This window comes from Leuresthes tenuis, unplaced genomic scaffold (assembly GCF_036924035.1).
Source record: "Leuresthes tenuis unplaced genomic scaffold, fLeuTen1.0.hap1 SCAF_21, whole genome shotgun sequence".
Classification (NCBI taxonomy): domain Eukaryota; kingdom Metazoa; phylum Chordata; class Actinopteri; order Atheriniformes; family Atherinopsidae; genus Leuresthes; species Leuresthes tenuis.
The window spans coordinates 14081475-14153563 of record NW_027325375.1 but is presented as its reverse complement, the minus strand read 5'-3'; the positions used below and the strand labels follow the sequence as shown (position 1 = coordinate 14153563).

General features: G+C 42.8%; 7 non-coding genes and 2 pseudogenes across 7 annotated transcripts; 6 read left to right on the top strand and 3 right to left on the bottom strand.

Annotated features, from left to right (window-relative positions):
* The first annotated feature begins 15043 nt into the window (after positions 1-15043).
* Positions 15044-15157, top strand: LOC140280619 (U5 spliceosomal RNA). The gene has a single exon (XR_011909559.1). It is a non-coding gene; the product is annotated as a U5 spliceosomal RNA (small nuclear RNA).
* Positions 15158-15465: 308 nt separating this feature from the next.
* On the top strand, positions 15466-15645 carry LOC140280546 (U2 spliceosomal RNA; annotated as a pseudogene).
* Positions 15646-37460: 21815 nt separating this feature from the next.
* On the top strand, positions 37461-37549 carry LOC140280786 (U5 spliceosomal RNA; annotated as a pseudogene).
* A 25109-nt stretch (positions 37550-62658) lies between these two features.
* LOC140280805 (U2 spliceosomal RNA) lies at positions 62659-62849 on the top strand. The gene has a single exon (XR_011909724.1). It is a non-coding gene; the product is annotated as a U2 spliceosomal RNA (small nuclear RNA).
* A 411-nt stretch (positions 62850-63260) lies between these two features.
* LOC140280772 (U5 spliceosomal RNA) lies at positions 63261-63374 on the top strand. The gene has a single exon (XR_011909699.1). It is a non-coding gene; the product is annotated as a U5 spliceosomal RNA (small nuclear RNA).
* A 275-nt stretch (positions 63375-63649) lies between these two features.
* Positions 63650-63837, top strand: LOC140280813 (U2 spliceosomal RNA). The gene has a single exon (XR_011909731.1). It is a non-coding gene; the product is annotated as a U2 spliceosomal RNA (small nuclear RNA).
* A 5629-nt stretch (positions 63838-69466) lies between these two features.
* On the bottom strand, positions 69467-69654 carry LOC140280812 (U2 spliceosomal RNA). The gene has a single exon (XR_011909730.1). It is a non-coding gene; the product is annotated as a U2 spliceosomal RNA (small nuclear RNA).
* A 275-nt stretch (positions 69655-69929) lies between these two features.
* On the bottom strand, positions 69930-70043 carry LOC140280771 (U5 spliceosomal RNA). Its single transcript, XR_011909698.1, has one exon. It is a non-coding gene; the product is annotated as a U5 spliceosomal RNA (small nuclear RNA).
* Positions 70044-70454: 411 nt separating this feature from the next.
* LOC140280804 (U2 spliceosomal RNA) lies at positions 70455-70645 on the bottom strand. Its single transcript, XR_011909723.1, has one exon. It is a non-coding gene; the product is annotated as a U2 spliceosomal RNA (small nuclear RNA).
* Positions 70646-72089: the final 1444 nt, after the last annotated feature.

Sequence of the window (72089 nt, the reverse complement as noted above, 5' to 3'; positions counted from 1 at the left end):
TCTGAATGTCCATCAATAATTGCTAGAAAACATGTAAGAAAATTTTCGAATATCAAACTGCACATGATCATAAGCAGGAGAGATGTTCAGCTGCAAGAAGGTGTGAATGTCTACCCATAATTACTGAAAAATGGGTAAGAAAAGGTGCGAATGCCTAACTATACATCATCAAAAGAGGGAGCGGAGGTGTTCCGCTGTAAGACGGTGTGAATGTCCGACCATAGATGGTAAAAAGCGGGTAAGAAAAGGTTAAATTACCCGACTGTACACAATCAATAGCGGGAGCGGAGTTGTTCAGCTAAGAGAAGGTGTGAAAGTCCGACCTTGGTTTGTAAAAAGCGGGTAAGAAAAGGTTCGTATGCCCGAATATACACCATCAAAAGCGGAAGCGGAGGTGTTCGGCTGCAAGATATTGTGAACGTCCGACCAAAGTTTGTAAATAGCAGTTAAGAAAAGGTTCGAATATCTAACCAAACATAAGAATGAGTCTTTTCCGCTGTAGAATGCCCGACTATAGACCATCAAATGCGGGAGCGGAGGTGTTCGGCTCTGAGTAGGTGTGAATGTCCGACCATAATTGCTGAAGAATGTGTTAGAAAAGGTAAGAATGCTGGACCATACATCATCAAAAGCGGTAGAGGTGGTGTTCGGCTGCAAAAAGGTGTGACTGTTCGACTAAAGTTTGTAAAAAGTGGGTAAGACAAGGTGCGAATGCCTGACAATGTATGATCAAAAGCGGGAGCGGAGGTGTTCAGCTGCAAGAAGGTCTACATGTCCATCAATAATTGCTAGAAAACATGAAAGAAACTTTTCGAAAATCAAACCGCACATGATCATAAGTGGGATAGGAGGTGTTCAGCTGCAAGGTGTGAATGTCCACCCATAATTCCTGAAAAATGGGGAAAAAAAAGGTGTGAATGCCCAACCATACATCATCAAAAGCAGGAGTGGAAGTGTTCGGCTACAAGAAGGTGTGAACGTCCAACCAAAATATGTAAAAAGAAGTTAAGAAAAGGTTCGAATATCCAACCAAACATAATCAAAAGCGGGAGCAGAGCTGTTCGACTGCAAGTAGGTGTGAATGTCAGATCATAATTTGCAAAAAGCTGATGAGAAAGGGTGAGAATGCCCGACTATACACCATCAAATGCGGGAGCGGAAGTGTTCGGCTGTGAGTAGGTGTGAATCTCCGACCATAATTGCTGAAAAATGTGTTAGAAAAGGTAAAAATGCCGGTCCATACATCATCAAAAGCGAGAGGGGTTGTGTTCGGCTGCAAGTAGGTGTGAATGTCCAGCCATAATTACTCACAAACGGGTAAGAAAAGGTAGTATTGCCAGACCATATATGATCAAAACAGGGAGCGGAGGTGGTTCAGCTGCAAGAAGGTTTGAATGTCCGACTAAAGTTCAAATATATTAAAGAAAGCGGGAGGAGAGGTCTTCGGATGAGAGTGGTTGAAAATTTCCGACCATAATGTATAAAATGCGGTGAAAAAAAGGTGTGATAGAACACTAAAAGGTGGAGCGGAAGTATTCGGCTGCAAGAAGGTGTGAATGTCCGACTATATTTGGTGAAAAGCAGGTGAAGCAAGGTCTGAATGCCAAACCTTACATCATCAAATGCGAGATCAGAGGTGTTTGGCTGCAAGAAGGCCATAGTTTGCCAAAAGCGGGTAAGGTGCGAATGTCTGACTAAATATCAAAAAAATTTGGGGCAGAGGTCTTCGGATGCAAGTGGGTGTGAATATCCAACCATACAAGTATGGTGGAGAGGAAGCTGTGAATAGCCGACCATAGTTTGGAAAAAGCGGGTAAGAAAAGGTTTGAATACCCGAACATACACCATCAAAAGAGGGAGCGGAGGTGTTCCGCTGTACGAAGGTGTGAATGTCCGACCATAGTTGGTAAAAAGCGGGTAAGAAAAGGTTAAAATAACCGACTGTACACAATCAATAGCGGGAACGGATGTGTTCGGCTACAAGAAGGTGTGAAAGTCCGACCATGGTTTGTAAAATGCGGGTAAGAAAAGGTGCGAATGTCCGACAATGTATGATCAAAAGAGAGAGCGGAGGTTTTCGGATACAAGAAGGTTTGAATGTCCCACCATAGTTTGTAAAAAGCGGGTAGAAAAGGTTCGAATGCCCGGCTATACACCATCAAAAGCGGGAGAGGAGGTGTTCCGCTGTAAGACGGTGTGAATGTCCGACCATAGTTGGTAAAAAGCGGGTAAGAAAAGGTTAAAATACCCGACTGTACACAATCAATAGCGGGAGCGGAGTTGTTCGGCTACTAAAAGGTGTGAAAGTCCGACCCTGGTTTGTAAAAAGCGGGTAAGAAAAGATTCGAATGCCCGAACATACACCATCAAAAGAGGGAGCGGAGGTGTTCCGCTGTAAGACGGTGTGAATGTCCGATCATAGTTGGTAAAAAGCGGGTAAGAAAAGCTTAAAATACCCGACTGTACACAATCAAAAGAGGGAGCGGAGTTGTTCGGCTACAAGAAGGTGTGAAAGTCCGACCATGGTTTGTAAAAACCGGGAAGAAAAGGCTCGAAAGCCCGACTATACACCATCAAAAAGAAGGTTTGAATGTCCATCAATAATTGCTTTAAAACAAGAAAGTAAATTTTCGAATATCAAACCGTACATGATCATAAGCGGGAGAGGAGGTGTTCCGCTGTAAGACGGTGTGAATGTCCGACCATAGTTGGTAAAAAGCGGGTAAGAAAAGGTTAAAATACCCGACTGTACACAATCAATAGCGGGAGCGGAGTTGTTCGGCTACTAAATGGTGTGAAAGTCCGACCATGGTTTGTAAAAAGCGGGTAAGAAAAGGTTCGTATGCCCGAATATACACTATCAAAACCGGAAGTGTAGGTGTTCGGCTGCAAGAAGGTGTGAACGTCCGACCAAAGTTTGTAAAAAAGCAGCTAAGAAAAGGTTCGAATATCTAACCAAACATAATCAAAAGCGGGAGCAGAGCTGTTCGACTGCAAGTAGGTGTGAATGTCAGAGAATAATTTGCAAAAAGCTGATGAGAAAGGGTGAGAAATCCCGACTATACACCATCAAATGCGGAGTTGTTCGGCTTTGAGTAGGTGTGATTCTCCAACCATAATTGCTGAAAAATGTGTTAGAAAAGGTAAGAATGCCGGTCCATACATCATCAAAAGCGGGAGAGGAGGTGTTCAGCTGCAAGAAGATGTGAATATCCACCTATAATTACTGAAAAATGGGTAGGAAAAGATGCGAATGTCCAACCATAAATCATCAAAAGCAGGAGTGGAGTTGTTCAGCTACAAGAAGGTATGAAAGTCCAACCATGGTTTGTAAAAAGCGGGTAAGAGAAGGTTCGAATACCCGAATATATACCATCAAAAGCGGAAGCGGGGGTGTTCGGCTGCAAGAAGGTGTGAACGTCCGACCAAAGTTTTTAAAAAGCAGTTAAGAAAAGGTTTGAATATCCAACTGAACATAATCAAAAGCGGGAGCAGAGCTGTTCGACTGCAAGTAGGTGTGAATGTCAGATCATAATTGCTGAAAAATGTGATAGAAAAGACTAGAATGCCGGACAATACATCATCAAAAGCGGGAGAGGTGGTTTTTCGGCTGCAAGTAGGTGTGAATGTCCAGCCATAATTACTCACAAACGGGGGATGAAAAGGTAGTATTTCCAGACCACACATGATCAAAACAGGGAATGGAGGTGGTTCAGCTGCAAGGTGTGAATGTCTGACTAAAGTTTGTAAAAACCGTGTAAGACAAGGGGCGAATGCCCGACAATGTATGATTAAAAGAGGGAGCGGAGGTTTTCGGCTGCAAGGTCTGAATGTCCAACCATAATTTGTAAAAATCGGGGAAGAAAAGGCTCGAAAGCCCGACTATACACCATCAAAAGCGGGAGCAGAGTTGTTCAGGTGCAAGAAGGTCTGAATGTCCGACCAATAATTACTGAAAAATGGGTAAGAAAAGGTGCGAATGCCAAATCATACATCATCAAAAGCAGGAGCAGATGTGTTCGGCTACAAGAAGGTTTGAATGTCCAACAATAGTAAGTAATAGGTGGGTAAGAAAAGGCTCGAATGCCCGACTATACACCATCAAAAGCGGAAGCGGAGGTGTTCGGCTGCAAGACGGTGTGAACGTCCGACCAAAGCTTGTAAAAAGCATTAAGAAAAGGTTCGAATATCCAACCAAACATAATCAAAAGCGGGAGTGGAGTTGTTCAGCTACAAGAAGGTATGAAAGTCCAACCATGGTTTGTAAAAAGCGGGTAAGAGAAGGTTCGAATACCCGAATATATACCATCAAAAGCGGGAGCAGAGCTGTTCGACTGCAAGTAGGTGTGAATGTCAGATCATAATTGCTGAAAAATGTGATAGAAAAGACTAGAATGCCGGACAATACATCATCAAAAGCGGGAGAGGTGGTTTTTCGGCTGCAAGTAGGTGTGAATGTCCAGCCATAATTACTCACAAACGGGGGAAGAAAAGGTAGTATTTCCAGACCACACATGATCAAAACAGGGAATGGAGGTGGTTCAGCTGCAAGGTGTGAATGTCTGACTAAAGTTTGTAAAAACCGTGTAAGACAAGGGGCGAATGCCCGACAATGTATGATCAAAAGAGGGAGCGGAGGTTTTCGGCTGCAAGGTCTGAATGTCCAACCATAATTTGTAAAAATCGGGGAAGAAAAGGCTCGAAAGCCCGACTATACACCATCAAAAGCGGGAGCAGAGTTGTTCAGGTGCAAGAAGGTCTGAATGTCCGACCAATAATTACTGAAAAATGGGTAAGAAAAGGTGCGAATGCCAAATCATACATCATCAAAAGCAGGAGCAGATGTGTTCGGCTACAAGAAGGTTTGAATGTCCAACCATAGTAAGTAATAGGTGGGTAAGAAAAGGTTCGAATGCCCGACTATACACCATCAAAAGCGGAAGCGGAGGTGTTCGGCTGCAAGACGGTGTGAACGTCCGACCAAAGTTTGTAAAAAGCATTAAGAAAATGTTCGAATATCCAACCAAACATAATCAAAAGCGGGAGCAGAGCTGTTCGACTTCAAGTAGGTGTGAATATCAGATCATAATTTGCAAAAAGCTGATGAGAAAGGGTGAGAATGCCCGACTATTCACTATCAAATGTGGGAGCGGAGGTGTTCGTCTGTGAGTAGGTGTCAATGTCCGACCATAATTGCTGAAAAATGTGTTAGAAAAGGTAAGAAGGCCGGACCATATATCATCAAAAGCAGGAGAGGTTGTGTTCGGCTGCAAGTAGGTGTGAATGTCCAGCCATAATTACTCACAAACGGGTAAGAAAAGGTACTATTGCCAGACCATATATGATCAAAACAGGGAGCGGAGGTGGTTCAGCTGCAAGAAGGTTTGAATGTCCGACTAAAGTTTGTAAAAAGCGGGTAAGACAAGGTGTGAATGCCCGACAATGTATGATCAAAAGAGGAGCGGAGGTTTTCGGCTGCAAGAAGGTCTGAATGTCCACCCATAATAACTGAAAAATGGGTAAGAAAAGGTGCGAAAGCCCAACCGCACATGATCATAAGTGGATGAGAAGGTGTTCGACTGCAAGTAGGTGTGAATGTAATCAATGTCTAGATAGATTTCAACAAAAAAACAACGTTGTACTTTGCAGTAAAAGAAAGTGCAAATCAAAAGTTTTAGGAATCCGAGAATAAGCTTATTTTCATGAGTTCTGCACGATTTCGGATTTTATGTATAAAATGAATTCATTCACTCAAACCAAGTTAAAACTGCTTTTTCCTTCATATTTATCAATGTCTAGATCGACTTCAACAAAGAACAACATTGTATTTTGCAGTAGAAGAAAGAGCAAAACTGAAGGATCAGGAATCCGAGAATAAGCTTCTTTTCATACGTTCTGCATGATTTGGGATTTTATGTATAAAATGAATTCCTTCACTCAAACTAAGTTAACACTGCTTTGTCCTTCATATTTACCCATTTCTACATATATTTCAAGCATAAACGTCCTCATACTACCCTGAATGAGAAAGAACCACACTTGTGATTAAGCCATACGCCCCTTTTGAGGAGTTCTGCATGATTTGGGATTTTATCTATAAAATCAATTCCTTCACTCAAACTATGTTAAAACGGCTTTTACCTTCATATTTATCACTGTCTCGATAGATTTAAACAAAAAAAAAACAACGTTGTACTTTGCAGTAAAAGAAAGAGCCAATCAAAAGTTTTAGGAATCCGAGAATAAGCTTATTTTCATGAGTTCTGCACGATTTCGGATTTTATGTATAAAATTAATTAATTCACTCAAACCAAGTTAAAACTGCTTTTTCCTTCATATTTATCAATGTCTAGATCGACTTCAACAAAGAACAACATTGTATTTTGCAGTAGAAGAAAGAGCAACACTGAAGGATCAGGAATCCGAGAATAAGCTTATTTTCTTATGGGCAAGTGGGAACTGCTTTGTCCTTCATATTTATCAATGTGTAGATGGATTTCAACTTCTTCTACTGCAAAGTCCAATGTTTTTCTTTGTTGAAGTCGATCTAGACATTGATGAATATGGAAGGACAAAGCAGTTTTAACTTGGTTTGAGCAAAGCAATTCATTTTATAGCAAAATCCGAAATCGTGCAGAACTCATGAAAGCAGGCTTATACTCGGATTCCTGAAACTTTAGATTTGCTCTTTCTTTTACTGCAAAGTACAACGATGTTTTTTTGTTTAAATATTTCTAGACATGGTAAATATGAAGGACAAATCAGTTTTAACATAGTTTGAGTGAAGTAATCCATTTTATAAGCAAAATCCCAAATCATGCAGAACTCAGGAAATGCTTTTTCTCGCTTTTCACTGCTTTTTACAAACTTTGGTCGGACGTTCACACCTTCTTGCATCCGAACACCTCCGCTTCCGCTTTTGATGATGTATATTCGGGCATTTGAACCTTTTTTTTACCTGCTTTTTACAAATCATTGTCGGACTTTCACATCTTCTTGCAGCCGAACACCACCTCTCCCGCTTTTGATGATGTATGGTCCAGTATTCTTACCTTTTCTAACACATTTTTCAGCAATTATGGTCGGGCATTCACACCTACTCACATCTGGACACCTCCGCTCCCGCTATTGATCATACAATGTCGGGACATCGCTCCTTGTCTTACCAGATTTTTACAAACTTTAGTCGAACATTCACACCTTCTTGCAGCTGAACACCTCCGCTCCCGCTTTTGATGATGTATAGTCGGGCTTTCGAGCCTTTTCTTACCCGGTTTTTACAAATTATGGTTGGACATTCAGACCTTGCAGCCGAACACCTCCGCTCTCTCTTTTGATCATACATTGTTGGGCATTCGCACCTTGTCTTACCCACTTTTTACAAACTATAGTCAGACATTCACACCTTGCAGCAAACCTCCGCTCCCTGTTTTGATCATGTATGGTCTGGCAATACTACCTTTTCTTCCCCCGTTTGTGAGTAATTATGGCTGGACATTCACACCTACTTGCAGTCGAACAGCTCTGCTCCCGCTTTTGATTATATTTGGTTGGATATTCGAACCTTTTCTTAACTGCTTTTTACAAACCATGGTCGGACTTTCACACCTTCTTGTAGCCGAACAACTCCGCTCCCGCTATTGATTGTGTACAGTCGGGTATTTTAACCTTTTCTTACCCGCTTTTTTACGAACTATGGTCGGACATTCACACCGTCTTACAGCGGAACACCTCCGCTCCCGCTTTTTATGGTGTATAGTCGGGCATTCGAACCTTTTCTTACCCGCTTTTTACAAACTATGGTAGGACATTCAAACCTTCGTGTATCCGAAAACCTCCGCTCTCTCTTTTGATCATACATTGTCGGACATTCGCACCTTTTCTTACCCGCTTTTTACAAACCATGGTCGGACTGTCACACCTTCTTGTAGCCGAACACATCCGCTCCCGCTATTGATTGTGTACAGTCGGGTATTTTAACCTTTTCTTACCCGCTTTTTACCAAGTATGGTCGGACATTCACACCTTCGTACAGCGGAACACCTCCGCTCCCTCTTTTGATGGTGTATGTTCGGGCATCCAAACCTTTTCTTACCCCATTTTTCCAAACTATGGTCGGCTATTCACAGCTTCCTCTCCACCATACTTGTATGGTGGGATATTCACACCCACTTGCATCCGAAAACCTCCGCCCCAAATTTTGTTGATATTTAGTCGGACATTCGCACCTTACCCGCTTTTGGCAAACTATGGCCTTCTGGTAGCCTAACAACTCTGATCTTGCTTTTGATGATGTAAGGTTGGGCATTCAGACCTTGCTTCACCTGCTTTTCACCAAATATAGTCGGACATTCACACCTTCTTGCAGCCGAACACTTCCGCTCCACCTTTTAGTGTTCTATCACACCTTTTTTTTCACCGCATTTTATACATTATGGTTGGAAATTTTCAACCACTTTCATCCGAAGACCTCTCCTCCCGCTTTTGTTAATATATTTGAACTTTAGTTTGACATTCAAACCTTCTTGCAGCTGAACCACCTCCGCTCCCTGTTTTGATCATATATGGTCTGGCAATACTACCTTTTCTTACCCGTTTGTGAGTAATTATGGCTGGACATTCACACCTACTTGCAGCCGAACACAACCTATCTCGCTTTTGATGATGTATGGACCGGCATTTTTACCTTTTCTAACACATTTTTCAGCAATTATGGTCGGAGATTCACACCTACTCACAGCCGAACAACTCCGCTCCCGCATTTGATGATGTATAGTCGGGCATTCTCACCCTTTCTCATCAGCTTTTTGCAAATTATGATCTGACATTCACACCTACTTGCAGTCGAACAGCTCTGCTCCCGCTTTTGATTATGTTTGGTTGGATATTCGAACCTTTTCTTAACTTCTTTTTACATATTTTGGTTGGACGTTCACACCTTCTTGTAGCCGAACACTTCCACTCCTGCTTTTGATGATGTATGGTTGGGCATTCACACCTTTTTTTTGCCCATTTTTCAGGAATTATGGGTGGACATTCACACCTTGCAGCTGAACACCTCCTATCCCACTTATGATCATGTGCGGTTTGATTTTCGAAAAGTTTCTTTCATGTTTTCTAGCAATTATTGATGGACATGTAGACCTTCTTGCAGCTGAACACCTCCGCTCCCGCTTTTGATCATACATTGTCAGGCATTCGCACCTTGTCTTACCCACTTTTTACAAACTTTAGTCGAACAGTCACACCTTTTTGCAGCCGAACACCACCTCTCCCGCTTTTGATGATGTATGGTCCAGCATTCTTACCTTTTCTAACACATTCTTCAGCAATTATGGTCGGACATTCACACCTACTCAGAGCCGAACACCTCCGCTCCCGCATTTGATGGTGTATAGTCGGGCATTCTCACCCTTTCTCATCAGCTTTTTACAAATTATGATCTGACATTCACACCTGCTTTTGATAATGTATTGTTAGGCATTCGCACCTTTTTTTTTACCCATTTTTCATGAATTATGGATGGACATTCACACCTTCTTGCAGCCGAACACCTCCTCTCCCGCTTATGATCATGTGCGGTTTGATATTCGAAAATGTACTTTCTTGTTTTAAAGCAATTATTGATGGACATTCAGAACGTCTTGCAGCTGAACACCTCCGCTCCCACTTTTGATGGTGTATACTCGGGCTTTCGAGCCTTTTCTTCCCGGTTTTTACAAACCATGGTCGGACTTTCACACCTTCTTGTAGCCGAACAACTCCGCTCCCGCTATTGATTGTGTACAGTCGGGTATTTTAACCTTTTCTTACCCGCTTTTTACCAACTATGGTCGGACATTCACACCGTCTTACAGTGGAACACCTCTGCTCCCGCTTTTGATGGTGTATAGTCGGGCATTCGAACCTTTTCTTACCCGCTTTTTACAAACTATGGTGGGACATTCAAACATTCTTGTATCCGAAAACCTCCGCTCTCTCTTTTGATCATACATTGTCGGACATTCGCACCTTTTCTTACCCGCTTTTTACAAACCATGGTCGGACTTTCACATCTTCTTGTAGCCGAACACATCCGCTCCCGCTATTGATTGTGTACAGTCGGGTATTTTAACCTTTTCTTACCCGCTTTTTACCAAGTATGGTCGGACATTCACACCTTCGTACAGCAGAACACCTCCGCTCCCTCTTTTGATGGTGTATGTTCGGGCATTCAAACCTTTTCTTACCCGCTTTTTCCAAACTATGGTCGGCTATTCACAGCTTCCTCTCCACCATACTTGTATGGTGGGATATTCACACCCACTTGCATCCGAAGACCTCCGCCCCAAATTTTGTTGATATTTAGTCGGACATTCGCACCTTACCCGCTTTTGGCAAACTATGGCCTTCTTGCAGCCAAACACCTCTGATCTCGCTTTTGATGATGTAAGGTTGGGCATTCAGACCTTGCTTCACCTGCTTTTCACCAAATATAGTCGGACATTCACACCTTCTTGCAGCCGAACACTTCCGCTCCACCTTTTAGTGTTCTATCACACCTTTTTTTCACCGCATTTTATACATTATGGTCGGAAATTTTCAACCACTCTCATCCGAAGACCTCTCCTCCCGCTTTTGTTAATATATTTGAACTTTAGTCGGACATTCAAACCTTCTTGCAGCTGAACCACCTCCGCTCCCTGTTTTGATCATATATGGTCTGGCAATACTACCTTTTCTTACCCGTTTGTGAGTAATTATGGCTGGACATTCACACCTACTTGCAGCCGAACACAACCTCTCTCGCTTTTGATGATGTATGGACCGGCATTCTTACCTTTTCTAACACATTTTTCAGCAATTATAGTTGGAGAATCACACCTACTCACAGCAGAACAACTCCGCTACCGCATTTGATGGTGTATAGTCGGGATTTCTCACCCTTTCTCATCAGCTTTTTGCAAATTATTCTCTGACATTCACACCTACTTGCAGTCGAACAGCTCTGCTCCCGCTTTTGATTATGTTTGGTTAGATATTCGAACCTTTTCTTAACTGCTTTTTCACAAACTTTGGTCGGACGTTCACACCTTCTTGCAGCCGAACACCTACGCTTCCGGTTTTGATAGTGTATATTCGGGCATACGAACCTTTTCTTATCCGCTTTTTACAAACCATGGTCGGACTTTCACACCTTCTCTTAGCTGAACAACTCCGCTCCCTCTTTTGATTGTGTACAGTCGGGTATTTTAACCTTTTCTTACCCGCTTTTTACCAACTATGATCGGACATTCACACCGTCTTACAGCGGAACACCTCCGCTACCTCTTTTGATGGTGTATGTTCGGGCATTCGAACCTTTTTTTACCCGCTTTTTAAAACCAGGGTCGGACTTTCACACCTTTTAGTAGCCGAACAACTCCGCTCCCGCTATTGATTGTGTACAGTCGGGTATTTTAACCTTATCTTACTCGCTTTTTACCAACTATGGTCGGACATTCACACCTTCTTACAGCGGAACACCTCCGCTCCCTCTTTTGATGGTGTATGTTTGGGCATTCGAACCTTTTCTTACCCGCTTTTTACAAACTATGGTCGGACATTCAAACCTTCTTGTAGCCGAACACATCCACTCGTGCATTTGATGATGTATGGTTGGGAATTCGCACCTTTTCTTACCCATTTTTCAGTAGTTATGGGCGGACATTCACACCTTGCAGCTGAACACCTCCTCTCCCGCTTATTATCATGTGCGGTTTGATATTCGAAAATTCTCTTTCATGTTTTCTAGCAATTATTGATGGACATTTAGACCTTCTTGCAGCTGAACACCTCCGCTCCAGCTTTTGATGGTGTATAGTCGGGCTTTCAAGCCTTTTCTTCCCCGGTTTTTACAAATTATGGTTGGACATTCAGACCTTCTTTCAGCCAAAAACCTCCGCTCCCTCTTTTGATCATACATTGTCGGGCATTCGCACCTTTTCTTACCCGCTTTTTACAAACTTTAGTCGGACATTAACACCTTCTTGCAGCTTAACCACCTCCGCTCCCTGTTTTGATCATGTATGGTCTGGCAATACTACCTTTTCTTACCCATTTGTGAGTAATTATGGCTTGACATTCACACCTACTTGCAGCCGAACACCACCTCTCCCGCTTTTGATGATGTATGGACCGGCATTCTTACCTTTTCTAACACATTTTTCAGCAATTATGGTTGGAGATTCACACCTACTCACAGCCGAACACATCCGCTCCCGCATTTGATGGTGTATATTCGGGCATACGAACCTGTTCTTACCCGCTTTTTACAAATTATGGTCGGACTTTCACACCTTCTTGTAGCTGAACAACTCCGCTCCCTCTTTTGATTGTGTACAGTCGGGCATACAAACCTGTTCTTACCCGCTTTTTACAAACTATGGTCGGACATTCAAACCTTCTTGTAGCCGAACACATCCACTCCTGCTTTTGATGATGTATGGTTGGGCATTCGCACCTTTTCTTACCCATTTTTCAGTAATTATGGGTGGATATTCACACCTTCTTGCAGCGGAACACCTCCTCTCCCGTTTATGATTATGTGCGGTTTGATATTCGAACATTTTCTTTCATGTTTTATAGCAATTATTGATGGACATTCATACCTTCTTGAAGCCGAACACATCCACTCCTGCTTTTGATGATGTATGGTTGGGCATTCGAACCTACTTGTTGCCCGTTTTTCATTAATTATGGGTGGACATTCACACCTTGTCGCAGCCAAACACCTCCGCTCCCTGTTTTGATCATGTATGTTTTGACATTCTTACCTTTTCTCACCTGCTTTTTACTATTGTCGGCCAATCACAGCTTCCTCTCCACCATACTTGTATGGTAGGAAATTCTCACCCACTCTCATCCGAAGACCTCTCCTCCCGCTTTTGTTCATATTTAGTCGGGCATTCGAACCTTTTCTTACCCACTTTTTACAAATTATGGTCGAACATTCACACCTACTTGCAGCTGAATACTTCCGCTCCACCTTTTAGGTATGTATGGTTGGCATTTGCACCTTTTGTTACCCTCTTTTTATCCTGATTGCTGAAGATTAAGTTGTTCTTTCTCAAACTACAATTTTTTTTTAATTGTTGAAACTTGATTTGAAGTGGATAAATAAGGAGGACAAACAGTTTTAAGTCACGCTGATAGAAGAAATTAATTTTATAGCAAAATCTGTATTTCGTCATATGTCGAGAGATGCTTATTGCTGAAGAAGTTCTTTCTCATTCTACAAAGTACAACGTTGTTTATCGTTGAAACTTGATTAGACATGAATAAATATGAAGGACAAAGCAGTCTTAACTTGGTTTGAGTTAATTAATTCGTTTTATAGGAGAATCCGAATTCGTGCTTATTTTCGGATTCCTGAAGAATGAGTCTGGTTCTTTCTCATAATACAAAGTTTGTTGTTTATTGTTGAAACTTCATCAGAAGTGAAGAAATAAATGAATGCCTATCAACAAATGTGGGATCTAAACTCTACTGCTTCCTCTAAAATAATTTCTTTTCTCAATTCAGAAATGTGTGTGTGTAAGTCACAACACCCGTGACACCAAAACGGCTTTCTTTTCTCTCTTTTCTCTACACTCTGCACTATGAGCACACACACCAAATCAGAAAGGCTTTTTTCTCTCTTTTCTACATTATGGACTGTGGGGACACAAAACCGCTCTCTCTTTTTTTTTTTGATTGTGTGCCAGGGCGTTGTCTCACGTATTAGATTATGCTTAAGATACGAATGGGTTTATCAGTCACATCAGAATCCATACATACTGATCCTCCCGTAATAAAATGGTCGGATCTTATCAAACACACTTTGTTTCTTGTGACAATCAAGTCAGCGAAACAGCGTATACACGTCAAGACACTGAATCAAGTTTGCCACAAGAACTCATAAGTTTGGCAGTATTGCTCTGCCGTCAGCAATCATACACCCATTTTATTTTCGTGAGACGTGCAGGCACCTGTTCATCTACTGTTCTATCACTATGAATTAGTTTATCTATTATCAATAAGGATACTTCTACAACTACTATCAAAGTATGTCCAGACTTCTTATGTTGTCAGTTGCTATATATGAATAAGTGGGTAGCTACTGACAAGCATTAAGCATGTCACACAGCCCAAACATATAACATTTCAGGACACACCACACAGTTAACAACCACAGTGAAGTGTCAAAGCCCAAACATTCAACAGGACACTTACACAACACATTCAAATCAAACAGTCAGACAACATACAAGAACATATACCCCAGCCGGCATTGCTCCCTGCCTATTTTCCTACAGCTCACTATGTGTGCGCACACCTTTATTCACAAACTCTTCAACTTATACTCTTTTACCGAAGCTGCTACAGCTCAATTGGCCGAATACCCTTAGATCCTATTTCGGTGAATTTGACATCTGCCTTACATGTAACAGATTAGCGGTTTAGCAGTTTTAATTTAGTTTGAGTGAAGGAATTCATTTTATAGCAAAATCCGAAATCGTGAAGCACTCATGAAAGTAAGCTTATTCTCGGATTCCTGAAACTTTAGATTTGCTCTTTCTTTTACTGCAAAGTACAAGGTTGTTTTTTTTGTTTAAATCTTTCTAGACATGGTAAATATGAACGACAAAGCAGTTAACATAGTTTGAGTGAAGGAATTCATTTTATAGATAAAATCCCAAGAGTCTGCAGAGAAAAGAGAGTGAATGCGAAGTAGACTTTAACACGGCTATGGGAGCGAGCCGAGTGTGGGCTAACCGGGAGAATTGCTTGAAAGAAACGCGACACCGAATGAGCGATCAGAACAAAGCCTCAATACGGGATTCTCGTGGTGTTTTTGTTGCTGCCTTGTCTTTTGCATAGAGTAAAAGACAAGGCAGCCATCGAATAGGGCCCGATTTTTCCTACTTGGTCAGCCGAGGAGCAAGGGGGGGGGGGGCAAACGTCTCAACCAAGCAAAGCTCACCATGGGGAAGGTGGCTATACCAACTAGCCTGATGCCCTGCTCCCGCAGTGACGGATAATCGTACTCTGGTTTCTCTTCATAACATACAAGTCTTTCGCCTTTTACTAAAGACTTCCGTGGAGAGCAGCACTAATGAGTTGTTTCTATTATTGGCAGGCTTTACCTTTGCGGGTGAAGCCCTTTCTGTCTGTGCAAAAGAAATCTTGCTACTTTGCAGAGTGACTTCTCTGAGTAGAGTCGCCTTACTTGTTGCGACTGTGCCGATGTTCGAAGCTGGAGTGCAAAGTTGTTGCTTGAATGGTGCTTGCTGGAGCATGCGGGAGTGCAAAGTTATACCATTTAAAAGGGCTGAAGAGTGCTCAGTGCAGCGGGTGGGCGGAGGTGCAACGTGACACTCTGGCCACCTATGGCCATAAAAAGAACACTGCTACAAGTGCGCATTGTGCCAGCAAGGGCCCTCGGACCTGAAACAGTGGACAGTTATCGCTTCTCGGCCTTTTGGCTAAGATCAAGTGTAGTATCTGTTCTTATCAGTTTAATATGTCCTCTATACGAGGACAACATATTAAATGGATTTTTAAGAATAGGAGTTGAAAAAGAAGCTTGCTCCGTTCACAGCCTCGACCCGGTACTGCAGTGCCGCTGGGAACGGTGCGCTCTCCTCTGCTCTTGTGAAAAAGCAAACAGCGGTGCAGGATGGAAGTTTCAGGGAGCCCAAGATGAAACTTTCTTTTAATCTGCTGAGAAAAGAGAGTGAATGCGAAGTGGACTTTAACACGGCTCTGGGAGCGAGCCGAGTGCGGGCTAACCGGGAGAATTGCTTGAAAGAAACGCGACACCGAATGAGTGGTCAGAACAAAGCCTCAATACGGTGTTCCCGTGGTGTTTGTGGCTGCCTTGTCTTTTGCACAGAGTAAAAGACAAGGCAGCCATCGAATAGATTGTTTCTACTTGGTCAGCCGAGGAGCGGGGGGGGGGGGGCAAGCGTCTCAACCAAGCAAAGCTCACCAAGTAGGAACAATCGGGCCCTTTTCGATGGCTGCAACACCTGAAAGAGATATTGATGCGAGACCCGATCAAATGCTTTTTCAAAGTCTAAATTTAAGATGACAAGCCGGGTGTTTCTGTCTCTAGCGTAATCAATGATGTCTCGAATCAGTACGAGGCTGTCGGTGAGTTGTCTCCCTGAGATGGCACAAGCTTGGTCTGGGTGAATTACCTCCTCTAAAACAGAGGACATCCGTGTCGCTAAAACCTTGCTAAAAAGTTTACAGTCAAAGTTTAAAAGTGTGATGGGCCTCCAATTCTTTAGGTCAGTCTTATCATTTTTTTTATAAAGTAGAGTCACTATTCCCACTCTAAAACTGTCAGGCAGTCGGTCGAGTTTTTCAAAATCTTTAAAAACATCTAAAATGTCTGATGATAAAAGGTCCCAATAGGTCAGATAGAATTCTGCAGGAAGCCCGTCTAAACCCGGAGCTCGACTTCTCTTAAAACCTGTTAGGCATTTTTTTAACTCTAAAGCAGTAAAATTCTGTGTCAAGTGTGCATTCTCTTTTACGGTTTTGTCAACGAATTTTAAGATTTCTGCCGATGTTTCCAAGTGCACTGGTTTCTCTTTGTACATGTTACTATAAAAGGTATGTACAGTTTCAATCATCTCTTGTGTGGATTTTGTTAAAAACCCATCTTCTCTTTTTAGATTTTGAATACACTCCTTTTTATTTATAACTTTCTTTCTTTTTCACCTTCCTCAATTTCCTGCTCCCTGCTTCTTACAAAAATTCCTTTACTCTTTATTTCTGCTAAAACTGACATTTCCTTTTTGACATCTTTGATTTCTTCTTTAAAGTCTATGCCACACTGATTTAGTTTAAAGTAGCGCTGTAAGCGTTTATGTAGTCCCATCATACATCTATTCTCTTTCCTTTTTTTACGTTTACCTTGCTGTTTAAAAAAAGTCTGGGTCGTTTCCTTCACCATTTCCCACCATTGTGCATGTGTTTCGTAGAGGTCTTGAAGGGTCTGCCACTCTTTATAACATTCCCTGTACTGACTGACTATGATTTCATCCTCCAACAGGGAACAGTTGAGTTTCCACAGACCACTTCCTACCGTCACACCAGAAGGGGGTGAAAGGGTGCAGGAGAGCATAAGGTGGTCTGAAAAGAAAACAGGGGTTAATCTAACATCAGTGGGTGGGCAACCTCTAGTAAAGAAATAATCAATGCGAGAGGCTCTGGTGCCATCATGACTAAACCAGGTGAAGCCCTCCTCTCTGGGATGCATGGTTTTAAAACAGTCAGTAAGCTTAAAATCCCTGCATATGCCCTGAAGTAAAATCGAAGTCTTATCCACTTTAAAATCTACCCCTGCTCTTTTTCTATCTTTCCTGCTCAAGATACAGTTAAAATCCCCTCCTACAACTAAAGGTACTTGCCCTAGCATGTAAAGCTGTATATCTTCTAAAAGGTCATACCTTTCATTTTTTCCATTGAAACCATAAATATTTAAGAGGTTAAAGTCTTGCCCCATAAAATTCAAGTGTGCTAAAAGTGCCCGTCCGTCTCTCACCACTGTGCTACCTTTCACCAGAACATGCGGATTTTTAATTAGAATGGCCACACCATCATTTTTATTTTGATTTGAGCCACTCCATATCGATAAATGGGGCCACATTTCCTCCCATTGTCTATGGTTTTTTAAAAAAGGTAGTCCACATTCTTGTATTAAAAACACATCTGATTTTATGGAGTCTAAGAAGGATAAAATACTCTGGGCTCTTGTCTTTGATTTCACACTTCTCACATTTAGTGTTGAGAAGGTGAGAACCATTAAAAGCATAAAGGAAAGTAGGTATGTCATTTTCGTTTTTCTAAGTTATCAAAACAAATTACACACAGGTTATTTCTTGGGAAACTAGCTCTTCCTTCATTTCTTTAGGTGAAAAGTGAGTAGGGTGATCTATATTTCCTTTTCGGACTCTCGGTGTTGGCCTCTGACGCAATGTTGCATTTAACTTTGAGTCCCTGGGGGTTGATTGCAGAGCTGAAGTTAAAAAGGAGACCTCATTTGGTGAGTCGGAGGGGAAGACTCTAGGTTCTTCCACTGAAGAACTGTCTGAAAGGGACCTAACCCTTCCCCTCTTCTCTGATACCACTGGGGAATCAGAGGCTCAGATGCCGTCCTCTTCGGCTGTTGACCTTCGGGGAGGTGAGTATCTTCACTAGACTCACCTGTCTGCTCTTCCTCCTCATTTAGCGTAGCTCCACCCTCTGCCTGTGAATTCTCACAGACTTCAACACTGAGTGGTGAGGCCTCTACAGGCCCCTCCCCTTTTTGCTCCTCACTTCCAATCCAAGCTTTTGGCGGGAAGTTTGAATTTATTGGGTCAACCTCTTCACTTTGTTCACCAACTGCCACCTTTGGTCCTTCTCTTTGTTGGCTGTGGCTTTACCATCTTTAATTTGTTGGCAAAAGATTTAGGGCAATCTCTGAAGAGGTGATTTAATTCTCCACAGAGATTACATTTCCTGCCATTTGGACACTCTCCAAAAGTTTGCCCAATTTCTCTGCTCTTCCCACATAACACCTTGGTACAAGCCTCAACCAGGTGCCCATGCTCACCACACTTGCGGCAGAACTTGGGCTGCCCCTGGTAGTGGATGTAACCTCGGTTTTCAAGGTGGCCAGAGTGTCGCCCACCCGCTGCACTGAGCACCCTTCAGCCCTTTTAAATGGTATAACTTTGCACTCCCGCATGCTCCAGCAAGCACCATTCAAGCAACAACTTTGCACTCCAGCTTCGAACATCGGCACAGTCGCAACAAGTAAGGCGACTCTACTCAGAGAAGTCACTCTGCACAGTAAGAAGATTTCTTTTGCACAGACAGAAAGGGCTTCACCCGCAAAGGTAAAGCCTGCCAAAAATAGAAACAACTCATTAGTGCTGCTCTCCACAGAAATCTTCATCAGGCTAGTTGGCATAGCCACCTTCCCCATGGTGAGCTTTGCTTGGTTGAGACGCTTGCTCCCCCCCCCCCCCCCCTTGCTCCTCGGCTGACCAACTAGGAACAATCGGGCCCTATTCGATAGCTGCCTTGTCTTTTACTCTGTGCAAAAGACAAGGCAGCAACAAAAACACCACGAGAATCCCGTATTGAGGCTTTGTTCTGATCGCTCATTCGGTGTCGCGTTTCTTTCAAGCAATTCTCCCGGTTAGCCCACACTCGGCTCGCTCCCATAGCCGTGTTAAAGTCTACTTCGCATTCACTCTCTTTTCTCAGCAGACTCTTGGGATTTTATCTATAAAATGAATTCCTTCACTCAAACTATGTTAAAACTGCTTCGTCCTTAATATTTACCATGTCTAGAAAGATTTAAACAAAAAAAACAACGTTGTACTTTGCAGTAAAAGAAAGAGCAAATCTAAAGTTTCAGGAATCCGAGAATAAGCTTACTTTCATGAGTTCTTCACGATTTCGGATTTTGCTATAAAATGAATTCCTTCACTCATACTAAATTAAAACTGCTAAACCGCTAATCTGTTATATGTAAGGCAGATGTCAAATTCACCGAAATAGGATCAAAGGGTATTCGGCCAATCGAGCTGTAGCAGCTTCGGTAAAAGAGTATAAGTTGAAGAGTTTGTGAATAAAGGTGTGCGCACACATAGTGTGCTGTACGAAAATAGGCAGGGAGCAATGCCGGCTGGGGTATATGTTCTTGTATGTTGTCTGACTGTTTGATTTGAATGTGTTGTGTAAGTGTCCTGTTGAATGTTACATGTTTCTGCTTTGACACGCTTCACTGTGGTTGTTAACTGTGTGGTGTGTCCTGAAATGTTATATGTTTGGGCTGTGTGACATGCTTAATGCTTGTCAGTAGCTACCCACTTATTCATATATAGCAACTGACAACATAAGAAGTCCGGACATACTTTGATAGTAGTTGTAGAAGTATCCTTATTGATAATAGATCACTAATTCATAGTGATAGAACAGTAGATGAACAGGTGCTTGCACATGTCTCACGAAAATAAAATGGGTGTATGATTGCTGACGGCAGAGCAATACTGCCAAACTTATGAGTTCTTGTGGCAAACTTGATTCAGTGTCTTGACGTGTATACGCTGTTTCGCTGACTTGATTGTCACAAGAAATAAAGTGTGTTTGATAAGATCCGACCATTTTATTACGGGAGGATCAGTATGTATGGATTCTGATGTGACTGATAAACCCATTCGTATCTTAAGCATAATCTAATACGTGAGACAACGCCCTGGCACACGATAAAAAAAAAAAAGAGAGAGAGCGGTTTTGTGTCCCCACAGTCCATAATGTAGAAAAGAGAGAAAAAAGCCTTTCTGATTTGGTGTGTGTGCTCATAGTGCAGAGTGTAGAGAAAAGAAAGCCGTTTTGGTGCCATGGGTGTTGTGACTTACACACACACATTTCTAAATTGAGAAAGGAAATTATTTTAGAGGAAGCACTAGAGTTTAGATCCCACATTTGTTGATAGGCATTCATTTATTTCTTCACTTCTGATGAAGTTTCAACAATAAACAACAAACTTTGTATTATGAGAAAGAACTTCTTCAGCAATAAGCATCTCTCGACATATGACGAAATACAGATTTTCCTATAAAATTAATTCCTTCTATCAGCCTGACTTAAAACTGTTTGTCCTCCTTATTTATCCACTTCAAATCAAGTTTCAACAATTAAAAAAAATTTGTAGTTTGAGAAAGAACAACTTAATCTTCAGCAATCAGTATAAAAAGAGGTGCAAATGCCAACCATACATACCTAAAAGGTGGAGCGGAAGTATTCAGCTGCAAGTAGGTGTGAATGTTCGACCATAATTTGTAAAAAGCGGGTAAGAAAAGGTTCGAATGCCCGACTATATATTAACAAAAGCGGGAGGAGAGGTCTTCGGATGAGAGTGGGTGAGAATTTCCAACCATAATCTATAAAATACGGTGAAAAAAAATATGTGAATGCCTCATAGAACACTAAAAGCGGAAGTGTTCGGCTGCAAGAAGGTGTGAATGTCCGACTATATTTGGTGAAAAGCAGGTGAAGCAAGGTCTGAATGCCCAACCTTACATCATCAAAAGCGATATCAGAGGTGTTTGGCTGCAAGAAGGCCATAGTTTGCCAAAAGCGGGTAAGGTGCGAATGACCGACTAAATATCAACAAAAGTGGGGGCGGAGGTCTTCGGATGCAAGTGGGTGTGAATATCCCACCATACAAGTATGGTGGAGAGGAAGCTGTGAATGGCCGACCATAGTAAAAGGCGGGTGAGAGAAGGTGCGAATGTCAAACCATACATAATCAAAACAGGGAGCGGAGGTGTTCTGCTGTAAGAAGGTGTGAATGTCCAACCATAGTTGGTAAAAAGCGGGTAAGAAAAGGTTAAAATACCCGACTGTACACAATCAATAGCGGGAGCGGAGTTGTTCGGCTACTAAAAGGTGTGAAAGTCCGACCATGGTTTGTAAAAAGCGGGTAAGAAAAGGTGCAAATGCCCGACAATGTATGATCAAAAGAGGGAGTGGAGGTTTTCGGCTGCAAGAAGGTCTGAATGTCCAACCATAATTTGTAAAAACCGGGGAAGAAAAGGCTCGAAAGCCCGACTATACACCATCAAAAGTGGGAGCGGAGGTGTTCAGCTGCAAGACGGTCTGAATGTCCATCAATAATTGCTAGAAAACATGAAAGAAAATTTTCGAATATCAAACTGCACATGATCATAAGCGGGAGAGGAGGTGTTCAGCTGCAAGAAGGTGTGAATGTCTACCCATAATTACTGAAAAATGGGTAAGAAAATGTGCGAATGCCTAACCATACATCATCAAAAGAGGGAGCGGAGGTGTTCCGCTGTAAGACGGTGTGAATGTCCGACCATAGATGGTAAAAAGCGGGTAAGAAAAGGTTAAATTACCCGACTGTACACAATCAAAAGAGGGAGCGGAGTTGTTCAGCTAAGAGAAGGTGTGAAAGTCCGACCTTGGTTTGTAAAAAGCGGGTAGGAAAGGTTCGTATGCCCGAATATACACCATCAAAAGCGGAAGCTGAGGTGTTCGGCTGCAAGATATTGTGAACGTCCGACCAAAGTTTGTAAAAAGCAGTTAAGAAAAGGTTCGAATATCTAACCAAACATAATCAAAAGCGGGAGCAGAGCTGTTCGACTGGAAGTAGGTGTGAATGTCAGATCATAATTTGCAAAAAGCTGATGAGAAAGGGTGAGAATGCCCGACTATACACCATCAAATGCGGTAGCGGAGTTATTCGGCTGTGAGTAGGTGTGAATCTCCAACCATAATTGCTGAAAAATGTGTTAGAAAAGGTAAAAATGCCGGTCCATACATAATCAAAATCGGGAGAGGTGGTGTTCAGCTACAAGAAGGTCTAAATGTCCATCAATAATTGCTAGAAAACATGAAAGAAAATTTTCGAAAATCAAACCACACATGATCATAAGTGGGAGAGGAGGTGTTCATCTGCAAGATATTGTGAACGTCCGACCAAAGTTTGTAAAAAGCAGTTAAGAAAAGGTTCGAATATCTAACCAAACATAATCAAAAGCGGGAGCAGAGCTGTTCGACTGCAAGTAGGTGTGAATGTCAGATCATAATTTGCAAAAAGCTGATGAGAAAGGGTGAGAATGCCCGACTATACACCATCAAATGCGGTAGCGGAGTTGTTCGGCTGTGAGTAGGTGTGAATCTCCAACCATAATTGCTGAAAAATGTGTTAGAAAAGGTAAAAATGCCGGTCCATACATAATCAAAATCGGGAGAGGTGGTGTTCAGCTGCAAGAAGGTCTAAATGTCCGTCAATAATTGCTAAAAAACATGAAAGAAAATTTTCGAAAATCAAACCACACATGATCATAAGTGGGAGAGGAGGTGTTCAGCTGCAAGAAGGTGTGAATGTCCACCCATAATACCTGAAAAATGGGTAAAAAAAAGGTGCCAATGCCCAACCATACATCATCAAAAGCAGGAGTGCATGTGTTCGGCTACAAGAAGGTGTGAACGTCCAACCAAAGTTTGTAAAAAGCAGTTAAGAAAAGGTTCGAATATCCAACCATACATAATCAAAAGCGGGAGCAGAGCTGTTCGACTGCAAGTAGGTGTGAATGTCAGATCATAATTTGCAAAAAGCTGATGAGAAAGGGTGAGAATGCCCGACTATACACCATCAAATGCGGTAGCGGAGTTGTTCGGCTGTGAGTAGGTGTGAATCTCCAACCATAATTGCTGAAAAATGTGTTAGAAAAGGTAAGAATGCCGGTCCATACATCATCAAAAGCGAGAGAGGTTGTGTTCAGCTGCAAGTAGGTGTGAATGTCCAGCCATAATTACTCACAAACGGGTAAGAAAAGGTAGTATTGCCAGACCATATATGATCAAAACAGGGAGCGGAGGTGGTTCAGCTGCAAGAAGGTTTGAATGTCCGACTAAAGTTCAAATATATTAACAAAAGCGGGAGGAGAGGTCTTCGGATGAGAGTGGTTGAAAATTTCCAACCATAATGTATAAAATGCGGTGAAAAAAAGGTGTGATAGAACACTAAAAGGTGGAGCGGAAGTGTTCGGCTGCAAGAAGGTGTGAATGTCCGACTATATTTGGTGAAAAGCAGGTGAAGCAAGGTCTGAATGCCCAACCTTACATCATCAAAAGCGAGATCAGAGGTGTTTGGCTGCAAGAAGGCCATAGTTTGCCAAAAGCGGGTAAGGTGAGAATGTCCGACTAAATATCAACAAAATTTGGGGCGGAGGTCTTCGGATGCAAGTGGGTGTGAATGTCCGACTATATTTGGTGAAAAGCAGGTGAAGCAAGGTCTGAATGCCCAACCTTACATCATCAAAAGCGAGAACAGAGGTGTTTGGCTGCAAGAAGGCCATAGTTTGCCAAAAGCGGGTAAGGTGCGAATGACCGACTAAATATCAACAAAAGTGGGGGCGGAGGTCTTCGGATGCAAGTGGGTGTGAATATCCCACCATACAAGTATGGTGGAGAGGAAGCTGTGAATGGCCGACCATAGTAAAAGGCAGGTGAGAGAAGGTGCGAATGTCAAACCATACATAATCAAAACAGGGAGCGGAGGTGTTCTGCTGTAAGAAGGTGTGAATGTCCAACCATAGTTGGTAAAAAGCTGGTAAGAAAAGGTTAAAATACCCGACTGTACACAATCAATAGCGGGAGCGGAGTTGTTCAGCTACTAAAAGGTGTGAAAGTCCGACCATGGTTTGTAAAAAGCGGGTAAGAAAAGGTGCGAATGCCCGACAATGTATGATCAAAAGAGGGAGTGGAGGTTTTCGGCTGCAAGAAGGTCTGAATGTCCAACCATAATTTGTAAAAACCGGGGAAGAAAAGGCTCGAAAGCCCGACTATACACCATCAAAAGTGGGAGCGGAGGTGTTCAGCTGCAAGACGGTCTGAATGTCCATCAATAATTGCTAGAAAACATTAAAGAAAATGTTCGAATATCAAACTGCACATGATCATAAGCGGGAGAGGAGGTGTTCAGCTGCAAGAAGGTGTGAATGTCTACCCATAATTACTGAAAAATGGGTAAGAAAAGGTGCGAATGCCTAACAATACATCATCAAAAGAGGGAGCGGAGGTGTTCCGCTGTAAGACGGTGTGAATGTCCGACCATAGATGGTAAAAAGCGGGTAAGAAAAGGTTAAATTACCCGACTGTACACAATCAAAAGAGGGAGCGGAGTTGTTCAGCTAAGAGAAGGTGTGAAAGTCCGACCTTGGTTTGTAAAAAGCGGGTAAGAAAAGGTTCGTATGCCCGAATATACACCATCAAAAGCGGAAGCGGAGGTGTTCGGCTGCAAGATATTGTGAACGTCCGACCAAAGTTTGTAAAAAGCAGTTAAGAAAAGGTTCGAATATCCAACCAAACATAATCAAAAGCGGGAGCAGAGCTGTTCGACTGCAAGTAGGTGTGAATATCAGATCATAATTTGCAAAAAGCTGATGAGAAAGGGTGAGAATGCCCGACTATACACCATCAAATGCGGGAGCGGAGTTGTTCGGCTGTGAGTAGGTGTGAATCTCCGACCATAATTGCTGAAAAATGTGTTAGAAAAGGTAAGAATGCCGGTCCATACATCATCAAAAGCGAGAGAGGTGGTGTTCGGCTGCAAGTAGGTGTGAATGTCCAGCCATAATTACTCACAAACGGGTAAGAAAAGGTAGTATTGCCAGACCATATATGATCAAAACAGGGAGCGGAGGTGGTTCAGCTGCAAGAAGGTTTGAATGTCCGACTAAAGTTCAAATATATTAAAGAAAGTGGGAGGAGAGGTCTTCGGATGAGAGTGGTTGAAAATTTCCGACCATAATGTATAAAATTCGGTGAAAAAAAGGTGTGATAGAACACTAAAAGGTGGAGCGGAAGTGTTCGGCTGCAAGAAGGTGTGAATGTCCGACTATATTGGTGAAAAGCAGGTGAAGCAAGGTCTGAATGCCAAACCTTACATCATCAAAAGCGAGATCAGAGGTGTTTGGCTGCAAGAAGGCCATAGTTTGCCAAAAGCGGGTAAGGTGCGAATGTCCGACTAAATATCAACAAAATTTGGGGCAGAGGTCTTCGGATGCAAGTGGGTGTGAATATCCAACCATACAAGTATGTTGGAGAGGAAGCTGTGAATAGCCGACCATAGTTTGGAAAAAGCGGGTAAGAAAAGGTTTGAATACCCGAACATACACCATCAAAAGAGGGAGCGGAGTTGTTCCGCTGTACGAAGGTGTGAATGTCCGACCATAGTTGGTAAAAAGCGAGTAAGAAAAGGTTAAAATACCCGACTGTACACAATCAATAGCGGGAGCGGATGTGTTCGGCTACAAGAAGGTGTGAAAGTCCGACCATGGTTTGTAAAAAGCGGGTAAGAAAAGGTGCGAATGTCCGACAATGTGTGATCAAAAGAGAGAGCGGAGGTTTTCGGATACAAGAAGGTTTGAATGTCCCACCATAGTTTGTAAAAAGCGGGTAAGAAAAGGTTCGAATGCCCGACTATACACCATCAAAAGCGGGAGCAGAGGTGTTCCGCTGTAAGACGGTGTGAATGTCCGACCATAGTTGGTAAAAAGCGGGTAAGAAAAGGTTAAAATACCCGACTGTACACAATCAATAGCGGGAGCGGAGTTGTTCGGCTACTAAAAGGTGTGAAAGTCCGACCCTGGTTTGTAAAAAGCGGGTAAGAAAAGGTTCGAATGCCCGAACATACACCATCAAAAGAGGGAGCGGAGGTGTTCCGCTGTAAGACGGTGTGAATGTCCGATCATAGTTGGTAAAAAGCGGGTAAGAAAAGGTTAAAATACCCGACTGTACACAATCAAAAGAGGGAGCGGAGTTGTTCAGCTAAGAGAAGGTGTGAAAGTCCGACCATGGTTTGTAAAAAGCGGGTAAGAAAAGGTTCGTATGCCCGAATATACACTATCAAAACCGGAAGTGTAGGTGTTCGGCTGCAAGAAGGTGTGAACGTCCGACCAAAGTTTGTAAAAAAGCAGTTAAGAAAAGGTTCGAATATCTAACCAAACATAATCAAAAGCGGGAGCAGAGCTGTTCGACTGCAAGTAGTTGTGAATGTCAGATCATAATTTGCAAAATGCTGATGAGAAAGGGTGAGAAATCCCGACTATACACCATCAAATGCGGTAGCGGAGTTGTTCGGCTGTGAGTAGGTGTGATTCTCCAACCATAATTGCTGAAAAATGTGTTAGAAAAGGTAAGAATGCCGGTCCATACATCATCAAAAGCGGGAGAGGTGGTGTTCGGCTGCAAGTAGGTGTGAATGTCCATTAATAATTGGTTTAAAACATGAAAGAAAATTTTCGAATATCAAACCTTACATGATCATTAGCGGGAGAGGAGGTGTTCAGCTGCAAGAAGATGTGAATATCCACCCATAATTACTGAAAAATGGGTAGGAAAAGATGCGAATGTCCAACCATAAATCATCAAAAGCAGGAGTGGAGTTGTTCAGCTACAAGAAGGTATGAAAGTCCAACCATGGTTTGTAAAAAGCGGGTAAGAGAAGGTTCGAATACCCGAATATATACCATCAAAAGCGGAAGCGGGGGTGTTCGGCTGCAAGAAGGTGTGAACGTCCGACCAAAGTTTGTAAAAAGCAGTTAAGAAAAGGTTTGAATATCCAACCGAACATAATCAAAAGCGGGAGCAGAGCTGTTCGACTGCAAGTAGGTGTGAATGTCAGATCATAATTGCTGAAAAATGTGATAGAAAAGACTAGAATGCCGGACAATACATCATCAAAAGCGGGAGAGGTGGTTTTTCGGCTGCAAGTAGGTGTGAATGTCCAGCCATAATTACTCACAAACGGGGGAAGAAAAGGTAGTATTTCCAGACCACACAAGATCAAAACAGGGAATGGAGGTGGTTCAGCTGCAAGGTGTGAATGTCTGACTAAAGTTTGTAAAAACCGTGTAAGACAAGGGGCGAATGCCCGACAATGTATGATCAAAAGAGGGAGCGGAGGTTTTCGGCTGCAAGGTCTGAATTTCCAACCATAATTTGTAAAAATCGGGGAAGAAAAGGCTCGAAAGCCCGACTATACACCATCAAAAGCGGGAGCAGAGGTGTTCAGGTGCAAGAAGGTCTGAATGTCCGACCAATAATTACTGAAAAATGGGTAAGAAAAGGTGCGAATCCCAAATCATACATCATCAAAAGCAGGAGCGGATGTGTTCGGCTACAAGAAGGTTTGAATGTTCAACCATAGTAAGTAATAGGTGGGTAAGAAAAGGCTCGAATGCCTGACTATACACCATCAAAAGCGGAAGCGGAGGTGTTCGGCTGCAAGACGGTGTGAACGTCCAACCAAAGTTTGTAAAAAGCATTAAGAAAATGTTCGAATATCCAACCAAACATAATCAAAAGCGGGAGCAGAGCTGTTCGACTTCGAGTAGGTGTGAATATCAGATCATAATTTGCAAAAAGCTGATGAGAAAGGGTGAGAATGCCCGACTATACACTATCAAATGTGGGAGCGGAGGTGTTCGTCTGTGAGTAGGTGTGAATGTCCGACCATAATTGCTGAAAAATGTGTTAGAAAAGGTAAAAATGCCGGACCATATATCATCAAAAGCGGGAGAGGTTGTGTTCGGCTGCAAGAAGGTGTGAATGTCCAGCCATAATTACTCACAAACGGGTAAGAAAAGGTACTATTGCCCGACAATGTATGATCAAAAGAGGAGCGGAGGTTTTCGGCTGCAAGAAGGTCTGAATGTCCACCCATAATTACTGAAAAATGGGTAAGACAAGGTGCGAAAGCCCAACCGCACATGATCATAAGTGGATGAGAAGGTGTTCGACTGCAAGTAGGTGTGAATGTAAGATCATAATTTGTAAAAAGCGGGTAAGAAAAGGTAAGAATGCCCAACCATAAATTATCAAAAGCGGCAGCAGAGTTTCGGCTGGTATTTATCAATGTCTAGATAGATTTCAACAAAAAACAACGTTGTACTTTGCAGTAAAAGAAAGTGCAAATCAAAAGTTTTAGGAATCCGAGAATAAGCTTATTTTCATGAGTTCTGCACGATTTCGGATTTTATGTATAAAATGAATTTCTTCACGCAAACTAAGTTAACACTGCTTTGTCCTTCATATTTATCAATGTCTAGATCGACTTCAACAAAGAACAACATTGTATTTTGCAGTAGAAGAAAGAGCAAAACTGAAGGATCAGGAATCCGAGAATAAGCTTCTTTTCATACGTTCTGCATGATTTGGGATTTTATCTATAAAATCAATTCCTTCACTCAAACTATGTTAAAACGGCTTTTACCTTCATATTTATCAATGTCTCGATAGATTTAAACAAAAAAACAACGTTGTACTTTGCAGTAAAAGAAAGAGCCAATCAAAAGTTTTAGGAATCCGAGAATAAGCTTATTTTCATGAGTTCTGCACGATTTCAGATTTTATGTATAAAATGAATTCATTCACTCAAACCAAGTTAAAACTGCTTTTTCATTCATATTTATCAATGTCTAGATCGACTTCAACAAAGAACAACATTGTATTTTGCAGTAGAAGAAAGAGCAAAACTGAAGGATCAGGAATCCGAGAATAAGCTTATTTTCTTATGGGCAAGTGGGAACTGCTTTGTCCTTCATATTTATCAATGTGTAGATGGATTTCAACTTCTTCTACTGCAAAGTCCAATGTTTTTCTTTGTTGAAGTCGATCTAGACATTGATGAATATGGAAGGACAAAGCAGTTTTAACTTGGTTTGAGCAAAGCAATTCATTTTATAGCAAAATCCTAAATCGTGCAGAACTCATGAAAGCAGGCTTATACTCGGATTCCTGAAACTTTAGATTTGCTCTTTCTTTTACTGCAAAGTACAACGTTGTTTTTTTGTTTAAATCTTTCTAGACATGGTAAATATGAAGGACAAATCAGTTTTAACATAGTTTGAGTGAAGTAATGCATTTTATAAGCAAAATCCCAAATCATGCAGAACTCACGAAAAGCTTTTTCTCGCTTTTCACTGCTTTTTACAAACTTTGGTCGGACGTTCACACCTTCTTGCATCCGAACACCTCCGCTTCCGCTTTTGATGATGTATATTCGGGCATTCGAACCTTTTATTACCCGCTTTTTACAAACCATTGTCGGACTTTCACACCTTCTTGCAGCCGAACACCACCTCTCCCGCTTTTGATGATGTATGGTCCAGTATTCTTACCTTTTCTAACACATTTTTCAGCAATTATGGTCGGACATTCACACCTACTCACAGCTGGACACCTCCGCTCCCGCTTTTGATCATACAATGTCGGGACATCGCTCCTTGTCTTACCAGCTTTTTACAAACTTTAGTCGAACATTCAAACCTTCTTGCAGCTGAACCACCTCCGCTCCCTGTTTTGATCATATATGGTCTGGCAATATTACCTTTTCTTACCCGTTTGTGAGTAATTATGGCTGGACATTCACACCTACTTGCAGCCGAACACAACCTCTCTCGCTTTTGATGATGTATGGACCGGCATTTTTACCTTTTCTAACACATTTTTCAGCAATTATGGTCGGAGATTCACACCTACTCACAGCCGAACAACTCCGCTCCCGCATTTGATGATGTATAGTCGGGCATTCTCACCCTTTCTCATCAGCTTTTTGCAAATTATGATCTGACATTCACACCTACTTGCAGTCGAACAGCTCTGCTCCCGCTTTTGATTATGTTTGGTTGGATATTCGAACCTTTTCTTAACTTCTTTTTACATATTTTGGTTGGACGTTCACACCTTCTTGTAGCCGAACACTTCCACTCCTGCTTTTGATGATGTATGGTTGGGCATTCACACCTTTTTTTTGCCCATTTTTCAGGAATTATGGGTGGACATTCACACCTTGCAGCTGAACACCTCCTATCCCACTTATGATCATGTGCGGTTTGATTTTCGAAAAGTTTCTTTCATGTTTTCTAGCAATTATTGATGGACATGTAGACCTTCTTGCAGCTGAACACCTCCGCTCCCGCTTTTGATCATACATTGTCAGGCATTCGCACCTTGTCTTACCCACTTTTTACAAACTTTAGTCGAACAGTCACACCTTTTTGCAGCCGAACACCACCTCTACCGCTTTTGATGATGTATGGTCCAGCATTCTTACCTTTTCTAACACATTCTTCAGCAATTATGGTCGGACATTAACACCTACTCAGAGCCGAACACCTCCGCTCCCGCATTTGATTGTCTATAGTCGGGCATTCTACAGCGGAAAAGACTCATTCTTATGTTTGGTTAGATATTCGAACCTTTTCTTAACTGCTTTTTACAAACTTTGGTCGGACGTTCACAATATCTTGCAGCCGAACACCTCCGCTTCCGCTTTTGATGGTGTATATTCGGGCATACGAACCTTTTCTTACCCGCTTTTTACAAACCAAGGTCGGACTTTCACACCTTCTCTTAGCTGAACAACTCCGCTCCCTCTTTTGATTGTGTACAGTCGGGTAATTTAACCTTTTCTTACCCGCTTTTTACCATCTATGGTCGGACATTCACACCGTCTTACAGCGGAACACCTCCGCTCCCTCTTTTGATGATGTATGGTTAGGCATTCGCACCTTTTCTTACCCATTTTTCAGTAATTATGGGTAGACATTCACACCTTCTTGCAGCTGAACACCTCTCCTGCTTATGATCATGTGCAGTTTGATATTCGAAAATTTTCTTACATGTTTTCTAGCAATTATTGATGGACATTCAGACTGTCTTGAAGCTGAACACCTCCGCTCCCACTTTTGATGGTGTATAGTCGGGCTTTCGAGCCTTTTCTTCCACGGTTTTTACAAATTATGGTTGGACATTCAGACCTTCTTGCAGCCGAAAACCTCCACTCCCTCTTTTGATCATACATTGTCGGGCATTCGCACCTTTTCTTACCCGCTTTTTACAAACCATGGTCGGACTTTCACACCTTCTTGTAGCCGAACAACTCCGCTCCCGCTATTGATTGTGTACAGTCGGGTATTTTAACCTTTTCTTACACGCTTTTTACCAACTATTGTTGGACATTCACACCGTCTTACAGCGGAACACCTCCGCTCCCTCTTTTGATGGTGTATGTTCGGGCACTCGAACCTTTTCTTACCCGCTTTTTACAAACTATGGTCAGACATTCAAACCTTCTTGTAGCCGAACACATCCACTCCTGCTTTTGATGATGGGTATTCAAACCTACTTGTTGCCCGCTTTTCATTAATTATGGGTGGACATACACACCTTGTCGCAGCCAAACACCTCCGCTCCCTGTTTTGATCATGTATGATTGGACATTCGCACCTTTTCTCACCCGCTTTTTACTATGGTCGGCCATTCACAGCTTTCTCTCCACCATACTTGTATGGTGGGATATTCACACCCACTTGCATCCGAAGACCTCCGCCCCCACTTTTGTTGATATTTAGTCGGTCATTCGCAGCTTACCCGCTTTTGGCAAACTATGGCCTTCTTGCAGCCAAACACCTCTGATCTCGTTTTTGATGATGTAAGGTTGGGCATTCAGACCTTGCTTCACCTGCTTTTCACCAAATATAGTCGAACAGTCACACCTTCTTGCAGCCGAACACTTCTGCTCCACCTTTTAGTGTTCTATGGGGTATTCACACCTTTTTTTTCACCGCATTTTATTGATTATGGTTGGAAATTCTCACCCACTCTTATCCGAAGACCTCTCCTCCTGCTTTTGTTAATATATAGTCGGGCATTCAAACCTTTTCTTACCCGCTTTTTACAAATTATGGTCGAACATTCACACCTACTTGCAGCCGAACACCTCCGCTCCCGCTTTTGATGGTGTATAGTCGGGCTTTCGAGCCTTTTCTTCCCCGGTTTTTACAAATTATGGTTGTACATTCAGACCTTGCAGCCGAAAACCTCCGCTCCCTCATTTGATCATACATTGTCAGGCATTCGCACCTTGTCTTACCCGCTTTTTATAAACTTTAGTCAGACATTCACACCTTGCAGCTGAACCACCTCCTCTCCCTGTTTTGATAATGTATGGTCTGGCAATACTACCTTTTCTTACCGGTTTGTGAGTAATTATGGCTGGACATTCACACCTACTTGCAGCCGAACACCACTTTTCCCGCTTTTGATGATGTATGGTCCGGCATTCTAGTCTTTTCTAACACATTTTTCAGCAATTATGGTTTGACATTCACACCTACTCACAGCCGAACACTTCCGCTCCCGCATTTGATGGTGTATAGTCGGGCATTCTCACCCTTTCTCATCAGCTTTTTGCAAATTATGATCTGACATTCACACCTACTTGCAGTCGAACAGCTCTGCTCCCGCTTTTGATTATGTTTGGTTGGATATTCGAAACTTTTCTTCACTGCTTTTTACAAACTTTGGTTGGACGTTCACACCTTCTTGCAGCCGAACACCTCCGCTTCCGCTTTTGATGGTATATATTCGGGCATTCGAACCTTTTCTTACCCGCTTTTTACAAACCATGGTCGGACTTTCACACCTTCTTGTAGCCGAACAACTCCGCTCCCGCTATTGATTGTGTACAGTCGGGTATTTTAACCTTTTCTTACCCGCTTTTTACCAACTATTGTTGGACATTCACACCGTCTTACAGCGGAACACCTCCGCTCCCTCTTTTGATGGTGTATGTTCGGGCACTCGAACCTTTTCTTACCCGCTTTTTACAAACTATGGTCAGACATTCAAACCTTCTTGTAGCCGAACACCTCCGCTCCCGCTTTTGATGGTGTATAGTCGGGCTTTCGAGCCTTTTCTTCCCCGGTTTTTACAAATTATGGTTGTACATTCAGACCTTGCAGCCGAAAACCTCCGCTCCCTCATTTGATCATACATTGTCAGGCATTCGCACCTTGTCTTACCCGCTTTTTATAAACTTTAGTCAGACATTCACACCTTGCAGCTGAACCACCTCCTCTCCCTGTTTTGATAATGTATGGTCTGGCAATACTACCTTTTCTTACCGGTTTGTGAGTAATTATGGCTGGACATTCACACCTACTTGCAGCCGAACACCACTTTTCCCGCTTTTGATGATGTATGGTCCGGCATTCTAGTCTTTTCTAACACATTTTTCAGCAATTATGGTTTGACATTCACACCTACTCACAGCCGAACACTTCCGCTCCCGCATTTGATGGTGTATAGTCGGGCATTCTCACCCTTTCTCATCAGCTTTTTGCAAATTATGATCTGACATTCACACCTACTTGCAGTCGAACAGCTCTGCTCCCGCTTTTGATTATGTTTGGTTGGATATTCGAAACTTTTCTTCACTGCTTTTTACAAACTCTGGTTGGACGTTCACACCTTCTTGCAGCCGAACACCTCCGCTTCCGCTTTTGATGGTATATATTCGGGCATTCGAACCTTTTCTTACCCGCTTTTTACAAACCATGGTCGGACTTTCACACCTTCTTGTAGCCGAACAACTCCGCTCCCGCTATTGATTGTGTACAGTCGGGTATTTTAACCTTTTCTTACCCGCTTTTTACCAACTATTGTTGGACATTCACACCGTCTTACAGCGGAACACCTCCGCTCCCTCTTTTGATGGTGTATGTTCGGGCATTCGAACCTTTTCTTCCCCGGTTTTTACAAAATTATTGTTGGACATTCAGACCTTCTTGCAGCTGAACACCTCCGCTCCCGCTTTTGATGATGTATAGTCGGGCTTTCGAGCCTTTTCTTCCCCGGTTTTTACAAAATTATTGTTGGACATTCAGACCTTCTTGCAGCCGAAAACCTCCGCTCCCTCTTTTGATGGTGTATGTTCGGGCATTCGAACCTTTTCTTACTCGCATTTTACGAACTATGGTCGGACATTCAAACCTTCTTTTAGCCGAACACATCCACTCCTGCTTTTGATGATGTATGGTTGAGCATTCGCACCTTTTCTTACCAATTTTTTACAAACTATGGTCGGACATTCACACCTTCTTGCAGCTGAACACCTCCTCTCCCGCTTATGATGATGTGTGGTTTGATATTCGAAAATTTTCGTTCATGTTTTCTAGCAATTATTGATGGACATTCAGACCTTCTTGCAGCTGAACACCTCCGCTCCCGCTTTTGATGATGTATAGTCGGGCTTTCGAGCCTTTTCTTCCCAGATTTTCACAAAATATGGATGGACATTCAGACCTTGTTTCAGCCGAAAACCTCCGCTCCCTCTTTTGATCATACATTGTCGGGCATTCGCACCTTTTCTTACCCGCTTTTTACAAACCATGGTCGGACTTTCACACCTTTTAGTAGCGGAACAACTCTGCTCCCGCTATTGATTGTGTACAATCGGGTATTTTAACCTTTTCTTACCCGCTTTTTGCCAACTATGGTCGGACATTCACACCTTCTTACAGCGGAACACCTCCGCTCCCTCCTTTGATGGTGTATGTTCGGGCATTCGAACCTTTTCTTACCCGCTTTTTACAAACTATGGTCAGACATTCACACCTTCTTGCAGCCGAACACTTCCGCTCTACCTTTTAGTGTTCTATGGGGTATTCACACCTTTTTTTTCACCGCATTTTATAGATTATGGTTGTAAATTCTCACCCACTCTTATCCGAAGACCTCTCCTCCTACTTTGGTTAATATATAGTCGGGCATTCGAACCTTTTCTTACCCGCTTTTTACAAATTATGGTCGAACATTCACACCTACTTGCAGCCGAACACCTCCGCTCCCGCTTTTGATGGTGTATAGTCGGGCTTTCGAGCCTTTTCTTCCCCGGTTTTTACAAATTATGGTTGGACATTCAGACCTTGCAGCCGAAAACCTCCGCTCCCTCTTTTGATCATACATTGTCAGGCATTCGCACCTACTTGCAGCCGAATACTTCCGCTCCACCTTTTAGTGATGTATGGTTGGCATTTGCACCTTTTCTTACCCTTTTTTACCCTACTGATTGCTTAAGATTAAGTTGTTTTTTCTCAAACTACAACATTTTTTTAATTGTTGAAACTTGATTTGAAGTGGATAAATAAGGAGGACAAACAGTTTTAAGTCAGGCTGATAGAAGGAATTAATTTTATAGCAAAATCTGTATTTCGTCATATGTCGAGAGATGCTTATTGCTGAAGAAGTTCTTTCTCATTCTACAAAGTACAACGTTGTTTATCGTTGAAACTTGATTAGACATGAATAAATATGAAGGACAAAGCAGTCTTAACTTGGTTAGAGTTAAGGAATTCGTTTTATAGGAGAATCCGAATTCGTGCATAACTCGTAAAATAGAGCTTATTTTCGGATTCCTGAAGAATGAGTCTGGTTCTTTCTCATAATACAAAGTTTGTTGTTTATTGTTGAAACTTCATCAGAAGTGAAGAAATAAATGAATGCCTATCAACAAATGTGGGATCTAAACTCTAGTGCTTCCTCTAAAATAATTTCCTTTCTCAATTCAGAAATGTGTGTGTGTAAGTCACAACACCCGTGACACCAAAACGGCTTTCTTTTCTCTCTTTTCTCTACACTCTGCACTGTGATCACACACACCAAATCAGAAAGGCTTTTTTCTCTCTTTTCTACATTATGGACTGTGGGGACACAAAACCGCTCTCTCTTTTTTTTTTTTGATTGTGTGCCAGGGCGTATTAGATTATGCTTACGATACGAATGGGTTTATCAGTCACATCAGAATCCATACATACTGATCCTCCCGTAATAAAATGGTCGGATCTTATCAAACACACTTTGTTTCTTGTGACAATCAAGTCAGCGAAACAGCGCTGACAGCACGTCAAGACACTGAATCAAGTTTGCCACAAGAACTCATAAGTTTGGCAGTATTGCTCTGCCGTCAGCAATCATACACCCATTTTATTTTCGTGAGACATGTGCAGGCACCTGTTCATCTACTGTTCTATCACTATGAAGTAGTTTATCTATTATCAATAAGGATACTTCTACAACTACTATCAAAGTATGTCCAGACTTCTTATGTTGTCAGTTGCTATATATGAATAAGTGGGTAGCTACTGACAAGCATTAAGCATGTCACACAGCCCAAACCTATAACATTTCAGGACACACCACACAGTTAACAACCACAGTGAAGTGTCAAAGCCCAAACATGTAACATTCAACAGGACACTTACACAACACATTCAAATCAAACAGTCAGACAACATACAAGAACATATACCCCAGCCGGCATTGCTCCCTGCCTATTTTCCTACAGCTCACTATGTGTGCGCACACCTTTATTCACAAACTCTTCAACTTATACTCTTTTACCGAAGCTGCTACAGCTCGATTGGCCGAATACCGAATAATCCTAATTCGGTGAATTTGACATCTGCCTTACATGTAACAGATTAGCGGTTTAGCAGTTTTAATTTAGTTTGAGTGAAGGAATTCATTTTATAGCAAAATCCGAAATCGTGAAGAACTCATGAAAGTAAGCTTATTCTCGGATTCCTGAAACTTTAGATTTGCTATTTCTTTTACTGCAAAGTACAACGTTGGTTTTTTTGTTTAAATCTTTCAAGACATGGTAAATATGAAGGACAAAGCAGTTTTAACATAGTTTGAGTGAAGGAATTCATTTTATTGATAAAATCCCAAGAGTCTGCTGAGAAAAGAGAGTGAATGCGAAGTAGACTTTAACACGGCTCTGGGAGCGAGCCGAGTGTGGGCTAACCGGGAGAATTGCTTGAAAGAAACGCGACACCGAATGAACGGTCAGAACAAAGCCTCAATACGGTTTTCCCGTGGTGTTTTTGTTGCTGCCTTGTCTTTTGCACAGAGTAAAAGACAAGGCAGCCATCGAATAGGGCCCGATTGTTCCTACTTGGTCAGCCGAGGAGCAAGGGGGGGGGCAAGCGTCTCAACCAAGCAAAGCTCACCATGGGGAAGGTGGCTATGCCAACTAGCCTGATGCCCTGCTCCCGCAGTGACGGATAATCGTACTCTGGTTTCTCTTCATAACGTACAAGTCTTTCGCCTTTTACTAAAGACTTCATTACGGTGAAAAAAAATATGTGAATGCCTCATAGAACACTAAAAGCGGAAATGTTATAGTTTGAGAAAAAACAACTTAATCTTAAGCAATCAGTAGGGTAAGAAAGGGTAAGAAAAGGTGCAAATGCCAACCATACATCACTAAAAGGTGGAGCGGAAGTATTCGGCTGCAAGTAGGTGCGAATGCCTGACAATGTATGATCAAAAGAGGGAGCGGAGGTTTTCGGCTGCAAAGTCTGAATGTCCAACCATAATTTGTAAAAACCGGGGAAGAAAAGGCTCGAAAGCCCGACTATACACCATCAAAAGCGGGAGCGGAGGTGTTCGGCTGCAAGTAGGTGTGAATGTTCGACCATAATTTGTAAAAAGCGGGTAAGAAAAGGTTTGAATGCCCGACTATATATTAACCAAAGCAGGAGGAGAGGTCTTCGGATAAGAGTGGGTGAGAATTTACAACCATAATCTATAAAATGCGGTGAAAAAAAAAGTGTGAATACCCCATAGAACACTAAAAGGTAGAGCGGAAGTGTTCGGCTGCAAGAAGGTGTGAATGTCTGACCATAGTTTGTAAAAAGCGGGTAAGAAAAGGTTCGAATGCCCGAACATACACCATCAAAGGAGGGAGCGGAGGTGTTCAAATGCAAGAAGGTGTGAATGTCCACCCATAATTACTGCAAAATGGGTAAGAAAAGGTACGAATGCCCAACCATACATGATCCTAACAGGGAGCGGAGGTGTTTGGCTGCGACAAGGTGTGTATGTCCACCCATAATTAATGAAAAGCGGGCAACAAGTAGGTTTGAATACCCATCATCAAAAGCAGGAGTGGATGTGTTCGGCTACAAGAAGGTTTGAATGTCTGACCATAGTTTGTAAAAAGCGGGTAAGAAAAGGTTCGAATGCCCGAACATACAACATCAAAGGAGGGAGCGGAGGTGTTCGGCTGTAAGAAGGTGTGAATGTCCAACCATAATTGGCAAAAAGCAGGTAAGAAAAGGTTAAAATACCCTATTGTACACAATCAATAGCGGGAGCAGAGTTGTTCCGCTACTAAAAGGTGTGAAAGTCCGCCCATGAATTGTAAAAAGCGGGTAAGAAAAGGTGTGAATGCCCGACAATGTATGATCAAAAGAGGGAGCGGAGGTTTTCGGCTGAAAGAAGGTCTGAATGTCCATCCATAATTTCTAAAAATCGGGGAAGAAAAGGCTCGAAAGCCCGACTATACACCATCAACAGCTGGAGCGGAGGTGTTCAGCTGCAAGGTCTGAATGTCCATCAATAATTGCTAGAAAACATGGAAGAGAATTTTCGAATATCAAACCGCACATGATCATAAGCGGGAGAGGAGGTGTTAAAATGCAAAAAGGTGTGAATGTCCACCGATTATTACTGCAAAATGGGTAAGAAAAGGTACGATTGCCCAACCATACATCATCAAAAGCAGAAGTGGATGTGTTCGGCTACAAGAAGGTTTTAATGTCCGACCATAGTTTGTAAAAAGCGGGTAAGAAAAGGTTCGAATGCCCGAACATACACCATCAAAAGAGGGAGCGGAGGTGTTCCACTGTAAGAAGGTGTGAATGTCCGACCATAGTTGGTAAAAAGCGGGTAAGAAAAGGTGAAAATACCCGACTGTACACAATCAATAGCGGGAGCGGAGTTGTTCGGCTACTAAAAGGTGTGAAAGTCCGACCCTGGTTTGTAAAAAGCGGGTAAGAGAAGGTGCGAATGCCCGACAATGTATGATCAAAAGAGGGAGCGGAGGTTTTCTGCTGCAAGAAGGTCTGAATGTCCAACAATAATTTTGTAAAAACCGGGGAAGAAAAGGCTCGAAAGCCCGACTATACATCATCAAAAGCGGGAGCGGAGGTGTTCAGCTGCAAGAAGGTCTGAATGTCCATCAATAATTGCTAGAAAACATGAAAGAAAAAATTTCGAATATCAAACCACACATCATCATAAGCGGGAGAGGAGGTGTTCAGCTGCAAGAAGGTGTGAATGTCCGACCATAGTTTGTAAAAAATGGGTAAGAAAAGGTGCGAATGCTCAACCATACATCATCAAAACCAGGAGTGGATGTGTTCGACTAAAAGAAGGTTTGAATGTCCGACCATAGTTCGTAATATGCGGGTAAGAAAATGTTCGAATGCCCGAACATACACCATCAAAAGAGGGAGCGGAGGTGTTCCGCTGTAAGACGGTGTGAATGTCCAACAATAGTTGGTAAAAAGCGGGTAAGAAAAGGTTAAAATACCCGACTGTACACAATCAATAGCGGGAGCGGAGTTGTTCGGCTACAAGAAGGTGTTAAAGTCCGACCATGGTTTGTAAAAAGCGGGTAAGAAAAGGTTCGAATGCCCGACTATATACCATCAAAAGCGGAAGCGGAGGTGTTCGGCTGCAAGAAGGTGTGAACGTCCGACCAAAGTTTGTAAAAAGCAGTGAAGAAAAGTTTCGAATATCCAACCAAACATAATCAAAAGCGGGAGCAGAGCTGTTCGACTGCAAGTAGGTGTGAATGTCAGATCATAATTTGCAAAAAGCTGATGAGAAAGGGTGAGAATGCCCGACTATACACCATCAAATGCGGGAGCGGAAGTGTTTGGCTGTGAGTAGGTGTGAATGTCAAACCATAATTGCTGAAAAATGTGTTAGAAAAGACTAGAATGCCGGACCATACATCATCAAAAGCGGGAAAAGTGGTGTTCGGCTGCAAGTAGGTGTGAATGTCCAGCCATAATTACTCACAAACCGGTAAGAAAAGGTAGTATTGCCAGACCATACATTATCAAAACAGGGAGCGGAGGTGGTTCAGCTGCAAGGTGTGAATGTCTGACTAAAGTTTATAAAAAGCGGGTAAGACAAGGTGCGAATGCCTGACAATGTATGATCAAATGAGGGAGCGGAGGTTTTCGGCTGCAAGGTCTGAATGTACAACCATAATTTGTAAAAACCGGGGAAGAAAAGGCTCGAAAGCCCGACTATACACCATCAAAAGCGGGAGCGGAGGTGTTCGGCTGCAAGTAGGTGTGAATGTTCGACCATAATTTGTAAAAAGCGGGTAAGAAAAGGTTTGAATGCCCGACTATATATTAACAAAAGCAGGAGGAGAGGTCTTCGGATAAGAGTGGGTGAGAATTTCCAACCATAATCAATAAAATGCGGTGAAAAAAAAGGTGTGAATACCCCATAGGGTAAGAAAAGGTTAAATTACCCGACTGTACACAATCAAAAGAGGGAGCGGAGTTGTTCAGCTAAGAGAAGGTGTGAAAGTCCGACCATGGTTTGTAAAAAGCGGGTAAGAAAAGGTGCGAATGCCCGAATATACACCATCAAAAGCGGAAGCGGAGGTGTTCGGCTGCAAGATATTGTGAACGTCCGACCAAAGTTTGTAAAAAGCAGTTAAGAAAAGTTTCGAATATCTAACCAAACATAAGAATGAGTCTTTTCCGCTGTAGAATGCCCGACTATAGACCATCAAATGCGGGAGCGGAGGTGTTCGGCTCTGAGTAGGTGTGAACGTCCGACCATAATTGCTGAAGAATGTGTTAGAAAAGGTAAGAATGCTGGACCATACATCATCAAAAGCGGTAGAGGTGGTGTTCGGCTGCAAAAAGGTGTGACTGTTCGACTAAAGTTTGTAAAAAGTGGGTAAGACAAGGTGCGAATGCCTGACAATGTATGATCAAAATCGGGAGCGGAGGTGTTCAGCTGCAAGAAGGTCTACATGTCCATCAATAATTGCTAGAAAACATGAAAGAAACTTTTCGAAAATCAAACCGCACATGATCATAAGTGGGATAGGAGGTGTTCAGCTGCGAGGTGTGAATGTCCACCCATAATTCCTGAAAAATGGGCAAAAAAAAGGTGTAAATGCCCAACCATACATCATCAAAAGCAGGAGTGGAAGTGTTCGGCTACAAGAAGGTGTGAACGTCCAACCAAAATATGTAAAAAGAAGTGAAGAAAAGGTTCGAATATCCAACCAAACATAATCAAAAGCGGGAGCAGAGCTGTTCGACTGCAAGTAGGTGTGAATGTCAGATCATAATTTGCAAAAAGCTGATGAGAAAGGGTGAGAATGCCCGACTATACATCATCAAATGCGGGAGCGGAGTTGTTCGGCTGTGAGTAGGTGTGAATCTCCGACCATAATTGCTGAAAAATGTGTTAGAAAAGGTAAAAATGCCGGTCCATACATCATCAAAAGCGAGAGAGGTTGTGTTCGGCTGCAGGTAGGTGTGAATGTCCAGCCATAATTACTCACAAACGGGTAAGAAAAGGTAGTATTGCCAGACCATATATCATCAAAACAGGGAGCGGAGGTGGTTCAGCTGCAAGAAGGTTTGAATGTCAAACTAAAGTTCAAATATATTAACAAAAGCGGGAGGAGAGGTCTTCGGATGAAAGTGGTTGAAAATTTCCAACCATAATGTATAAAATGCGGTGAAAAAAAAGGTGTGATAGAACACTAAAAGGTGGAGCGGAAGTGTTCGGCTGCAAGAAGGTGTGAATGTCCGACTATATTTGGTGAAAAGCAGGTGAAGCAAGGTCTGAATGCCCAACCTTACATCATCAAAAGCAAGATCAGAGTTGTTTGGCTGCAAGAAGGCCATAGTTTGCCAAAAGCGGGTAAGGTGCGAATGTCCGACTAAATATCAACAAAATTTGGGGCGGAGGTTTTCGGATGCAAGTGGGTGTGAATATCCCACCATACAAGTATGGTGGAGAGGAAGCTGTGAATAGCCGACCATTGTTTGGAAAAAGCGGGTAAGAAAAGGTTTGGATGCCTGAACATACACCATCAAAAGAGGGAGCGGAGGTGTTCCGCTGTACGAAGGTGTGAATGTCCGACCAGACTTGGTAAAAAGCGGGTAAGAAAAGGTTAAAATACCCGACTGTACACAATCAATAGCGGGAGCGGATGTGTTCGGCTACAAGAAGGTGTGACAGTCCGACCATGGTTTGTAAAAAGCGGGTAAGAAAAGGTGCGAATGTCCGACAATGTATGATCAAAAGAGAGAGCGGAGGTTTTCGGATACACGAAGGTTTGAATGTCCTACCATAGTTTATAAATAGTGGGTAAGAAAAGGTTCGAATGCCCGACTATACACCATAAAAAGCGGGAGCGGAGGTGTTCCGCTGTAAGACGGTGTGAATGTCCGACCATAGTTGGTAAAAAGCGGGTAAGAAAAGGTTAAAATAGCCGACTGTACACAATCAATAGCGGGAGCGGAGTTGTTCGGCTACAAGAAGGTGTGAAAGTCCGACCATGGTTTGTAAAAAGCAGTTAAGAAAAGGTTCGAATATCCAACAAAACGCCATTCATCTGGCTGGCCAGCATCTTTAATCTTTTTAACAGGAATCAATGGAGTAAGCACAGGTGAATTTTCAAAAGGAACAATAACGCCTGTTTTCTGAAAAGATTGAAAAACAGGTTTAATCCCTTTAATTGCTTCAGGCTTAAAAGGGTATTGTTTTTTACATGGACAAAAGTCTGATTTAGGGGTGACAATTACTGGTTCACAGCCTTTTATCAACCCCACATCATATTTGCTCTTAGCCCAAAGATCATTGGGCACTTCAGCCAACATGGGTATCGAAGACAAATCTGTTTCAGATAAAAAAACATGCTTCAAAATGTGATTCTGTGGTAGGAATTAAGTCCACAGTTCTTTGACAATGCATTGTACTCAAAAATGTTTTTTTGTATGCTGACAATCGTTCAGAAAACATCAAATTTGGATCAGCAGGTGAAACGGTCCACTCCATTTCTTTCTGACATGTAGCAACAAACTCTCCCACACCTTGTCACTCCCAGTGTGTACGTTTGGCCAAGGAAATGTGAGGGCGAGTACCACAAACATTAAAAAAATCGAAGTGCTCTGGAGTGAGCGACACAGCCAATAAAGTAGGCGCACATATTTTTTCACTTCTTCTCATAGTCATTGTCAGGCCCCGAAGAAATGTGTGATGTGCAGTGCAAATCAGTAGGTTGCATGAAATCAGAAAGGGGTGAAACTAACGCTTTTGCTTCTTCCACTAGTTGTTGTGAAAAAGGAGAGCTGGGAAGTTTCCACTCATAAGCATATGTAAGTGCCGATGAATCAAACTGCACTGCTGTGAAAACTTTGTCAGGCTGTAACATAACCTTAACACCCTCTGGTGTAGAAGTTAAAATAATGCCTAATTTACACATGAGATCACAGCCCATCAGGTTAATGGGACACAACTCTGATAACAAAAATGAGTGTTTGAAGGAGAGCTCATCGGGAGTGACAACACGCAATGGGCATTGTCATTTTCTCCTTCACAACCTGGCCTGAGGCAGACATACAGTAAACGTGGTTTCCACTTAACTTTGGAGGACAATCAAACTCCCCTGACGTCACTACTGATGAACATAAGTTCCTATATTCTGAGAGAAATATCTTTGCTCTAGGACGGAAATAGCATGCAAAACTTTACTACGTGAATCACAGTCGGCAAGCGTTTCTTCACTACACAGAGCAGGAAAAATGTGTGAGTGTGTTTGTGCTATCACCCATTAGTGGAGGCTCCGCTGCCGCGTGACGTCCAGAACCTGCCTCCCACCCTCAGTCAGCCTTTTGCCCAATTTCATCACTTTTCAGCTGTCCAGTCTGGCCACAGTAAAAACAAATATTCGGATCATAGCTCTGGCGTGGCCCATTTCGACCTCCTCTCCCACACGTCCACGTCTTCGACTTCGGCCTCGTCCTCTGTTTACACCAACTGCGTAATACATGGTCATGGCTGCCAAATGCAGCTCCTTTTCACACTTGTCCCTTTTGGTTGTCTTACGCGTCTCAACTTGGTTATGAGCATGGCGAGCATATCGGCGAACGTCAGCCAAACGAGGACCCTCACACCATCCCACGTAAATATTCTTTACTTCAGTGGTGACATCTGGCATGAGGCCTTTAATTATTGCATCGCAAACTGTGGCCTTCTCTCAGCCAAACACCTCTGATCTCGCTTTTCATGATGTAAGTTCCTGCGTATGCTGCCGCTTACCTGGATGACGTCATCATCCATAGCAACAGCTGGGCGGAGCATGTTCAGCAGATGGCGGCAGTGCTGGAGTCACTGCGGCAGGCGGGGCTCACGGCCAACCCAAAGAAGTGTGCAGTTGGATGGAGGGAGGTACGGTATCTGGGGTACCACTTGGGCGGCGGACAGGTGCGTCCACAGGTAGACAAGACAGCAGCGATTGCAGCCTGCCCAAAACCTAAGATCAAGAAAGAGGTGAGGCGGTTTTTGGGGCTGGCCGGATATTACCGGCGATTTATTCCCAACTTCGCGAAAAGGTGCCTCTGATCCGGTCCGGTGGACGAAGCAGTGCCAGGTGTCACTTGAGAGGGTAAAGCAGACCCTCTGTGGGGAGCCTCTTCTCCACACACCTAACTCCTTTCTCCCATTTGTCCTGCAGACTGATGCATCGGGAAGGGGGTCGGGGGCTGTTCTGTCCCAGCAGGTGCGGGGCGTTCACCGCCCAGTGCTTTACATCAGCCAGAAACTATCCGAGAGGGAGACCAGATACAACACGGTGGAGAGGGAGTGCCTGGCCATCCGGTGGGTGGTCGGCGCTCTGCGGTATTACTTGCTGGGGCGTAGGTTAGGCCGGACCGCTCCCCGGCCAAGGTCAGGCGGTGGAGGTATGTGGAGGGGGCGTGGTGCATCAGCTGCAGGAGAGAGCTGTGGAGAGAACTCTGGGGAGCAGGACTAGGTGAGTGATTAGTACACCGGCAGTCACTTGTCTAATCACTCTCCTCTTTAAAAAACTCAGAGCTGTAAGGAGGATTGAAGTGGAGTCGGCAGCACGAACCGGGAGGGAAGGCCTGCGAACGACTCCACATTCATGAAAAAGGGTTAAATAAACTATACGTTGAACCGTCCTCTGTCTCTGAGTCTCTCTGAAAGAACCCGCAGTGGTCTCTCTCGCGATCTCTCTCGTTGGAAGTCCTTACCTATATCACTTATGGGGAGAGTTACAACCATTAAAATGATGATACTACCAAAAGTTAACTATCTGTTCTCAATGATCCCCATAAAACCACCTGCTACTTGGTTTAAGTCACTAGATTCATGCATCTCTAAATTTCTGTGGAAAAACAAACCATCACGTATTAGTTTAAAAACCCTACAGAAGACCAAGGACAGGGTGGATTAGATTTACCTAATTTTCAGCACTATTCCTTAGCCAATAGGTTACAGTATATATCAAAATGGTTTAAACCTAGCCCAATACATGAACATGGATAAGTATAGAACAAGCATTGTGTGATAATCTGGAAATCTCTGACCTGCCACTTATTAGTCAAAACGTGAAAAATCACAAATGTTTCAAAAGCATTAACATCAGCACCTCTCTGACAGCCTGGTGGGAATTTCTTAAAATAACAAAGTCTTCACTTGTCCCGTGTAAGCTTACACCCATCTGGAACAATCCTGACATCCTGCAAAACAAAAAAATGCTAAACTTTACTCTGTGGAAGATCAAAGGAATCAAACATCTGGAACATATAATCCAAAATGGACATTTTATTTCATTTGATGAGCTCATATCACAACATGAGATAGGCAGCAATAAATTCCTAGAATATCAACAACTTAAGTCTATAATAACAAAGAAATATATCCTCCACCAACCAGACTTACAACTCCCGATTAGGGAAGCAGAATTTCTAAGCATCTGCACCCCAAAACTACTATCAAAAATATATAAATTATTGTCTAAGATAGATGACACAATGTCTCTACCGTCCTCAAAATGGGAGGCAGATTTATCCATCAGTTCTAGTCATAGCTTCTGGCCACAAATATGTTTGAACACCTTCACAATGACTCGAAATCCTAATTTACAGCTCATACAATACAAAATTCTTCATAGAACACACTATACAGGACAAAGGATGTTCAGGATGGGTCTAACACACTCAAACATCTGCTCACATTGCACAGATAACACACCTGATGATTATGCACACGCTTTGTGGTTTTGTGCGCCTGTCCAGAAGTTCTGGCTTGAAGTCTGTGCGGACCTATCAACATGGCTAAAGTGTAGCATTCCTGCATGCCCCACACTGTGCATACTGGGTGACTTAGACAACATCAACGTGGAATTTAGCTTAGCACACATGATCCTCACAGTGTTATGTATAGCAAAGAAAACTATTCTCATGAACTGGAAAGCAAAGAACAATCTGTGTATTAACCAGTTTAGAAATTTTCTTTTAGATTATATTAGCATGGAAACAATGTCTGCCTCCTCAAAACATCAATTGGCTGAATTTAATTCTCTCTGGTCCCCTCTGATTAGCTTGATCACATAGTGTTGGTGGTGGGTTGCTGTCCCGTCGCTCTGGGCGGTTGGTCATTGCTGGGGGGACTGTGTGTCGGGCTTGGAGGGCAGTTTTGGGGGCTTGCGGGTGGGGCTGTCTTGCGGTGTGGGGCGGGGTCCCTTAGGGGCCTTGGGGTGGTGGCTGCTGGCTCTGTACCGGGTGACGGGGCCGCTCTGGCGTGGGTGGTGGAGCTGGGCCTGGACCTGGTGGCTTGCCGCTGCCTTGTGCCCGGGGCGGGGCCCTGCCTGTGCCTGGGGGGTCTGGGTTGCCCTGGACATGCCACAGCATGCGTGGGTTGGTGCAGGTCCTGGTGCCGGCCTTGTTGCTCTGGGAACTCCAAGGTGTCCGCAGGTGGTTATTTTTTTTAGGGTGTTGGGGCGTGCGGTGAGGAGGAGGGGGTCTGTATGGGGGTGTGCTTTTCCCCTGTTTGGGGGGGGCCTGGGGGGGCCTGGGTGATGGTGGGTCTCAGGCCCGGGCTGCTGCGACTGGTGTAACCGGGTGATTTGTTTGTTTGTTTGTTTGATTTTTGTTGTTGTTTGTTTGTTTTTGTAGAGGTCCTCCGGGGTGGGGTTGGGTTGAGTGGGGTGGGGTGGGATGGGTTCCTTCTGGGGGTACAGTAGCTCCCGGAATATGGTGACTGCAGGCCCCGAGCCTGGTGGACATCAGGCCCTCCTGCCCTGTGTTGGGTCCCAGGTAGCGGGGATGCCTATTGCAGCCAGTCTCTGGCTGCCCTCTCCAGGGTGGGAGGGACCAGGAGGATGAATTAATTATTCTGCTAGTTTATATATTGTAAACATAAACAATAAACAATTATAAAACTTCCCTTGGCAAAGCAAATCTGTTTGGCATAAAGGTATTCAGACTACAATTCTGCTGCCATAATGCACAATTCCGGATTTTGATATAAAATGAATTCCTTCACTCAAACCAAGTTAAAACTGCTTTTCCTTCATATTTATCCATGTCTAAATAGCTTTAAACAAAAAAGAACGTTGTACTTTGCAGGATAGGAAACAACAACACTAAACCTTTAGGAATCCGAGAATAAGCTTATTTTCACGAGTTCTACACAATTTCGGATTTTGATATAAAATTAATTCCTTCACTCAAACTAAGTTAAAACTGCTTTGTCCTTCATATTTATCCATGTCCAAATAGCTTTAAACAAAAAAGAACGTTGTACTTTGCAGGATAGGAAAGAACAACACTAAACCTTTTCAGGAATCCGAGAATAAGCGTCGTTTGACGAGTTCTACACAATATCGGATTTTGATATAAAATTAATTCCTTCACTCAAACCAAGTTAAAACTGCTTTGTCCTTCATATTTATCCATGTCTAAATACCTTTAAACAAAAACGAACGTAGTACTTTTCAGGATAGGAAACAACAACACTAAATTTTTTCAGGAATCCAAGAATAAGCTTCTTTTCACGAGTTCTACACAATTCCGGATTTTGATATAAAATTAATTCCTTCACTCAAACTAAGTTAAAACTGCTTTGTCCTTCATATTTTTGCATGTCTAAATAGGTTTCAGGCATAACATTCTTCATATTACCCTGTATGTGAAAGAAGCATACTTGTGATGGAGCAATACACTCCTTTTGGGTAACCTAAACTGATGGTTGGGGAGGAAAGTTAGAAGAACAATCAACTATCAACCAAAGACAGATGACGTGATGAGCGGGCAATATAACTGTGTTTTTGCTTCAGAGCAACTCTGTATTCTGTACTGTGTTGTTCTCTCTTTCAAGATATTATTATTAAAGCCTCTTATCTCCTCAGAAGAAAATAACTGACTCTGTGCGTTACTAAATTTCCACCACAATTTTGGCGTCACGAACAGGATCCCTCGACTGGTGTCTCTGGACCGGATCGCAGTGCATGGCCAGCCTGGACTGAAGTAGCTGTTCCAGCCTCATACCTCCAAGGCCTTTTCTGAGAGAGAGGAGTGGCAGGTCCTTTTCTTGAATACCAGCGCGATCATTTTTGAAATATGATAGTCTGAGACGATAGGACTGCTTTTTAGTTTTTATTTGAATAAAAGAGGGTTTCCCGGTTGTGTCATTAGTGAGACAGAGATTTCATGGGTAAGTGAAACTTTTGAAGCAGTCCGAAGAAGTGTGAAGTACTCCGAAGAAGTGTGAGTACAGATTAAGGTCCTCATTGGAGACGTCCTTTGAGTGAAGGAATATATTTCCCCATTCCAAGTCTGAGAATTGGAAACAGTAGGTCTCAGACTTTTGACCCTACCGGGGGACCTAAGCATGATGAAATGAAAAAGACATATGGTCCAGAGGTTTTCCACCAGAAGGTTCTTTTAGTATGTTAGAAATAAGAAAATTAGAAGAAAAATTTTGCAAATATGAGAAAGAGATGAAGCAAAAAAAAAGAAAATTAAGTTTATATAAGAAGTAAGAAAGGTATAGAATTTTGGAAAAAATAAAGTGTATTAAGAGAAAGAAAGGAAAATGTTAAACAAATGCCATGACGGAATGATGATAATAATTTAGTATTAGCTGTGCCGGATCCAGACCTGGACTCCTGCCCTCCACGACGCCTGCAACAACAACAGCCAGCCCTGCCACAAGCCTCTGGCTCTCGGGAAGAAGGGACTTCTTCCATCCTCCCTCGGGAAGAAATTCCATCATTCTCACAACATCAGCTACATAGGTCTGATGATGAGGAAAAGGAAGACGTTTGGTTCTCCAGCGTACCTGCCCAAGAACTTTTAACGCAAGTGACAAAAATCCTTTACCCACAATCTGGACTTCAGAGATCTAAACGTGAGAAAAAACAAAACCAGATTCAAACCATGCCTATGGTTAAAGTTGCAGTTCCCACTGGACCATTACTGGTTTATCGACCCTGGACTGAGACTGACATCATGGAAGCATAACAATGCTTACCAGATCCAGAGATTTCTGGACCCCATTTTGCTGACGAGTTGCGAGATTTCTGCGCACAATTCTGCCCGACTGGGGTTGAATTGCGTCGCATATTAGCAAAAAAGTTCAAACCGTCCGACCTCTGCAAAATAGAGGCCAGTATGCTACAACTGGATTTGCGACCTACCAACAGTGAACGAGGACATAATGATAACGCTCAATATGAAGCAGCCAACCAAAGACTGTGTCAAGCCATCACCACTCAATTTCCAACCAAAATCAATATGTCCCACATTTACACCTGCAAACAGAAACCCGGTGAAGGGACTGATGATTTTATACACCGCATCCTTGAGGAAGTCAGCAAGCACAGCGGTCATCAGAGACCAAGGGATTTGGGTAATGAATCAGGACCATGGGAGAGTATTGCATGCAATGCAATAATTAAAGGCCTCATGCCAGATGTCGCCACTGAAGTAAAGAACATTTACGTGGGATGGTGTGAGGGTCCTCGTTTGGCTGACGTTCGCCGATATGCTCGCCATGCTCATAACCAAGTTGAGACGCGTAAGACAACCAAAAGGGACAAGTGTGAAAAGGAGCTGCATTTGGCAGCCATGACCATGTATTACGCAGTTGGTGTAAACAGAGGACGAGGCCGAAGTCGAAGACGTGGACGTGTGGGATCAGAGCTATGATCCGAATATTTGTTTTTACTGTGGCCAGACTGGACACTGGAAGAAGGACTGTCCACAGCTGAAAAGTGATGAAATTGGGCAAAAGGCTGACTGAGGGTGGGAGGCAGGTTCTGGACGTCATGCGGCAGTGGAGCCTCCACTAATGGGTGATAGCACAAACACACTCACACATTTTTCCTGCTCTGTGTAGTGAAGAAACGCTTGCCGACTGTGATTCACGTAGTAAAGTTTTGCATGCTATTTCCGTCCTAGAGCAAAGATATTTCTCTCAGAATATGGGAACTTATGTTCATCAGTAGTGACGTCAGGGGAGTTTGATTGTCCTCCAAAGTTAAGTGGAAACCACGTTTACTGTATGTCTGCCTCAGGCCAGGTTGTGAAGGAGAAAATGACAATGCCCATTGCGTGTTGTCACTCCCGATGAGCTCTCCTTCAAACACTCATTTTTGTTATCAGAGTTGTGTCCCATTAACCTGATGGGCTGTGATCGCATGTGTAAATTAGGCATTATTTTAACTTCTACACCAGAGGGTGTTAAGGTTATGTTACAGCCTGACAAAGTTTTCACAGCAGTGCAGTTTGATTCATCGGCACTTACATATGCTTATGAGTGGAAACTTCCCAGCTCTCCTTTTTCACAACAACTAGTGGAAGAAGCAAAAGTGTTAGTTTCACCCCTTTCTGATTTCATGCAACCTACTGATTTGCACTGCACATCACACATTTCTTTGGGGCCTGACAATGACTATGAGAAGAAGTGAAAAAATATGTGCGCCTACTTTATTGGCTGTGTCGCTCACTCCAGAGCACTTCGATTTTTTTAATGTTTGTGGTACTCGCCCTCACATTTCCTTGGCCAAACGTACACACTGGCAGTGACAAGGTGTGGGAGAGTTTGTTGCTACATGTCAGAAAGAAATGGAGTGGACCGCCACATGCTCCTACTGTGCCCAACCCACACACTATTTTGTCTCAAATTACATCAGATGCACAGTTTTTCTCAGTGGTTGACTTGTCGCCAGTGCACCCTGATAGCCCATTTTGGTTTGCTTTTTAGTTTGAAGGGAGATCTTGGACTTTTACCCGGTTATGCCAGGGGTACTGTGAAAGTCCCACTATTTACAATGCTGCCCTCAAAGCTAGTCTGGATTAACTTCAATCAACCACAGGCTCTGCTCTTTTGCAGTATGTGGATGACATCCTTTTATGTGGTCCATCTAAACAACAGTGTGAAAAAGACAGTGAATCTGTTGAAACATCTTCCTTCTTATGGCCATAAAGCCAGCCTTTCTAAGTTACAGTTTGTACAGGACGAAGTCACCTTTTTGGGTCATGTGATTTCTAAGGATGGGCGCTCACTTTCTCCTAAACGTGTTGCTGCAGTTCAGATCATTCCTAAACCGGTTACTAAAAAACAGCTTATGTCATTCTTAGGTATAACATCTTACTGCAGGAACTTTATTCCTAACTACTCTTTTCTCGAAGCTCTCTTAGGTGCTCTTATCCATGGTAAAGGCAGCTGCAGTTCTGACATGCAGCTCCAGTCAGCTGATCGTGTTCCATGGACTCCTGAGGCTGAATCAGCCTTTAGTCAGCTTAAGCTGGCTCTTCAAACAGCACCAACACTTGGCATTCCAGATCCTCATAAACCTTTCATACAGGCAGTTGATGAGAAGCATGGTTGTATGACATCTGTTCTTATGCAGGAACATGGGGCAGGCAAAGGCCAGTGGCTCATTTCTCAGCAAAACTGGACTCTGTGGCTGCAGGCCTGCCTGGTTGTCTTCGTGCTGTTGCAGCTGCAGAGAAAGCTGTCCTGGCCTCCCAAGATATTGTGGGCTACGCTAATTTGACTGTTTTGGTTCCTCATGCTGTTGCCATTATTCTTCTCGAGCAGAAAACTTCCCATCTTTCAACATCTTGTTGGCTCAGATACACCTCTGTGCTCCTTGATATGCCAAATGTCACTGTTAAACGTTGTACTGTTCTGAATCCTGCTACTTTGCTTCCGACTCCTGAGGATGGGGAGCCTCATGACTGTGAAGCTGTTTTGGAACAAGTTTGTACACCCCGACCTGATCTTTTAGAGACTCCTCTTCCAAACTCTGACATGATTCTTTTTGTAGATGGATCAGCTTTGCGTGATCCAGCCACAGGTCCTAACTGTGTTTGGTTTGCAGTATTTTCTTCACATGACACTTTGTTGTCTGGTTCTCTTCCTAAACATTTCTCTGCTCAAACTACTGAGCTTATTGCACTTACTGAAGCTTGTAAGTTGGCAGCTGGTAAGTCTGTCACTATTTACACAGATTCCAGATATGCTTTTGGTGTTGTTCATGACTTTGGTGCGCTGTGGAAACACAGGCATTTCCTTAAATCAGATGGTAAAACTATTCTGAACTCCAAGCAGGTTTCTGATCTTCTTGATGCGATCCTTTTGCCTACAGCAATCTCGGTCTGTAAGTGTGCGGCTCACACTAACTCAGACGATCCTGTTGCTTGTGGCAATGCCAGAGCTGATGCTGCAGCTAAGCAAGCAGCTAATTTTTTTCCTGTTTTCGCTTCCCTCTCTTTGCAGGCAGAAGACTCCCTCACAGATCTCCATGCTTTGCAAACTTTTGCCTCTGCAGATGAAATTTGGTCCTCTGGACGCATTTGGTCCTCTGTGGGTGCAACTCATACGGATGGTGTTTGGATGGGACCTGATGGTAAACCCTGTCTACCTAAACATTTTTTCCTCATTTTTCAAAATTGACACATGGGTTGAACCATGTGTCAAAAGGGGGGATGCTGAATGCACTCACTGCTCAGTGGTTCACAAAAGGGTTCAGTTCATATGCGCAAAAATACTGTCAGTCATGTATGGTTTGTGCCACACATAATGTAGGAAAGGCATTACACACATCGCAAGTTGCACACCCTCCACCAGAGAAACCTTTTGAACATTTGATGATGGATTTTGTTGAACTCACACCAGCTGAAGGAAAGAAATATGCACTAGTAATAGTGGACGTGTTTAGTAAATGGGTTGAAGTTTTCCCTGCAAAACATGCAAACAGTAATGCAGTGACTAAAGCACTGCTAAACAGAAATCATTCCTAGATGGGGCATTCCAGAGAAGATCAGCAGTGATAATGGCACACATTTTGTAAACACTGCATTGACTGAGGTTGGTAAATTCCTGGGAATAACCTTGCGCACACATTGTGCTTATCATCCACAGAGTGGAGGTGCTGTGGAAAGAGAAAATGGTACATTAAAGTCCAAGTTAGCCAAATGTTGTGAAGAAACAGGTCTGCCTAAACAAAAGCAATACCTATTGTGCTTACCCCTAATGTTGTCTTACTGTCGAAACCTTTCCACTGTTCTATCTCAAGTTTCACAGACAGTAAAAGCAGCCCTTCCAGCCACAGAAAACACACCACTCCAACCAGATGACAGGTGGTGAAGGAACTTCGCAGGAAACATTGGAAGTCCAAACGTTGGCAAGGCCCGTTCCAGGTGCTACTGGTCACTCACACAGCTGTTAAAGTTGCAGAGAGAACAACGTGGATTCATGCCAGTCACTGTAAGAAGGTACCAGAACCAGTAGATGACTTCCACCCTGACATACATCAGCCTAACCAACACGCCCGGAAGGACAAAGATAAGAGTCAGCAGTAAAAGCTGTACTCCACCGGTGTGTTAAGTGCTAGTAACCTCTGACACCGAAGATTGAAACATCCTTACTGAGACCTGCGATGAAGATGATCATACACATGCTGTGAACCATGGAAGAAACTGTTTGTTGTTTGTATTTTCTTATTTGTAACCAGCATGTGCACATTGTATCTTGATTTCACAGGAAGCAATAATACAGGGCTGCTGTATTTTTCCCTGTGTGAAAGGCCTCATTGTATGTATCTCACCAAATGATTCAAATGACTCAAAGAACTTTTTTGCTTTCAAAATTTTTCCTCTAGTGACGCTGACTTAGAGAGGGATGAAGATAATCATATTTAATTGTTCATGTTTTGATTGTTTATCATTGGACCCTTTATCACTATGATGCCTGCATTTTAAACTCACGTTGTGTGCAAATGCAGGCTGATGTTTTACAGATAAAGTTATTATTTTCCTTGTTTCTTTTGGGTTGATTAATATAATGGTATTATTATAATCAAAAGGGAGGAATGTAATGGAAAATAATTCTTATATGCATTGTATTGAGTGTTACTGTGTATAACCTGCAAATGACTGAGCTGCAAGGTACCACCCTGCCCTGTTTTCTTAAATTCCTCTTTACAATGGTGGGCTTGTTATTATGAGATAGCTGCACTTTAGGGGGGACAGGGTTAGGCTGGTATTTACGAGTGTGTCTGGGTAACCTCAACTAATGGTTGGGGAGGAAAGTTAGAAGAACAATCAACTATACCCAAAAACAGATGACGTGATGAGTGGGCAATATAACTGTGTGTTTTTGCTTCAGTGGTCAGAGCAACTCTGTATTCTGTACTGTGTTGTTCTCTCTTGCAAGATATTATTATTAAAGCCTCTTATCTCCTCAAAAGAAAATAACTGACTCCCCAAGTGCAAGTGTCAGGACAAATGATCAAACTTCTCCAAGCTTCAGTCTGCAGAGAGGTACAAGACAGGGTTGCCCCCTTTCGCCCTCACTTTTTGCTATTTTCATCGAACCTTTAGCAGCTGCTATCAGACAAGATAGAAATATTAAAGGCATCCAACCCCAAAATATTGAGCATAAAATAAGTCTTTATGCTGATGATGTATTACTTTTCCTTCAGAACTCACAGACGTCTCTCACTCACACGATCACACTCATAAATAAATTCTCAGCACTTTCTGACTACTCTATCAATTGGTCTAAGACCACAGTTCTGCCCATTAACTATAGGGACCAGAATATACCTGCGATCACTTTACAGTCAGGAAATATTAGATATTTAGGCATAAACATTTCCTCCAGGCTCTCAGAGCTAACAAAGCTAAATTATGTGCAATTATTAAAGACAGTAGAGGATGATCTCTCTCGTTTGAAGTCCTTACCTATATCACTTATGGGGAGAGTTACAACCATTAAAATGATGATACTACCAAAAGTTAACTATTTGTTCTCAATGATCCCCATAAAACCATCTGCTACTTGGTTTAAGTCACTAGGTTCATGCATCTCCAAATTTCTGTGGAAAAACAAACCACCACGTATTAGTTTAAAAACCCTACAGAAGACCAAGGACAGTGGTGGATTAGATTTACCTAATTTTCAGCACTATTCCTTAGCCAATAGGTTACAGTATATATCAAAATGGTTTAAACCTAGCCCAATAGATGAACCATGGATAAATATAGAACAAGCATTGTGTGATAATCTGGAAATCTCTGACCTGCCACTTATTAGTCAAAACGTAAAAAATCACAAATGTTTCAAGAGCATTAACATCAGCACCTCTCTGACAGCCTGGTGGGAATTTCTTAAAATAACAAAGTCTTCACTTGTCCCGTGTAAGCTTACACCCATCTGGAACAATCCTGACATCCTGCAAAACAAAAAAATGCTAAACTTTACTCTCTGGAAGATCAAAGCGATCAAACATCTGGAACATATAATCCATAATGGACATTTTATTTCATTTGATGAGCTCATATCACAACATGAGATAGGCAGCAATAAATTCCTAGAATATCAACAACTTAAGTCTATAATAACAAAGAAATATATCCTCCACCAACCAGACTTACAACTCCCGATTAGGGTAGTAGAATTTCTAAGCATCTGCACCCCAAAACTACTATCAAAAATATATAAATTATTGTCTAAGATAGATGACACAATGTCTCTACCGTCCTCAAAATGGGAGGCAGATTTATCCATCAGTTCTAGTCATAGCTTCTGGCCACATATATGTTTGAACACCTTCAGAATGACTCAAAATCCTAATTTACAGCTCATACAATACAAAATTATTCATAGAACACACTATACAGGACAAAGGATGTTCAGGATGGGTCTAACACACTCAAACATCTGCTCACATTGCACAGATAACACACCTGATGATTATGCACACGCTTTGTGGTTTTGTGCGCCTGTCCAGAGGTTCTGGCTTGAAGTCTTTGCGGACCTATCAACATGACTAAAGTGTAGCATTCCTGCATGCCCCACACTGTGCATACTGGGTGACTTAGACAACATCAATGTGGAATTTAGCTTAGCACACATGATCCTCACAGTGTTATGTATAGCAAAGAAAACTATTCTCATGAACTGGAAAGCGAAGAACAATCTGTGTATTAACCAGTTTAGAAATTTTCTTTTAGATTATATTAGCATGGAAACAATGTCTGCTTCCTCAAAACATCAATTGGCTGAATTTAATTCTCTCTGGTCCCTTCTGATTAGCTTGATCACATAGTGGTGGTGGTGGGTTGCTGTCCCGTCGCTCTGGGCGGTTGGGTGTGTGCTGGGGGGGGCTGTGTGGCTTCGGGCGTCTGGTGGTCTCTCGGGTCGTGGGGAAATACAGCAGCCCTGTATTATTGCTTCCTGTGAAATCAAGATACAATGTGCACATGCTGGTTACAAATAAGAAAATACAAACAACAAACAGTTTCTTCCATGGTTCACAGCATGTGTATGATCATCTTCATCGCTGGTCTCAGTAAGGATGTTTCAATCTTCGGTGTCAGAGGTTACTAGCACTTAACACACCGGTGGAGTACAGCTTTTACTGCTGACTCTTATCTTTGTCCTTCCGGGCGTGTTGGTTAGGCTGATGTATGTCAGGGTGGAAGTCATCTACTGGTTCTGGTACCTTCTTACAGTGACTGGCATGAATCCAGGTTGCTCTCTCTGCAACTTTAACAGCTGTATGAGTGACCAGTAGCACCTGGAACGGGCCTTGCCAACGTTTGGACTTCCAATGTTTCCTGCGAAGTTCCTTCACCACCTGTCATCTGGTTGGAGTGGTGTGTTTTCTGTGGCTGGAAGGGCTGCTTTTACTGTCTGTGAAACTTGAGATAGAACAGTGGAAAGGTTTCGACAGTAAGACAACATAGCATCATCACAAACAGTTGTGGAAGGGAGGGGTCTGGTTACAGGTCCCAATCCCAGGTTAGGAGGTCTGCCAAATAAAATTTCAAATGGGCTGAGATTCACTTGAGCTCTGATTCTCATTCTCATGTAGGTAAGCACAATAGGTAATACTTTTGTCCATGGCAGACCTGTTTCTTCACAACATTTGGCTAACTTGGACTTTAATGTACCATTTTCTCTTTCCACAGCACCTCCACTCTGTGGATGATAAGCACAATGTGTGCGCAAGGTTATTCCCAGGAATTTACCAACCTCAGTCAATGCAGTGTTTACAAAATGTGTGCCATTATCACTGCTGATCTTCTCTGGAATGCCCCATCTAGGAATGATTTCTGTTTAGCAGTGCTTTAGTCACTGCATTACTGTTTGCGTGTTTTGCAGGGAAAACTTCAACCCATTTACTAAACACGTCCACTATTACTAGTGCATATTTCTTTCCTTCAGCTGGTGTGAGTTCAACAAAATCCATCATCAAATGTTCAAAAGGTTTCTCTGGTGGAGGGTGTGCAACTTGCGATGTGTGTAATGCCTTTCCTACATTATGTGTGGCACAAACCATACATGACTGACAGTATTTTTGCGCATATGAACTGAACCCTTTTGTGAACCACTGAGCAGTGAGTGCATTCAGCATCCCCCCTTTTGACACATGGTCCAACCCATGTGTCAATTTTGAAAAATGAGGAAAAAAATGTTTAGGTAGACAGGGTTTACCATCAGGTCCCATCCAAACACCATCCATATGAGTTGCACCCACAGAGGACCAAATGCGTCCAGAGGACCAAATTTCATCTGCAGAGGCAAAAGTTTTCTTCCAGTGTCCAGTCTGGCCACAGTAAAAACAAATATTCGGATCATAGCTCTGGCGTGGCCCATTTCGACCTCCTCTCCCACACGTCCACGTCTTCGACTTCGGCCTCGTCCTCTGTTTACACCAACTGCGTAATACATGGTCATGGTTGCCAAATGCAGCTCCTTTTCACACTTGTCCCTTTTGGTTGTCTTACGCGTCTCAACTTGGTTCTGAGCATGGCGAGCATATCGGCGAACGTCAGCCAAACGAGGACCCTCACACCATCCCACGTAAATGTTCTTTACTTCAGTGGCGACATCTATATAATATTGTCTGGGTCCCGTTAAAACATGTATTTTTCCCATCTAATTCCTTGTTTGCTTTAAAACAAGTATTCCCCATTTTCTATCCCTTCAGTAGCCAACCAGTTTGTATGGAGTACACTGGAGCAACTTGACTGATCAGTAAAACACTGCTTTTGTTGTCACCGCAAGGCTTCCCCCGTCGGTTGTTTCACTGAGACACTACTGAGTAACTACAACTCAACACAGTTTATACACATAACATTCATATACATACTAACAAACAAACAAACAATAATTTATCGCAATTTTCTCATCTCTGTTTGAACGTACACCCAGGTAAATATTCCTGTAGTCTTCTCATACCGACTATGGACCCATTCATTGTTTAACTTCACTGTTTTGCAAATCCTAATTGAATATTACACATTGACATTGAACTTTACTGGATAAGCAGGTCTTCATTGCATTCAGCAGCCTATATGTGAGCATCTATGTGTAAGCTGTTCTTCTTTGCATTTATCAGCAGCAAGCAATTCTTCACTGCACATGCATATGTAAATAGTAAAACAATTCCAATGTGATAGCGAAACCTTCTATATCACAGTGGTTTCTAAGATCTATTTTAAGTTCTTTGCCATCAGTGAGATGACATAGTTTACAAAGTGTGTCAAATTATCACTGAAGATCTTTTCAGGAATTTCAAATCTAGAAATGAGTTATTTTACGCGTGATTTTGCTACTGAGAGTGCATCTGCTTGTGCACATGGAAATATTTCAGACCATTTGGTAAAAACCTCTGTTGTCACTGAGCAGAATCGTTTCCCTTAACATTAATTTAGTTCAATGAAATCTACACAATAATGAAATAATGAAATACAAACAAATATGTTGAAAAAGATACACTGGCTTAGGGAATTATCTTCGTTTTGGTCTTAGATTGCCCTGTGGAATGTATTTTGCACATATTTGACCTGCTAGACAAAACTTTATTCATTTATTTATTCTAAAAAAAAAAATTCAATAATTAGTAAAACCATATGCTGTAAAAACCTTGTTCATTATTGCTTCCATCCCTCCTGTTGAGACATGACATGGTCCGTGGCTCAATACTGCAGCATATTTAAACAAATTCTTTGGCAGTATGGTTTTCCTTCCGGTCATTCATATGAGTCTATTGTAGATGGCAATTGAATAACATCTAATAATGCTAAAATATTTGTAGTTTATACATTTAGCTGTGGATGTCAACATACCTGTTTTTCCAATGCTGTGTTAACACATGTACAGTTGAGAAGGCATACTGACTGTCAGTGTAAACGTTAACAACCTTTTTGTTATTTAATTTACAAGCTTCAGTTAAAGCTACCAATTCGACTGCTTGAACAGAGTAATTTTTTGGTAGTGGTTGTTTTAAGAAAACTTCAGTTTCTGTTACTACTGCAAATCCTGTAGCATTTGTGCCATCAGGGTTTTTTGCTTGACCTGTTGAATAAATATAGTTATTTCTGCATTTTCATAACGTATATCAGTTAAGTCTGGCCTGGGTAAAACACTGATGGTTATTTCTGACATGCAATCATGTGGCTTTCCATCTGTGGGGTAGGTAGCAGTGTGGATGGATTAAGTGTAGCACATCTCTCGACAACAAGGTGTGGCTGTGAAAGAAGAACTGTTATGTAGGAGAGATGTCTGGTAAAGATATTTTGTTAAGTAACCATATCACAGCCACTGCATGAGGTACCTTAAGTGTTAATGGGTGAAATAACACCATTATTGTTGATGCCTGCACTGCCAATGGCTTCTGGCCATGGATTCAAAAGTACGATCTCGTCCCTTTTTCCCCCTTTCAGTGGACACTGGCCCCTAATTACCGCAATTCAGCAGGGGGTCTTTCATTAGGAGTACTGGACTCCCCCGTGCACGGTTTCAGCTCCGACCCTGGAAAGCGGAAAAAACGTTGAGATCTGGTTTGAGGACCCAATTGTTGAGAAAAGTCTCTCAATGAGACTCAGAGTTGCTGGAGTCAGTTAATGCAAATGTTTAATCTTGCAGCAAGTTCAAGAATGTGTGTGTGTATGGGTGTATGTGTGTGAACGTGTGTGAGTTTGTGTGTGTGAGAGTTTAAAGAACCTGTTATCCACAGGCAGGTCTTAACTAGTATGGCACAGGTCCAGCCTGTCTCATCTTTTTTGGAAGGTCCAGCGCTCGGCCGTAACCCTTCTGTCTGTTTGGACTCTCACATACATTTGGTTAATCATAGAAAAATGAGAACAAAACTTTTTAGCCCCTTAAATTCATAAAACAGACATGGTGCAGTTATTTCCATTCTAGAAAATAAGAGTAATCACCACCATTCCTATAAATTCTGGATATTCTAACAATCTGAATCTTTTTTAAATGTTCGATGAAGCCCTTTGCTGTTCTGTTTAGAGACTCAGCTGATCATAAACCAAGTTTTGCTCTTGAACCAAGCTTCTAAACTCTTCACCTTTTTCATTTCTCAGTTAGTATTCACTTTAAAACTGATTAAAAGAAAAATTAAATGAATGCCTATCAACAAATGTGGGATCTAAACTCTAGTGCTTTCTCTAAAATAATTTCTTTTCTCAATTCAGAAATGTATGTGTGTAAGTCACAACACCCGTGACACCAAAACGGCTTTCTTTTCTCTCTTTTCTCTACACTCTGCACTGTGAGCACACACACCAAATCAGAAAGGACTGTGGGGACACAAAACCGCTCTCTCTCTTTTTTTTTTGATTGTGTGCCAGGGCGTTGTCTCACGTATTAGATTATGCTTAAGATACGAATGGGTTTATCAGTCACATCAGAATCCATACATACTGATCCTCCAATAATAAAATGGTCGGATCTTATCAAACACACTTTGTTTCTTGTGACAAGTCAGCGAAACAGCGTATACATGTCAAGACACTGAATCAAGTTTGCCACAAGAACTCATAAGTTTGGCAGTATTGCTCTGCCGTCAGCAATCATACACCCATTTTATTTTCATGAGACATGTGCAGGCACCTGTTCATCTACTGTTCTATCACTATGAATTAGTTTATCTATTATCAATAAGGATACTTCTACAACTACTATCAAAGTATGTCCGGACTTCTTATGTTGTCAGTTGCTATATATGAATAAGTGGGTTGCTACTGAAAAGCATTAAGCATGTCACACAGCCCAAACATATAACATTTCAGGACACACCACACAGTTAACAACCACAGTGAAGCGTGTCAAAGCCCAAACATGTAACATTCAACAGGACACTTACACAACACATTCAAATCAAACAGTCAGACAACATACAAGAACATATACCCCAGCCGGCATTGCTCCCTGCCTATTTTCCTACAACTCACTATGTGTGCGCACACCTTTATTCACAAACTCTTCAACTTATACTCTTTTACCGAAGCTGCTACAGCTCGATAAGCCAAATACCCTTAGATCCTATTTCGGTGAATTTGACATCTGCCTTGTATGTAACAGATTAGCGGTTTAGCAGTTTTAATTTAGTTTGAGTGAAGGAATTCATTTTATAGCAAAATCCGAAATCGTGAAGAACTCATGAAAGTAAGCTTATTCTCGGATTCCTGAAACTTTAGATTTGCTCTTTCTTTTACTGCAAAGTACAACGTTGAGCAGCACTAATGAGTTGTTTCTATTTTTGGCAGGCTTTACCTTTGCGGATGAAGCCCTTTCTGTCTGTGCAAAAGAAATCTTGTTACTGTGCAGAGTGACTTCTCTGAGTAGAGTCGCCTTACTTGTTGCGACTGTGCCGATGTTCGAAGCTGGAGTGCAAAGTTGTTGCTTGAATGGTGCTCACTGGAGCGTGTGGTAGTGTAAAGTTATACCATTTAAAAGGGCTGAAGAGTGCTCAGTGCAGCGGGTGGGCGGAGGTGCAAAGTGACACTATGGCCATAAAAAGAACACCGCTACAAGTGCGCATTGTGCCAGGAAGGGCCCTCGGACGTGAACCAGTGGACAGTTATCGCTTCTCGGCCTTTTGGCTAAGATCAAGTGTAACATCTGGTCTTATCAGGTTAATGTCTGATATGTCCTCTATGCGAGGACTACATATTAAATGGATTTTTATCAATAGGAGTTGAAAAAGGAGCTTGCTCCGTTCACTCCAAGCATCGACCCGGTACTGCAGTGCCGCTGGGAACGGTGCGCTCTCCTCTGCTCTTGTGAAAAAGCAAACAGCGGTGCAGGATGGAAGTTTCAGGGAGCCTAAGATGAAACTTTCTTTTAATCTGCTGAGAAAAGAGAGTGAATGCGAAGCAGACTTTAACACGGCTCTGGGAGCGAGCCGAGTGCGGGCTAACCGGGAGAATTGCTTGAAAGAAACGCGACACCGAATGAGCAGTCAGAACAAAGCCTCAATACGGTGTTCCCGTGTTGTTTGTGGCTGCCTTGTCTTTTGCACAGAGTAAAAGACAAGGCAGCCATCAAATAGGGCCCGATTGTTCCTACTTGGTCAGCCGAGGAGCAAGGGGGGGGAGCAAGCATCTCAACCAAGCAAAGCTCACCATGGGGAAGGTGGCTATGCCAACTAGCCTGATGCCCTGCTCCCGCAGTGATGGATAATCGTACACTGGTTTCTCTTCATAATGTACAAGTCCTTCGCCTTTTACTAAAGACTTCCGTGGAGAGCAGCACTAATTAATTGTTTCTATTTTTGGCAGGCTTTACCTTTGCGGGTGAAGCCCTTTCTGTCTGTGCAAAAGAAATCTTGTTACTGTGCAGAGTGACTTCTCTGAGTAGAGTCGCCTTACTTGTTGCGACTGTGCCGATGTTGCTTGAATGGTGCTCGCTGGAGCGTGCGGTAGTGTAAAGTTATACCATTTAAAAGGGTTGAAGAGTGCTCAGTGCAGCGGGTGGGCGGAGGTGCAAAGTGACACTATGGCCATAAAACGAACACCGCTACAAGTGCGCATTGTGCCAGGAAGGGCCCTCGGACGTGAACCAGTGGACAGATATCGCTTCTCGGCCTTTTGGCTAAGATCAAGTGTAGTATCTGTACTTATCAGTTTAATATGTGATATGTCTATGCGAGGACTACATATTAAATGGATTTTTATCAATAGGAGTTGAAAAAGGAGCTTGCTCCGTTCACTCCAAGCATCGACCCGGTACTGCAGTGCCGCTGGGAACGGTGCGCTCTCCTCTGCTCTTGTGAAAAAGCAAACAGTGGTGCAGGATGGAAGTTTCTTTTAATCTGCTGAGAAAAGAGAGTGAATGCGAAGCAGACTTTAACACGGCTCTGGGAGCGAGCCGAGTGCGGGCTAACCAGGAGAATTGCTTGAAAGAAACGCGACACCGAATGAGCGGTCAGAACAAAGCCTCAATACGGTGTTCCTGTGGTGTTTTTATAAAATGCGGTGTAAAAAAAGGTGTGAATGCCCCATAGAAAACTAAAAGGTGGAGCGGAAGTGTTCGGCTGCAAGAAGGTGTGAATGTCCGACTATATTTGGTGAAAAGCAGGTGAAGCAAGGTCTGAATGCCCAACCTTACATCATCAAAAGCGAGATCAGAGGTTTTTGGCTGCAAGAAGGCCATAGTTTGCCAAAAGCGGGTAAGGTGCGAATGATCGGCTAAATATCAACAAAAGTGGGGGCGGAGGTCTTCGGATGCAAGTGGGTGTGAATATCCCACCATACAAGTATGGTGGAGAGGAAGCTGTGAATGGCCGACCATAGTTTGCAAAAAGCGGGTAAGAAAAGGTGCGAATGTCCAACCATACATGATCAAAACAGGGAGCGGAGGTGTTTGGCTGCGACAAGGTGTGAATGTCCACCCATAATTAATGAAAAGCGGGCAACAAGTAGGTTCGAATGCCCAACCATACATCATCAAAAGCAGGAGTGGATGTGTTCGGCTACAAGAAGGTTTGAATGTCCGAGCATAGTTTGTAAAAAGCGGGTAAGAAAAGGTTCGAATGCCCGAACATACACCATCAAAAGAGGGAGCGGAGGTGTTCCGCTGTAAGACGGTGTGAATGTCCGACCATAGTTGGTAAAAAGTGGGTATGAAAAGGTTCGAATGCCCAAATTCGGCTGCAAAAAACTGTGTTCGGCTGCAAAAAGGTGTGAATGTTCGACTAAATTTTGTAAAAAGCGGGTAAGACAAGGTGTGAATGCCTGACAATGTATGATCAAAAGCGGTAGCGGAGGTGTTCAGCTGCAAGAAGGTCTAAATGTCCATTTTTAATTGCTAGAAAACATGAAAGAAAATTTTCGAAAATCAATCCGCACATGATCATAAGTGGGAGAGGTGTTCAGCTGCAAGAAGGTGTGAATGTCCTACCACAATTGCTGAAAAATGTGTTAGAAACGGTAAGAATGCCGGACCATACATCATCAAAAGCTAGAGAGGTGGTGTTCGGCTGCAAGTAGGTGTGAATGTCTGACTAAAGTTCAAATATATTAACAAAAGCGGGAGGAGAGGTCTTCGGATGAGTGGTTGAGAATTTCCAACCATAATCTATAAAATGCGGTGAAAAAAAAGGTGTGATAGATACCTAAAAGGTGGAGCGGAAGTGTTCGGCTGCAAGAAGGTGTGAATGTTATATATATAGTTGGTGAAAAGCAGGAAAAGCAAGGTCTGAATGCCCAATCTTACATCATCAAAAGCGAGATCAGAGGTGTTTGGCGGCAAGAAAACGGGTAAGGTGTGAATGACCGACTAAATATCAACAAAAGTGGGGGCGGAGGTCTTCGGATGCAAGTGGGTGTGAATATCCCACCATACAAGTATGGTGGAGAGGAAGCTGTGAATGGCCGACCATAGTTTGCAAAAAGCGGGTGAGAAAAGGTGCGAATGTCCAACCATACATGATCAAAACAGGGAGCGGAGGTGTTTGGCTGCAACAAGGTGTGAATGTCCACCCATAATTAATGAAAAGCGGGCAACAAGTAGGTTCGATTGCCCAACCATACATCAACAAAAGCAGGAGTGGAGGTGTTTGGCTACAAGAAGGTTTGAATGTCCGAGCATAGTTTGTAAAAAGCGGGTAAGAAAAGGTGCGAATGCCCGACAAAGTATGATCAAAAGAGGGAGTGGAGGTTTTCGGCTACAAGAAGGTTTGAATGTACAACCATAGTTTGTAAAAAGTGGGTAATAAAAGGTGCGAATGCCCGAACATACACCATCAAAAGAGGGAGCGGAGGTGTTCCGCTGAAAGACGGTGTGAATGTCCGACCATAGTTGGTAAAAAGCGGGTAAGAAAAGGTTCGAATGCCCGAATATATACCATCAAAAGCGGAAGCGGAGGTGTTCGGCTGTAAGAAGTTGTGAACGTCCGACCAAAGTTTGTAAAAAGCAGTTAAGAAAAGGTGCGAATATCCAACCAAACATAATCAAAAGTGGGAGCAGAGCTGTTCGACTGCAAGTAGGTGTGAATGTCCACCCATAATTCCTGAAAAATGGGTAAGAAAAGGTGCGAATGCCCAACCATACATCATCAAAAGAAGAAGTGGATGTGTTCTGCTACAAGAAGGTTTGAATGTCCGACCATAGTTTGTGAAAAGTGGGTAAGAAAAAGTTTGAATGCCCGAACATACACCATCAAAAGAGGGAGCGGAGGTGTTCCGCTGTAAGACGGTGTGAATGTCCGACCATAATTGGTAAAAAGCGGGTAAGAAAAGGTTAAAATACCCGACTGTACACAATCAATAGCGGGAGCGGAGTTGTTCAGCTACAAGAAGGTGTGAAAGTCCGACCATGGTTTGTAAAACGCGGGTAAGACAAGGTGCGAATGCCCGACAATGTATGATCAAAAGAGGGAGCGGAGGTGTTCGGCTGCAAGGTCTGAATTTCCAACCATAATTTGTAAACACCGTTGAAGAAAAGCCTCGAAAGCCCGACTATACACCATCAAAAGCGGGAGCAGAGGTGTTCAGCTGCACACAATCAGGTTTTTGCAAATTATGATCTGACATTCACACATGCTTTTGATGATGTATGGTTGGGCATTCGCACCTTTTTTTACCCATTTTTCAGGAATTATGGGTGGACATTCACACCTTCTTGCAGCTGAACACCTCCTCTCCCGCATATGATCATGTGCGGTTTGATATTCGAAAATTTTCTTTCATTTTTTCTAGCAATTATTGATGGACATTCAGACCTTCTTGCAGCTGAACCCCTCTGCTGCCGCTTTTGATGGTGTATAGTCGGGCTTTCGAGCCTTTTCTTCCCCGGTTTTTACAAATTATGGTTGGAAATTCAGACCTTCTTTTAGCCGAAAACCTCCGCTCCCTCTTTTGATCATACATTGTCGGGCATTCGCACCTTTTCTTACCCGCTATTTACAAAAAATGGTCGGCCATTCACACCTTCTTGTAGCCGAACACATTCGCTCCCGCTATTGATTGTGTACAGTCGGGTATTTTAACCAACTACGGTCGGACATTCACACCTTCTTATGGCGGAACACCTCCGCTCCCTCTTTTGATGGTGTATGTTCGGGCATTCGAACCTTTTCTTACCCGCTTTTTACAAACTATGCTCGGACATTCAAACCTTCTTGTAGCCGAACACATCCAGTCCTGCTTTTGATGATGTATGGTTGGGCATTCGCACCTTTTTTTTTACCCATTTTTGAGGAATTATGGGTGGACATTCACACCTTCTTGCAGCTGAACACCTCCTCTCCCACTTATGATCATGTGCGGTTGGATATTCGAAAAAATTTTTTCATGTTTTCTAGCAATTATTGATGGACATTCAGACCTTCTTGCAGCTGAACACCTCCGCTCCCGCTTTTGATGGTGTATAGTTGGGCTTCCGAGCCTTTTCTTCCCCGGTTTTTACAAATTATGGTTGGACATTTAGACCTTCTTGCAGCCGAAAACCTTTGTTCCCTCTTTTGATCATACATTGTCGGGCATTTGCACCTTTTCTTACCCGCTTTTTACCAATTATGGTCGGATATTCACACCTTCTTACAGCGGAAAACCTCCGCTCCCTTTTTTGATCATTTATGGTCTGGCAATGCTACCTTTTCTTACCCGTTTTTGAGTAATTATGGCTGGACATTCACACCTTCTTGCAGCGAAACACCTCCGCTCCCTCTTTTGATTGTGTATGTACGGGCATTCGAACCTTTTCTTACCCGCCTTTTACAAACTATGGTCGGACATTCAAACCTTCTTGTGGCCGAACACATCCACTTCTGCTTTTGATGATGTATAGTTGGGTATTCACACCTTTTCTTACCCATTTTTCAGTAATTATTGGTGGACTTTCACACCTTCTTGTAGCCGAACAACTCCGCTTCCGCTATTGATTGTGTACAGTCGGGTTTTTTAACCTTTTCTTACCCGCTTTTTACCAACTATGGTCGGACATTCGCAGCATCTTACAGCGGAACACCTCCGCTCCCTCTTTTGATGGTGTATGTTCGGGCATTCGAACTTTTTCTTACCCACTTTTCACAAACTATGGTCGGACATTCAAACCTTGTGGCCGAACACATCCACTTCTGCTTTTGATGATGTATAGTTGGGCATTCACACCTTTTCTTACCCATTTTTCAGTAATTATTGGTGGACTTTCACACCTTCTTGTAGCCGAACAACTCCGCTTCCGCTATTGATTGTGTACAGTCGGGTTTTTTTAATCTTTTATTACCCGCTTTTTACCAACTATGGTCGGACATTCGCAGCATCTTACAGCGGAACACCTCCGCTCCCTCTTTTGATGGTGTATGTTTAGGCATCCAAACCTTTTCTTACCCATTTTTCAGTAATTATGGGTAGACATTCACACCTTCTTGCAGCCGAAAACCTCCGCTCCCGATTTTGATCATACATTGTCAGGCATTCACACCTTGTCTTACCCGCTTTTTACAAAATTTAGTCGAACATTCACACCTTTTTGCAGCCGAACACAGTTTTTTGCAGCCGAATTTGGGCATTCGAACCTTTTCATACCCACTTTTTACCAACTATGGTCGGACATTCACACCGTCTTACAGCGGAACACCTCCGCTCCCTCTTTTGATGGTGTATGTTCGGGCATTCGAACCTTTTCTTACCCGCTTTTTACAAACTATGCTCGGACATTCAAACCTTCTTGTAGCCGAACACATCCACTCCTGCTTTTGATGATGTATGGTTGGGCATTCGAACCTACTTGTTGCCCGCTTTTCATTAATTATGGGTGGACATTCACACCTTGTCGCAGCCAAACACCTCCGCTCCCTGTTTTGATCATGTATGGTTGGACATTCGCACCTTTTCTTACCCGCTTTTTGCAAACTATGGTCGGCCATTCACAGCTTCCTCTCCACCATACTTGTATGGTGGGATATTCACACCCACTTGCATCCGAAGACCTCCGCCCCCACTTTTGTTGATATTTAGCCGATCATTCGCACCTTACCCGCTTTTGGCAAACTATGGCCTTCTTGCAGCCAAAAACCTCTGATCTCGCTTTTGATGATGTAAGGTTGGGCATTCAGACCTTGCTTCACCTGCTTTTCACCAAATATAGTCGGACATTCACACCTTCTTGCAGCCGAACACTTCCGCTCCACCTTTTAGTTTTCTATGGGGCATTCACACCTTTTTTTACACCGCATTTTATAAAAACACCACAGGAACACCGTATTGAGGCTTTGTTCTGACCGCTCATTCGGTGTCGCGTTTCTTTCAAGCAATTCTCCTGGTTAGCCCGCACTCGGCTCGCTCCCAGAGCCGTGTTAAAGTCTGCTTCGCATTCACTCTCTTTTCTCAGCAGATTAAAAGAAACTTCCATCCTGCACCACTGTTTGCTTTTTCACAAGAGCAGAGGAGAGCGCACCGTTCCCAGCGGCACTGCAGTACCGGGTCGATGCTTGGAGTGAACGGAGCAAGCTCCTTTTTCAACTCCTATTGATAAAAATCCATTTAATATGTAGTCCTCGCATAGACATATCACATATTAAACTGATAAGTACAGATACTACACTTGATCTTAGCCAAAAGGCCGAGAAGCGATATCTGTCCACTGGTTCACGTCCGAGGGCCCTTCCTGGCACAATGCGCACTTGTAGCGGTGTTCGTTTTATGGCCATAGTGTCACTTTGCACCTCCGCCCACCCGCTGCACTGAGCACTCTTCAACCCTTTTAAATGGTATAACTTTACACTACCGCACGCTCCAGCGAGCACCATTCAAGCAACATCGGCACAGTCGCAACAAGTAAGGCGACTCTACTCAGAGAAGTCACTCTGCACAGTAACAAGATTTCTTTTGCACAGACAGAAAGGGCTTCACCCGCAAAGGTAAAGCCTGCCAAAAATAGAAACAATTAATTAGTGCTGCTCTCCACGGAAGTCTTTAGTAAAAGGCGAAGGACTTGTACATTATGAAGAGAAACCAGTGTACGATTATCCATCACTGCGGGAGCAGGGCATCAGGCTAGTTGGCATAGCCACCTTCCCCATGGTGAGCTTTGCTTGGTTGAGATGCTTGCTCCCCCCCCTTGCTCCTCGGCTGACCAAGTAGGAACAATCGGGCCCTATTTGATGGCTGCCTTGTCTTTTACTCTGTGCAAAAGACAAGGCAGCCACAAACAACACGGGAACACCGTATTGAGGCTTTGTTCTGACTGCTCATTCGGTGTCGCGTTTCTTTCAAGCAATTCTCCCGGTTAGCCCGCACTCGGCTCGCTCCCAGAGCCGTGTTAAAGTCTGCTTCGCATTCACTCTCTTTTCTCAGCAGATTAAAAGAAAGTTTCATCTTAGGCTCCCTGAAACTTCCATCCTGCACCGCTGTTTGCTTTTTCACAAGAGCAGAGGAGAGCGCACCGTTCCCAGCGGCACTGCAGTACCGGGTCGATGCTTGGAGTGAACGGAGCAAGCTCCTTTTTCAACTCCTATTGATAAAAATCCATTTAATATGTAGTCCTCGCATAGAGGACATATCAGACATTAACCTGATAAGACCAGATGTTACACTTGATCTTAGCCAAAAGGCCGAGAAGCGATAACTGTCCACTGGTTCACGTCCGAGGGCCCTTCCTGGCACAATGCGCACTTGTAGCGGTGTTCTTTTTATGGCCATAGTGTCACTTTGCACCTCCGCCCACCCGCTGCACTGAGCACTCTTCAGCCCTTTTAAATGGTATAACTTTACACTACCACACGCTCCAGTGAGCACCATTCAAGCAACAACTTTGCACTCCAGCTTCGAACATCGGCACAGTCGCAACAAGTAAGGCGACTCTACTCAGAGAAGTCACTCTGCACAGTAACAAGATTTCTTTTGCACAGACAGAAAGGGCTTCATCCGCAAAGGTAAAGCCTGCCAAAAATAGAAACAACTCATTAGTGCTGCTCAACGTTGTACTTTGCAGTAAAAGAAAGAGCAAATCTAAAGTTTCAGGAATCCGAGAATAAGCTTACTTTCATGAGTTCTTCACGATTTCGGATTTTGCTATAAAATGAATTCCTTCACTCAAACTAAATTAAAACTGCTAAACCGCTAATCTGTTACATACAAGGCAGATGTCAAATTCACCGAAATAGGATCTAAGGGTATTTGGCTTATCGAGCTGTAGCAGCTTCGGTAAAAGAGTATAAGTTGAAGAGTTTGTGAATAAAGGTGTGCGCACACATAGTGAGTTGTAGGAAAATAGGCAGGGAGCAATGCCGGCTGGGGTATATGTTCTTGTATGTTGTCTGACTGTTTGATTTGAATGTGTTGTGTAAGTGTCCTGTTGAATGTTACATGTTTGGGCTTTGACACGCTTCACTGTGGTTGTTAACTGTGTGGTGTGTCCTGAAATGTTATATGTTTGGGCTGTGTGACATGCTTAATGCTTTTCAGTAGCAACCCACTTATTCATATATAGCAACTGACAACATAAGAAGTCCGGACATACTTTGATAGTAGTTGTAGAAGTATCCTTATTGATAATAGATAAACTAATTCATAGTGATAGAACAGTAGATGAACAGGTGCCTGCACATGTCTCATGAAAATAAAATGGGTGTATGATTGCTGACGGCAGAGCAATACTGCCAAACTTATGAGTTCTTGTGGCAAACTTGATTCAGTGTCTTGACATGTATACGCTGTTTCGCTGACTTGTCACAAGAAACAAAGTGTGTTTGATAAGATCCGACCATTTTATTATTGGAGGATCAGTATGTATGGATTCTGATGTGACTGATAAACCCATTCGTATCTTAAGCATAATCTAATACGTGAGACAACGCCCTGGCACACAATCAAAAAAAAAAGAGAGAGAGCGGTTTTGTGTCCCCACAGTCCTTTCTGATTTGGTGTGTGTGCTCACAGTGCAGAGTGTAGAGAAAAGAGAGAAAAGAAAGCCGTTTTGGTGTCACGGGTGTTGTGACTTACACACATACATTTCTGAATTGAGAAAAGAAATTATTTTAGAGAAAGCACTAGAGTTTAGATCCCACA